This window comes from Oreochromis niloticus, linkage group LG22 (genome assembly GCF_001858045.2).
Source record: "Oreochromis niloticus isolate F11D_XX linkage group LG22, O_niloticus_UMD_NMBU, whole genome shotgun sequence".
NCBI lineage: Eukaryota > Metazoa > Chordata > Actinopteri > Cichliformes > Cichlidae > Oreochromis > Oreochromis niloticus.
In genome coordinates, this window is record NC_031985.2 from 11,945,432 (window position 1) to 12,015,690 (window position 70,259).

At 38.9% G+C, this 70,259-nt stretch overlaps 4 protein-coding genes across 9 annotated transcripts; 3 read left to right on the plus strand and 1 right to left on the minus strand.

The window, feature by feature from the left end:
- The first annotated feature begins 1,493 nt into the window (after positions 1-1,493).
- LOC100691367 (dpy-19 like 4) lies at positions 1,494-14,983 on the plus strand. Its single transcript, XM_013272560.3, has 19 exons — positions 1,494-1,873; positions 2,001-2,150; positions 4,055-4,179; positions 4,268-4,358; positions 4,551-4,672; positions 6,312-6,457; positions 6,621-6,744; positions 6,867-7,001; positions 7,245-7,376; positions 7,503-7,604; positions 7,698-7,771; positions 7,873-8,031; positions 9,316-9,435; positions 9,530-9,650; positions 11,924-11,980; positions 12,072-12,154; positions 12,242-12,374; positions 12,657-12,815; positions 13,217-14,983. Exons 1-19 carry the CDS (start codon positions 1,783-1,785, stop codon positions 13,379-13,381), a joined length of 2,289 nt encoding a protein of 762 aa, XP_013128014.1. The 5' UTR covers positions 1,494-1,782; the 3' UTR covers positions 13,382-14,983.
- Positions 14,984-17,047: 2,064 nt separating this feature from the next.
- On the plus strand, positions 17,048-29,317 carry ints8 (integrator complex subunit 8). Of its 2 annotated transcripts, XM_005452829.4 has the most exons (28): positions 17,048-17,205; positions 18,225-18,363; positions 18,455-18,629; positions 18,764-18,907; positions 19,096-19,167; positions 19,667-19,718; positions 19,867-20,046; positions 20,142-20,249; positions 20,383-20,535; positions 20,668-20,768; positions 22,161-22,302; positions 22,494-22,564; positions 22,722-22,897; positions 22,988-23,118; positions 23,667-23,777; positions 23,896-24,100; positions 24,491-24,612; positions 25,233-25,417; positions 25,522-25,555; positions 25,650-25,709; positions 25,829-25,890; positions 26,666-26,784; positions 27,030-27,133; positions 27,244-27,294; positions 27,676-27,749; positions 27,832-27,896; positions 27,995-28,038; positions 29,083-29,317. In XM_005452829.4, exons 2-28 carry the CDS (start codon positions 18,231-18,233, stop codon positions 29,197-29,199), a joined length of 2,991 nt encoding a protein of 996 aa, XP_005452886.1. In that variant the 5' UTR covers positions 17,048-17,205; positions 18,225-18,230; the 3' UTR covers positions 29,200-29,317. The 2 variants fall into 2 exon arrangements, with proteins under 2 accessions (XP_005452886.1, XP_025758165.1); XM_025902380.1 differs by lacking the exon at positions 17,048-17,205 and having other exon boundaries at positions 18,231-18,363; positions 18,767-18,907; positions 29,083-29,199.
- LOC102075526 (G1/S-specific cyclin-E3) lies at positions 29,223-37,806 on the minus strand. Of its 4 annotated transcripts, none has more exons than XM_019351010.2 (12): positions 37,613-37,806; positions 36,053-36,081; positions 35,913-35,961; positions 35,774-35,806; positions 35,558-35,670; positions 34,662-34,803; positions 32,756-32,902; positions 32,202-32,297; positions 31,983-32,117; positions 31,716-31,827; positions 31,398-31,555; positions 29,223-30,091 (listed from the first exon to the last, which is right to left on the minus strand). In XM_019351010.2, exons 2-12 carry the CDS (start codon positions 36,079-36,081, stop codon positions 29,963-29,965), a joined length of 1,143 nt encoding a protein of 380 aa, XP_019206555.1. In that variant the 5' UTR covers positions 37,613-37,806; the 3' UTR covers positions 29,223-29,962. The 4 variants fall into 4 exon arrangements, with proteins under 4 accessions (XP_019206555.1, XP_005452889.1, XP_019206552.1 ...); XM_005452832.4 differs by lacking the exon at positions 37,613-37,806 and adding an exon at positions 37,466-37,602 and having other exon boundaries at positions 34,665-34,803; XM_019351007.2 differs by lacking the exon at positions 37,613-37,806 and adding an exon at positions 37,466-37,602.
- Positions 37,807-39,535: 1,729 nt separating this feature from the next.
- LOC100694688 (T-cell differentiation antigen CD6) lies at positions 39,536-52,877 on the plus strand. Of its 2 annotated transcripts, XM_005452828.4 has the most exons (13): positions 39,536-39,693; positions 40,455-40,532; positions 42,407-42,688; positions 45,865-46,182; positions 47,177-47,491; positions 48,204-48,266; positions 48,420-48,563; positions 49,670-49,783; positions 49,961-50,083; positions 50,332-50,403; positions 51,348-51,521; positions 51,965-52,063; positions 52,147-52,877. In XM_005452828.4, exons 1-13 carry the CDS (start codon positions 39,642-39,644, stop codon positions 52,182-52,184), a joined length of 1,872 nt encoding a protein of 623 aa, XP_005452885.1. In that variant the 5' UTR covers positions 39,536-39,641; the 3' UTR covers positions 52,185-52,877. The 2 variants fall into 2 exon arrangements, with proteins under 2 accessions (XP_005452885.1, XP_003447254.2); XM_003447206.5 differs by lacking the exon at positions 49,961-50,083.
- The last annotated feature ends 17,382 nt before the right edge of the window (positions 52,878-70,259 follow it).

The window sequence follows — 70,259 nt, forward strand, 5'->3', positions numbered from 1 at the left end:
ATTTTAAAAGGTGCAATTGGATCATTTCTTGCCATTTGTCAAAAAAAAGCCCCAAACAAAACCCAAAATAAAACACAATGAAAAACTACTAATAACTACTATTTAAAATGGCTAAATCTTTATTAATAAACACCCAAACACAAATAAATAAGGCATGTTATTGATCTAGCAGTTAAAAAAACATTTTGAAGAAAAGTGGAGCATTTAAGTAATACACGGAAATAAACAGAAAATAATAAATGAAATAACTTCTGTACAACAAAGAGTTACTAACTAGTTATGTTGTGCGCAAAAGAAAATTTTTATTTTAGATCTTTTTTAAATGGTAGTCAGTAAACTTGAAAATTACACAAAAATGAATGTTACACTGGTGTCGTATATGAAAATCTGTAGAAAAAAATCACTAGTTTTTACTTAAACAATATGTATTTACATACTTTGATCGATTGTACAAATGGCAACTTGAAAGTTGTTCAAGAACGTAACATTTCAAAAGAAAAGCATCTCAAATTTATATATGTCCTTGCAATGAATTCTTAAGACAACAGATAAAAAAATAACTATGATTCAGATATTAAAAACATGTGCTCACCTTTTTTATTTTATTAGTGTGTTCATGTGTTCAGTTTCGTCAAGGTTATCAGAAAGGTAAAATTTGGTCTGATAATGAAGGAAATGAAAATTTTATATTCATACAACTGCTTGGCTTTATTTATCAAAAATATTATTCATAATTCTGGAATAATAAATTACTCTTTCCATTTTTTTATGAATGATCTGTAAAACCTGAAAGAAACATTGGGAATATGTAAAACCATACAAGCAATGAACATTTACCAGATTTTACAATTATGGTTATCAGAAAAGACCTATTGCTCTATTTCTATATTTTTTTTAAATATTGTAACTGATTTGTTAAAATGTTTTTGGCTGTATGTGCAAATGATTATATTTTCTTTTTGTACTATTGTTCCTGTGTTTAGTCCGTTTTGTGCTTAAATATTATTTTCAATAAAAATATTGAATTTCCCAGTTTTCATTAAGTAAAGGTTTACTCAAAACAAAAGAAAAACAACAACATCCAAGGTACAGAGTATTTGCCAAAGGGAAACACTATTAAATATAAACATGTCCTTGTATAAGATAATAATAACTGACAAATTACATAAGAAGCACTTCTAATATATTTTCTAAGAAAGTAAAAGTAAAAAATGCAAAGAAATACCAATACAGTAATTTAAAAATACATAAATTGATTTTTTTTTTTTTTTAAGTGTCAGGTATCAATTTAATGGAAATTTTCTTTACGAAATAATGCAAAAAAGAACACGTCAATGGCAGTGTTAAAACGTGGTCTGAATAATTCTTTAGAAAGGTAAATGTTATTTATAAGTCAAAGTTCTTTTATTTTTATTTATTTATTTTGCGTTTCACTGGCGTTTATTTGTCTTAAATTAGACAAATTTTCCATTGAGTCTGGTCTGGATTCTTCTTCGCTGCTTTCTGTTGTCATCTGCAACTTCCGCCCAGCAGTAGCGCTAACTTCAGTCCTCCACACAGGCACCATCAAACTAAACTCTGCAGCTGTGCCGCTGTCGTTCTACAAGTTCGTGCAGGATAAAATCTCTCGAGTAAAGTAACGTTTAGAGCCTGTCATCTGCTGAGTTTACCTTAAAGAGCTTATCTTATCGATTTGATCTTAGATTAGCTAACTGCTTTTTAGTTAGCATGCTGCTGCCTCAACACACCAGACAGATCCTCTTGGCTTAATTTGATTTAGTCATGACTGAATTAAGATGCCGGAAATCAGAAACTTTGGAAGGAGATAATGAAGAGGAAGAGAAACAAAAGGAGCCGGAGCTGGAGACCAAACGTAAGTTGAGCTAACTTAGCAGTTTGCTAACTGAACATGAGCTGTTTAGCTTCCAGTGGAAAAACAGTTTAATGTCAGAGCACATTTCTGTATGGATGCTGTGACAGCCAGGCTCTCTCTGCTCTAGCACCAGATGTTGAAGAGGTGAGTGGGTCCAGCGCTGCAGCGGCTGATGGCTCGCAGCAGAAAGATGAAGGTGAAGTTAAAGGCGGTCAGCATGAACAGGAAGAATCAAGCAGAGCCCAGTCATGTGTCAAAGCCAAGGGCTTATCTGCATGTAAGTCCATTTGTTACATACCAGCCCACTTCATACGCTGCTCAGTGGCCTTTAAAAAAACAAACAATTTGATGGTCAGGTCCATGCTGTACATTAATGGGGATCTATTAGGCTTCCATGAAGTGATCCCTGTGACCAAAAAGCTTTAGTCTGCTGTAGATGCTCTGTTTCAGACAGTTTTCCTGCATTTGTCAGTAAGATCATCTCAGGCATGGAAGCTCCATCCACCTGCAGTTCAAACCCCCTGTTTGCAAGGTTCAGCCAGTCAGGTGGAGGAGAAAATGTGAAACATGCAAAGCTTCTGTAGTTTAGTACAAAAGTAAAGATATCAAGCTAAAAATGAGCATAGTTTATAATCAGAATTCTTTATTAATCCCAGGGGGGAATTTTATTACTGGTACTCACTTAAAATGTAATTATGAATGATAAAAAAAAATTAAACTCTCTATAGAAAATTAAAACTAAGGCACTTGGTGTTAAATTCAAATTAAGTAAAAAAAAAGCTACGTACTGTATAAATGAGACAACCGAAAATGAAACTGAATTCTGTGTTATCCTACATAAACGCATGTTTATGTATGTCATATTTTGGTGACTCCATAGTGTAGTGGTTTGCAATTTCACAAGCAGTAGGTTGCTGGTTTAGTTTCATTATGAATGGCATTGAGTATATAAACTCGATGCCTTAGCTTATTTATGTGTTATTATGTTGGGATGTATGATAAAAGACATGAAATGACGGATTGTCATTTTTCTACTTCCTATATTATTATTATTACTATTGTGCTTTTATTGCATATCAGAAACACTGAGGAAAGCCATCAGATGAAAAACATCTCTTAATTTTTCTGCCATGCAAAATTTAAAATATTCTTTACATACCTGTGAGTGCTGACCTTCTTATTAATAGAGCTGTGTGATGTGAAGGGCCAGTTAAAGAAGTAGCCAGGAGAAGGTTGATCAAGTTCTTTTTGGGCACAGTACACTAATCCAGCTATGAAAGTTAGTTAGGATAGGTAAATAACAAATCAGTGAGGACAGCGCCACATAATTAAGCCACAAAACACAAAATCATTAACCTCTTTTTGCTCTGCAAGAAAGCTTTTCAAGAATGCTTGTGCCGTTCAAGAATAGTGAGAGAATGAAAGAGAGAACAGTTGAGAGGCTGAGACAAATTGAAGCGCTGGGGCCCGAAACATTAAGGGAAGTGTGAACAGCCTGAGGAGGAAGGGGCCTCTGTGCTCAAACATGGTATAAGGCAACTGTGGCTACTGTGAGCACACCCTTAGAAAGCTTAGTAAATGTTAGACGCTGTGGGAGAGTAGTTGAAAATGCTTCAAATACAGACAAGAGAGGTATCAAAAGTACAACCAGTTGCTGAAACACTTGCCATGGTGACTCAGTGAAGTAACAGAAGTCGACTGTCCTGCAGTGGTGTTGGATCAAATGTACTAAAATATATATCTCGACTTCATGAGTCATGAAATATTGCGTCTATGGCTTCCAGTAAACACTGAAATTGCAGTTAGTGTATTTTTCCATGTTGCAGAGTTTTTGTACATACTGCACCAAATTTGTACGTACTGTAAGATTTTTAAACATCTCTGAAGAAGCTTCATTTTTTTTTGCACGTGTTGCAATGTGTAGGGGACTAAATGTAAAATGTCTCTGGTTGTACTTTGGTGGCAGGTGTAATGTTATTTTTTGTGTGTTATTTTTGTCATAGTAGTATATATGATATTGATCTCTCTGTTCAGCTCAGTTTGCAGCTACAAAGATAAATAGTGTGTGGTAGAAAATGGTTATTTAAAGTGTGTGAGACAAAAATCTTTCCTCTCACATTTAAGACCTCCAGAAGCTTTTTGTTGATGATCTTGTTTACTGTTAATGCTTCTTCTCCTCAGCTGTTTTCTTACAGCGGCTAGTCCGGGTGTTCTTTGGATGTCTGGCATCTGTTGCCTGTGGCATGCTATATGCAGTGTATCTGTCCACATATCATGACAGGAAGTTCTGGTTTTCAACTCGACAGGTGGGTGACTTTTTTTCCTTTTCCTTTCTTATCTTCACTTTGCTGCCCAATCATACGAGCTCTAAAATTTACTTTGTATATTTCTAAGGAGCTGGAGCGTGAAATCACTTTTCAGGGAGGCAGTGGAGTCTATTATTACTACTACAAGCGTTTGATCGCAGCACCATCCTTTGAGCGAGGTACAAGCACACTGCCTGCTTCATGAAAGGCTTAGCGAATTTTCCATATTTTTTCCATATTTTTATTCTTGGACTCTGTTATAGAGTAGATTTGTATGATTCACAGTTTAAAATAGTCCACAGATAGCACAGATAATGACTTTAATGTTCCGCTTTCCTTATGACTCAGCTCTGTTGTTTTGTGCTTTACAGGGTTTTATGAGCTGGTGGTAGATAACAGGACCGTTTCAGGTCAGACCATTAACGCAGTCGAGCGTTTGTCTCTTTATCCGGAGCTCATCACAAGCTTCATATACAGAGTCACAGGCAGCCAGGTGAGGATTTATTTAATCAGATTTTACATTTCCTGGGTTGTCTTCTCTGTGTGTGTATCTCAAAGCAAAATAAAGTATAAAAACCACTGTGACGTCCAGTCTCATTCTTGGAGGCTGAGTCCCTTCTCTTTCAATAAGCAAGGTTTGTCCCTGGATCCATAAATAGTAAAATGTTGATTTGGGTCCTTAAAAGGACTATTGAGTCTTTATATTCATAAAAGAACCTTCTGTCTGGACAGAGAAGGTTCTTTCATTTTCAGGGGAAACATTAGCTCTCTTTGCTTTCTCCATTCACTTTGCCTTTTGTCTGGAAATAGCCAGAACAGTTCAGTAGTCTCGAAATGCAGAGCTGAAGACGTAATGCGACCTCCAGTGTTTGTTTTTGTAGTCATTTTCATGAGGCATTGGAAATACTGGGGGGGTTGGGTTAATGGCAGCAGAAAAGGGAGAAGAGTGGGATAAATGTTCCTTTGCAAAACTGAGCAATGCTGCTTTTTCATTTCCATTTATTTGACTTTAATGGTGTAGGAGCACTTAGCTAACTATAATGTTTGGTATTGAGCTGCAAGGTCTGGATGTTGGCAATGTTTCTATGTGTTTCCAGTTCAGCTAAGTCTGTTTCTGTCAGGTTGTGCTCCTCGTATTCAGATATTTGGGCTTTTTTGGCTTTAATCTGTCAAACAAAAATACTTAAGGTGAGATATTTAAGATATAGTTCTGATGTTGGTGCTGTTTTAGTGGTTTGCGTTTTTTAATATTAAAGGAGTGTATAAGACAATGCTTTAACTCAGCATTTTTGTTCATTTGAAACTGATAGATATAGATATTTTTCCCTTTTTATAAGTATAAATTACATAAAAATAGTTTAAAATAAAAGGCTTTAAAGTCCTAAATGTAACAGCTGTATAAATGCAAGTATGCTGAGTATGTAAGAGCAGGGATATGAGAGAGAGCAGAAAATTTCCATATTTAGTTTGCATTTGTGTGTCATGTGCAGCAGCAAAGAGAATCAAGTATTATGTTTAAAGTGTGTGCAGTTTTTCACATGAAATACAATCACTTTGCAGTGGTTTAGTATTTTAATTATATTCCTTAATGGCTTATAGATGTGGAGAAAACATAAATGGTTTGACTGCATAACAGAAGTCTGGCTTACAGCAGAGAATGGAAATCCAAATAGAAGCTAGTGGTACAGAGGGCGTACCCACCCGTGTTAAATGTACCGTACATGGAAAAAGCAAAGAGATTGTGGGAATGTGTTAGTACAAGTCCTAAAACTCAAACTGGTCAAATGTCAAATTATTGCTTTGATAAGCCTTGGGGCAATAGGGCTGCCCAAACAAAGCAGACCCTGTTTTACTGTCACAGCTGATTAACCCGGCTTACCTACGTCAGCTGAGCTGTTTTCATCAGTGTTTTTGGCATTAAGCATTTGCCTCAAGGCTTCTGCAAGAGTAAATGTTGCTGCATTAGTGCTGCATTAGTACTGCTACCTATGGACATCATTACAATGTAGTGATTAGAAGTGAAACATCACAATTAAAAGTGACTTCATTCTGCCACTTTAAAGGTTTGACCACAAACACTTTTTAAGGAGCACCGTCTTTGTCTTTTTCCACTGCTTCCCTTGATAAAACAGGATTTTGTGGAACCGATCTACTTCTACATTGGAGCGGTTTTGGGCCTGCAGGCGGTCTACGTCACTGCCCTCTTTGTGTGCAGCTGGGTGATGAGTGGCACCTGGGTGGCTGGCATGTTGGCCGTGGCCTGGTATGTGATCAACAGGTAAGGTGAACAAACGTTTCCTTAAGCATGAAGTTTCTTTGCCTGTCTGTTCACGTTTTCTCATTCCAGTAAAACCTTTCTGGTGACTAATGCTACAAACATCCTCCTCTCTATTAAAATGATTAATAAAGTTGTATTTAATTCTGTTTCTTTTCTCCCACAGAGCAGATACAACCAAAGTAGATCATGGTCTTCCTCTGCGGGACAACTGGGCTCTGCCTTACTTCTCCTGGCAGGTCACAGCTTTGACTGGATTCCTGAGAAACAAAATCGGCTCTTCAACTGAGGTGAACCCCTCATGAGCCTCATTAACACACACACACACACACACACACGCACACGCACACACACAAAAAAAAGTAATGTGTGCTAGAACGTTGCACTAATGATTGAGTCTCATTCTTTGTAGATGTTCTGCTATCTTACTATGAGTGCCACCACCTTCACCTTCCTCCTGGTCTGGGAACACAGTCACTATGTGCTCTTCATCCAAGGCTTCTGTCTTTTTCTACTTGATTCTTTTGACCTGGTGCCACCGCGTAAGGTAACACAGTCCTTGTAGCTTGAACCTCTGAAATTTCATACAGTTTTCTTCAGAAATTGCAGCAGGTTCTTACTGTATATTACTTTAAACTAATAATTTTGCATTGATTATATTTTTTAATGCAACTTGTGGGTTTAAAACATCTAAAATCCTGCCGACTGTTTAAATAAAACTGTGTTTTATTTTCTCTTGTCTGATTGGCTGTCTTTTTCTTCGTCATCTCTCCATTTCTGGGATGAACAGATTGCTGACATCCACAAGGTGTACCTCAGCTCCTTGTTCCTGGCCTACATGTTCCAGTTTCAGAACACAGCCCTGCTCAGCTCGCCTCTGCTCAGTCTCCTCATTGGCTCGGTTCTTGCGAGGTACTTCCAGGTAGAGTTAGCTTCCCCCTCGCAGCTCAGTCATGACATTAGATAAACTCTTTAAAGCGAAAATTGTTTTCAGCTTGGAGCTTTTCAAATGGGAGTAGCTCCATTAACATTTGTACTTTTTTTCTAGCAAAGGATGAAGGTGGGTCCTCTTGTGGCAAGAGTGATGAAGCTCTTCCTACATTTCTACCTGGTCTTCACCTCTGGGATCACCTACAGTTATTTAGTCAAGGTAAATCATATGGGAGCAGGGCACCTGTGTAGCATTCAGTGGTTGATACTCAGTTATTGGGTTGAATGCAGTGTTTTGTTTTTTTATTTACAGAAACTAATTGCTGTAAATGAGAGTGACTTCATATTGAAGTTCCTTGAAGTAAAATTTGGACTCAACACAACAACGTGAGTCGTGTTTTTTGTAATTGACTTAGAGCAGTAACCTTATTAGTGAGAACTAATCTAATGTAATCTAACATAATAATCTTCTTTTTTCTTCTCTTCAGCGACTTTGTCCCCAACTTCCTCTTGTGCCAGGAGAGTTTCCAAACGCCCGGTCAGGACTTATTTCTACGTCTGATGCAGGCCTCGGTCCTCCCCTTCTACTTCCTCGTGCTCACCGTCTGCCTGCTGTCAGCCTTACAGGCAATCTACAGAAGGCTCAGGTGAAACACTCGTGGTGCAAAATCTTTCTGGTCTAACAACAGACAGCACCATGCTGTCATCAGTTGCTTTCTGAAGTCTTGTTTTGAAGCCTCAAGTTGCCAAGTTGCCAACAGCATAAACATGGTAAAGAAGTGGAGATAAGGTGAACCTGATCCAAGTTACTAGACCAATTGCAGCAGCTGAATTGGCGCACCTGTCACTAAGTTACCAAACCACTAACTTCACAAAACCTTTGTACAGGCTAACTACGTAAGTCGTGAAAAGCTCCTTTATAGTTGTTACTCATAATAATACATTTATTTGTGCAGCACTTTTTAAAAAGCACAGTTACAAAGTGCTTCACAGTTTGAATAAAAGTGACACATTTAATACAGACACTTAATCAACATACAGTCATTCATTTATTCCAGCATGCACACTTCTATACATTCATTAGATGGAGAGTATGGCCAAAACTAATCAGAGAAGGATTAATGAAAGGCTAACATTTATGTTTAAAGGAAACCACTGACTCTCCCGATGGCTGTTCCAAGATTTAGACCATATAATCTCAAAAGCATGGTTACTTCTGATTTTTTAATAAGAGAGGATGATCTAGGAAGCTGTTGAGACTGCTCTTATAAGGTTTCAGTAGCTCTGCTTTGTTAGCAGTAGCCTTGCCGTGTAGAACTTGATGAGTTATATCTGAATTTTGAAGTGAATTCTGAATTTCATTGGAAGCCAGTGAAGGGAAGCAAGGATGGAAATGATGTGCAAACACCTGCTAGTTCTCGTTAGCAGCCTGCATTCTGGACGAGTTGAAGTTGGATTAGTAAGATTGGAGAGATGTACATAAATGGAGTTACAATACTCAAGGCAGGAGAAAATTAAAGTGTGCACTAAAAGTTCAAAATGAATAAATGACAGTACAGGATTTTTGCAGTTTCTCTTTTATAAAGGAAACAAGTGGATGAACTTAGAGATGTGAAATTCGAAGTTCAGATGTTCATCAACGATGATAACCAGCTTTCCAACAGATGAGCTGATATTGTGGGAAATTGAATGAAATTAAATGTTTGTACCAAACTATTGAATTGAACTGAATATGCAAATTGATTGATAACGAATACAGTCTACATGTGTCTAGTAGATTAATAATTAACTGGTAATTGATACTTTGTCAGAAAAATGTGTTCGCCCAATAACACAGTGACATTTGCTGGTGACTCTTGTGTTTTGTTTTTTTTAAGCAGTCATTATATTTATACTTTTGGCTAAAATCTTAATGTAATTTTCCCTCACAGCGGTCAGCCATTGTGCAAAACCTATAGCCTCGAAAATGGAGGAATAGGCGAGCACCCAGAGGTCGTCTATCATGTTTTCCACACCATGTTGTTTGGGGGTCTCGCTCTGCTCTTCGATGGGTACGTTGGGAGGGTTTTTTTTAAATAATTGAGGTTTGTTCACTTTATGTTATTCAGCACAGCTTTTCATCACCTATGTTCTTCTGTCCTGCAGGATGAAGTATTTATGGACACCATACGTCTGCATGTTTACAGCATTTGGGGTTTGTTCTCCTGACCTCTGGATGACAGTGTTTAAGTGGCTCAAACTGAAGTCCATCCACCCTGTAGTATTGGTATGGATGTTTGTTTATAGTGCATGAGAAACAAACCCAAATGTCTTAAAGTAAACAGGTTTCCTTTTAATACACTCTACACAGAAGGGGAGGTTTAGGTATATACTGTCTCTTTATTTTCCTTTATGCTAAGTGTCCAAACAAATGGTATCTTATCTATAAATTACCAGTGATATCCAAAGGAATGAATGGATCCTGTCACAGTTTCAGTCATTCCTGAACTCAAATGAGATATTTGAACTGTTTTATTCGGGCTTCAGAGCTGTTCACAGCACTGAAACAGCTTTGTTGAAACTGACCGATGATCTGTTACTCCCTTTAGATTCAGGTGATGGTAATCCAGCCCTGATTTTGTTGGACCTCTTCACTGGTTCAGATGCTGTCTTGTGGACAGGACTTTCTGTATGCCTATTGTGTGTATCACTCCCTGCCCATTTGTCTTGTGGGGTCCCTCAGGGCTCTATCCTGGGCCCAGTCCTCTTCTGTTTATATCTGCTTCTATTGGTACTATTAGGAGCCATATTATTTTATTTAATTTCTATGCTGATGAAGACGGTAGAAAATCTCAGGATTTCCTACTATCTTGAATATATTGTAGGTAGGTTAGATGATTAAACAGTGACTAATCTTCGGTCCATTCAAATCTAGTTCTTTTGCCAGTATTTTAGATAATCTCATCCCGTATTTATGGTAAATGGACTGATACCTGTGGAGTACTTTTTCCCTCTAACTGAGCACTCAAAGCACGTTTTATTTCAAACATCACTCACCCCCAATTACACACATTCAGACAAGTGATTTTTTTTTCTATACCTAATTGTATTGTCTAATTTTTGCACCCAGACTCAAACTCCAATTGATTCATCTGGGTAACTCAGGGTTCTGGCCAACAGACTGTATCAAATTAGACCCGGTTGTTATTTTTGACTCAAAGCTTTGCTTTGACAAACAAATCTGTTCTGTTGCCAAAATTAGCGAGTTAAGAGTCAATGCCAAACTCAAATCTTTCCTTTCTTTGCGTGCTCTGGAAAAAGTCATCCATGCTTTTATTATTTCACATCTGGATTATTGTACCTCACTATACCTAGATGTCCCTCTGTTTCTTTGCAGATGGTTGCACAGTAAGAATGCTGACTGGCACTACCAAATATGATCCCATCACCCCAGTCATAGCCTCACTGCACTGGCTTCCTGTTTATTTTAGAATTCAGTTTAAGATTTTACTGATTGTTTTAAGGCCCTTAATGGGAAAGCCCTGGCTTATATTACCAGTCTTATTTGTTTACATGATCTCTTAATGTTGCATGTCCCAAGGTTGCGCCTCAAAAAACAAAGTGACAGAGCCTTTACAGTCACTGCTCCACAATTGTGGAATCGGTTACACCTTGACATAAAAATAGCACCCTCCATTTCTCTTTTTAAGTCTAGGCTCATACCCCATCCCCATCTAAACTCTGTCCTTTTTTAACCAGCTTATGGTGGTTGTTGTCCTTATTTTGTATTCCTGGCTATAGCGCAGGAAGTACAGGTAGAGCAAGTAGTCTAATGATTGGAAGGTTGGTGGTTCGATCCCTAGCTGCTCCAGTCTTCTTGCCACTTATCATTGGGCAAGATAGTAACCCCAAGTTGCTCTCTAATGCATCCATTGGAGTGTGAAAGTGTGTGATTGCTAGATAGAAAGCACTTAAGAAGGTGTTTGTGTGAATAGGTGAATGAGGCATGTTGTAAAAAGCGCTATATAAGTCCAGAAAATAGAAAATAAAACACATGAGTCAGTCCATTTACCATGCGTTTGCTTATTGTTGAAAGCCTCATAATTCTGTATTGTATTTTCACTTTTTACTTATCTTTATCATTATCTTTAAATCGTTTTTTAGCTAATAACATGAAGTAAAAACTTAAAGAAGAAGCTAAAAGAAGATACTGAAACATCAAAGTTAAAGATGAACTTTATTATAGTTGTTTTGGTATAAGCAGCTTAAATGAAGAGGAATAGCATATTATAATACAATATCATACAATAGATCTCTCAATAAAGTAAAGATTACACAGAAAGAAGTTCACTTAAATAAAGAAGATAACATAAAGACATTCAGTAAGTAAAAGTAGGGAGTAGAAGTAAAAATAAGTTTTAAAAAATCTGAATATATTACAAAACAGTTCAATAAATACATTAAAGCTAAATTTAAAAAAATGTTTTTCTCCTCATGAAGAGAAAGGAGTAATGATCCACACAGTTGCTCACCATGTTTTCGTTTCTTTTTACCCTCCAGTCCTTGATTCTGAGCACAGCTGTTCCCACAATCATTGGCTTCAGTTTGTGGAGAGAGGTGAGGCTTTCAGCCCCTTTTCCGTGGGAGCTCTTTATGTTAGACACACTTTATATCTCCTGCGTAACGCTCTTTCTCTCCCATTCTGCAGTTCTCCCCTCGTGTCTTAGCAGAGTTATCAGAACTGCAGGAGTTCTACGATGCAGACACAGTGGAGCTGATGAGCTGGATCAAGTGGGTCTTTAGAACTTCCTGTATTTATAAAGATATTTGTAAAGTATTTTATCATGGCATCAAACGTCATCTTTCCTCTTCATGTAGGTCACAGGCTCCGGTGGCAGCTGTGTTCGCAGGCAGTCCACAGCTGCTGGGAGCAGTGAAGTTGTGTTCGGGTTCAGCTGTAACTAGTTTACCTGTTTATTCAGACATCAAGCTGCTGAAGAGGACTGAAGATGTGAGTCATCACTGACAACATATCTGTTACCTTAACAGTGCTGCTGTCAAGAAGATACTCGTGTCTTATAATCAGCTATAAAAAATGTATTTTAGTCCAAACAGAGACTGGTGTTCCACATGTTCCAAAGTAAATTATTAGTTTTATTGTAGGGTCTTTAAAATGTAAAGCACTTTAAACTGACTGTTTTTGTGATTTGGCGCAACACAAATAAAATTGAAATGAAATGAATTGAAGTTTGACAGAAAATAAAAGGAGGTAATCTTTCCTCTTCTTTCCCAGACGTACCAGGTGTACGCAATGAGATCTGCAGAGGACATCTACAAGCTCCTGACCGCCCAAAAGACGAACTATGTGATCATCGAAGAGTCGATTTGTAATGAGCTCACTCTTAATAAGGGCTGTAGGATCAAAGACCTGCTCGACATCTCCAACGGACATGTGAGTTTAAACGCTTTCCTCCGTTATAGATTTCTTACAGATTGGACAATTTTGAGTGGATATCAATAATATGGTCATCTTGGGTACACCCACCTACTGATTAGACCTTCTGAGGATGGTTGACCTTAAAGGAAAAGGAGCTAAAATAGCATGTTTCAGACAGTGGCTACACTAAGAGCCCAGAATACGATCAATAAAGATTATTTTTAACTTTAAATCATGCATAGCTACTCCAGCGGAGTCCAAGAATAAATAATATTCTGCTACTACTTTGTTATTAATATTACTTATCCAATCATCTAGCTACAATCAAGACATTAGTTGCAGAATATTTTGCAAACACTACAGAATTTGAGTCTTTTATACTTTAACTCATGATCTGTATGTTTTGTCTCTTGCAGATTGTCTATGACAAAGGCGAGATATACTCCTTCTCCAAATATGGACGATTCTGTCACGAGATAAAGATGAACTACTCGCCCTACACAAACTACTTCACACGAGTCTTCTGGAACCGCTCGTACCACGTCTACAAAGTGAACTCTGTCATCTCCTTTCAGTACTGACGGCCGAGCGTGGCTCTGCCCCTCATCCGGCGTTCCTGATCGTATCCACAGATCGGCACACCGGAGCGAAAAAAACTCTGATTATCATGGTGTCGGTGAGGAAGCTGCACATTCAGACAGTGAGGCTCAGCTGAGCACACTGCACCGGCCAAACAACATGTATGGACGGCCATATTATTAATCACTGTACTGTAGTTTTATAAGCCACGTGTTACTGTTAATGTTGCTATCAATGGTTTTAATGAAGGTGTGAGTCGCAGAGATCAGTGTAGGCTGAGAAGGTGAGAGGGTTTGCCATGAAATGAAGCAGCCAGAGGTTTAATCCTGTTCACTGATTGGCTCTTTTGTGCTGACAGTGATTGGCAAGGACGCATAATTATGTTCCTTTCCTTTATTTTCAATCACTTTTATCAAGTTTATTTTTTTAAACACCTGTGAAACTGTAGACCTTTGAATCAACATCAGTTAGGCTGCTGATTAAAAAATTATGGCATTAGCATTTAGCTCAAACCAGAACTCCACAGAGACTCAGTGTGGCTCTTGACCCTTTTTGGGGTTTTTTTTTTTTAACTGCTTTTCTTGGGGATAAATCTTAATGCATTTAATGTGATTTTTGTCTTAAATGTTTTGCTTTTCTCTTCTGTTCATGTGTTATAATCACGGCCACTGTTGTCTACTTAAAGAGAAATGGGTGTCTTCTGTCTAAATTGTGAATTTCATGTATTATACTAGCATAGTTTGATCATTTTTGTCTTGATTTAAAGGGAAAAATTAGACTGTTGAATCACTGAGCTAATAATCATAATCAGCAATCAAGTATTTCAAAATAAAAGTGCTTTATAACAGGATAACACGTAAGATAAGTCAGAACAGTTTATCGCTTGATTATGTAATTTTAAGGTTACCAAAAAAATCAAATAGTGACAAGCATACATGCTCTTGCTTTCTGTCACGCTCTGCCTTTGTTTGCTCCTGAAATACTCATGCAGTGCATGTGTACGCACTGTTCTTTGAAGGGTTGGAGCTGCTTTGGTCGGCTTTCGTGGGAAAGGCGTCTCTCTGTACTGTTTGCTCCTTGTTGTGTGCTCTGATCTGTTAAAGGGAAGTGGAAGGAGACTGTCCAGAAAAGTGTTATCAGTTTTTATTTGTTATTGCTGCCTGAAATCTACTGAAAATAACTGATATCTGAAGTAGGCATTGATTACACACACATTTATATGTCTGAACTCACTGGTTGCTCTTATTGTGCTCTGCTTTATTTTATTTCTTTGACATGAGATGGTTGTATTCATGGTCTATATAAAAAGAGTTGACTGAACTATCCAGGACTTTCACAAACTTCTGCAATCTTCTAAACTGAGCTCTTTCAGCATTTTAAGGTGGTGGAGGCTTGTTCTGGATGCCTTATGTAAAGACGTGGCTGCTCCTATGTCTGTAATCACCACTTCCAGGCACGACTGATCATTTCCTGTCTCCGAGCTGTTACTTTAGGTTTTTGGTGGTGAATTCCTCTCGGTGCTGTCATACAGATAACAAGGTGGCCGTGTGGTGAATTACTGATGAAAATTAAGAGTGTGTGAGGTGAATAAATATAACACTGAGCTCTTCTTGTGTGGTTCTTTTAACATTATCTAGTGTTTCTTTTTTAATCCATCAGTAACAGCTTTCCTGTCCTCATTACATTCATACTCATGCAGGACCTGACTATTTTCAGAGGAAGGTTTTATTTGTTAAGCATTAAAAAGATATCTGCCTCAATGGATGAACCACTACTGTCTACAGACAGTGTAGCAAAAAGTTTTCTATTGTATATTTTGGCACGCACTTTACTGGCAGTCTGTCAGAAAAACACATAATTTGTATCATTTATTTTGCTTAATCTATGAGAAAAACCTACGATAACACAGTTTGACAGAAATAAATTATATTTTTACACCAACAAAATGATTCCTAAAGAGCTATTAGCCAAAAAGTTGGATATATTTTGTCTTGGCGTGCCGTGTTCTTAAAAAGGTATCTAAAAATCATCTCTTTAAGAAACAACAAAAAATCCAGCAAAGATCTTGTCATGTAAAGGACCCACGGCGCACAGCTTTGCAGGCACTTGGATGTTTATTTTTAATGTTTCCAGTGATTCCGGTTAGGCCGCATTACAACTGCCTGTCTCCGCTGAAGCGCACCGAACTGTCCTGCCAGGTCCTGGCATCCTACTCAAATAGGAAAGGCATAATTATACAATAGAAATTAGCTGTGTTGGTCAGCTTTCCCATGACACCACACCCTAAACACACTGCTCTACCCCTCCCCTGCAGTTGAACCACAAACCACACCTTCAGCTCATCCAGTTACTGTCCATTGAAGCCTCATCAGAAATGGTCTTAGTGGAAGAGTTTGTATCAAGAAGCTGTTCTTAAAGATGAGAAACAGTGAAAATGGCTGAGGCATGTCAAATTACACAAGAGCCTGCATAGAAAAACACTGTAGAACACTATCAGTCATGGATTGGCCTCCTCAGAGCCCAGAGCCTAGACCTCTTACTGACAGAGTGAGGGATCACCTTGAAGAACAGAAAAAAAGGCAGCCAACATCCAAAGATGAGCTTTGAATGTTCTTCAAGACAACTAAAGAACTATTCCTTAAAAATATTTTAAAAAATTACAAGAAAACTTTCCCAAAAGAGTTCAGAATGCATAGAAGAGTAAGGGTGGTATGTCTGTAAAGGTGGTCATACCAAATAATGACTTTTACAAACTCCGTTTTTGCTTTATACACTTTTTAATGTATGTTTGTGCATTATTCAATAAAACGGAATATAAAACCATGAAAGGCAGCTCAACAACTGTGTACTGTATGTTTAATGTACTACAGCTCCAAAAATGTGTGTTTTAACTTGAACAAACATTATTGCATATATAAAGTTCTGAATAACGTAAATTCAATAATTGAATTTAATAAAAACAACCGGAATGAAGAACATTAGAAGAGAGTGTTTCAGAGGAACAGCTCAGCTTGAGTGGTTTGGAAACAAAGTTAGAGGCAAGCCCGAGATGGTTTGGTGCAGATGAAGGATAGTGGATATATGAGATAAAGGATTTTGGTGATGGAGCTGTCAAGCAGGAGACCACAGAGAAGACTCATGGATGCAAGATAATAACTGCAGGCAGTTTTTACATTATAAAAAGAAGTTTGTAGTAATTTCAGTCTCTTATTTCCATTGTCATTAACTGGCAAAATTGCAGTAAGCATAATGCTGCATTCATGGTCTATCGGTAGAATGGAAAACGACGATTAAGCTCATTCTGCTTTATTTTGTGCTCTTGCTCGCTTTTTATTTCACATTTATCTAAGGTTACCATAAGGTTAGCTATGGTTAACGTCTTACGCAATCGCATAGTTGCACTCTAAACTGCCTAAATGAGCAAATTTTCGCGTTATGTGTTTATAGTTTGGTTTACAAGTGAAAGTAAATCCCGACAAACATTTTAAATGATCGAGTTAAGTTTATAGTATAGGTGTTATTTTTCTTTTCTATTTCTAAATTCACTGTCAGACGTTTTAACGTCCGTGGAAATAACTCGTCCGACCCTAAAGTTTCATACGAATTTAACCAATGGGACCTGAACGCGGCATAAGTATGCGCAATCATGGCGCATTTTTGTGTCTCCTTGGCGACGAAGCGGAACCGGAATTACGAAGGAGATATGGCGCAGGGCACAATGAATTATGAGAGAATCAGTTAGTGTAGCTGGTCCAGCTCCTAATTTTGACATTTTGGTGCACATTTTGCCCTCCTGTCTTCTGAACGATCACTGTGCCCCGTTAAGGTAAGACAGTTGGTCCCTGCATGCGCGGGACAACCGCCAAAATCTAGATGGCTAGCCGAAATATTAGCCAAAAGACTCCTGGCTCCAAACATAACACAGAATAGGAAGGTGGAGTGCGTTTGGTTTGTTTACAGTGGCAGCCCGAAACATCATCTGTAAGCGTACATTCTTGTAGTTTCAATAGGTAAATTTGATGTCCCCGCCTAGTTAGGACGCCCCGTGAAAATGATTAAAGCTCTCTAAACAACTACTGAAAATTTTAGTGTTAGCTGCTCTGACAGGTGAAGCTATCTAACCCTATTACAGAAGTAAATATCTAATAATAGCTACAATTATTTTGAAACTATAAATATTTATGTTCACAAAATATGAAATTTTATATATATTTACCATCTCCAAGATTTTTAACGACTGAAAGTAACATTACATGATTGTAAATATGCTTAATTTCAAAGAGTGAACGTAATTACAGAGTTTTTATTTAAGTATCAAAGGTTTAATGTACATGAAAAGGCCCTAACTGTCCAATATTACAAATACAGTCATGTGGAAAAGAAAGAAAAACTAAGTACAACATATGATTCAGTAGTGTTTGGAAGCTTTAGCAGCAATAACTTGAAGCCATGTTTTTTTTTTTATTACTTTCTGGTGTGTTTGAGATCTTTGCCTGGTTCTGGTTGGTTTAAAGCTAAGAGAACAAATGATCATTTCATTTTTCCTGACAAAAATCCCCAAGAGAAGGTAGTACTGTTAACCTTACAGTCACCTGTTTATACACCAGTTCTCCTTAAGATGAGTGAACTAATCTAGTGTATAAATATAATAGAAATAAAAATAAATACATGATGTGGTTTTTACTGACAAAGAACTTACATTAAAAACCCCAAACACTTTATATTTAAACTTAAGATCCATTCTAAATAAAGCTGATGTTCATATCTGCACTTTGTGCTACATTTTTTGTATGAAAAGTGCTTTATAAATAAAGATTGATTGATTGATTGATATCTGCCCATTAGACGAGGATGAGTGCAGAAGCAGCAGACCGTGTGGCCGCTGTGACCAGCAGTCGGCCTGGCACGCCTCTTCAGACTTCCTGGTTTGAGTTTCTCCTCGACGACAGCCTGCTGGAGAAACACCTGCAGAAATCAAACCCAGGTTTGTTCAGCCTTACTCGTGAGTCCATTGTTTATTTTTAATGACATCTCATGGACTTGTAAAGGCTTGTTAATAACTGTTCTTTCTGCAGACCCAGCACCAGTGCAGCTCATCATCCAGTTCCTGGAGCAGGCGTCGAAGCCGTCGGTGAATGAGCAGAATCAGGTCCAGCCTCCAGCCGACAACCGTCGGAACCGCACATTGAAGCTGCTTGCACTGAAAGTAGCTGCTCACATGAAGTGGGATCTTGAGGTGCTTGAGAAAGGGTGAGTCAGAGTGTTTTAGATGGACATCTTCCATTATCAGAGTTTCTTTACGAAAAAGCCAAGTGGAATATGTCTCAGCTTGTAATTTAACAAATATTCCTAGTATGCAATTATCTAATATGCTTCCTGCTCAGCAGATTGACCATTCCTGTGTTAAACATGCTGCTGAATGAACTCCTGTGTGTGAGCAAAGTGCCGCCAGGGGTGAAACATGTGGACCTGGACCTCTCTACTCTTCCTCCCACCACCGCCATGGCTGTCATCATCTACAACCGCTGGTGAGTGCGACGGCTCTGTCTGAAAGCAGCTGTCATGACCTCAGTGGTAAACTCGTAAAATGGACTGTTTATTTATGTTTGTATCCAAGTCTTAAACTGTAAATGTAGATTAAAAGTGGATGGATGAATAGAGATTGTGACAGAGAATTAACCTTTCATTTGTCTCATTTATATTTTGTTTGTTAAAGGGCCATCAGGACAATTGTGCTGAGCAGCTTTCCAGAGAAACAAACCAAACCTGGACCCCACCAAATAAACATGCAAGTCCTTCTCCTTCCTCTTCCTCCCTTTTATCACTTATTGCATCCACGCTTACATGTTTTTCTTTTCAAATTTGTGTTATGCTATGTTCCCACCTGCCTACCACTCTGCTCCTGTGCTGGAGTTTTAGCCCCTCAAAGACTTTTAGAAGCACACCTGATACTGTTTCAGTTTTAAATCTCTGGGATTGTGTTTTTGTGTGGCCAGCCAGACATTCAGATTTCTGAAAACAATGTAACATTGTTCTACCCACATTCATTTGCTGATTGGCTTTAATTAGTCACAAAATATTAATCTAAAATTCTCATTGAGACAGATCCCTCTCATCTTATTTTAAAATGAAAACATTTTTTGTGTAAATATACACAATAAATAAAAAATGTACTTGTGCTCATCTAATTCTTTGTAAAAAATACCAACATCCAGGCTTAATTTTGCAAATTTAGTGAAAAATAAATCATGTATTCCACTGAATGCTTCTGTTGTGCCCTGATTTAGGTTGAATATTGTACAGCAGGAGAAAGAAATGACTGAAAACATCCTCACTGTGGTGAGTAAGCACCTTTTTATGATCCAAACATACTCTGTAAGTGCATAAAACTATACCTTATTAATGATATTATTAGACATGTCATTTAAATTTCAGATAAACTAACAGCAGAAGTAGATACTATTTTTAAAATGTTTTATTCCTTCAGCTAAAGGAGCAGGCGGCCGATTCCATCAGCGTGCTGGAAGGAGCTGTGAGACTGAAGAAAGACTTCTATGTTCACACCATGAGGACTCTGGACCTGCTGGCCGCAGACACTGCTGCCAACGGAGAGACAGAGTCTTCGACCGCAGGGCTTCGCATCAGCGCCGATGAGCTGCACTGCCAGGTTGGCCGAGTGCACAGCGCTGTCTTTGTAGAACTCTAATCCTTCTGGAAAAAAGTGAATTTTTCTTTATAGTAATAGAAGGATTTGTGTTTCAGGTGCATTATGATTTAGGAGGCATTTTCTTCCACCAAGGCTGCACAGACCTGCCAATCTATGAGAAGGCTCGGGATCACTTCAGACAGACAAAGGAACTTTTAAAGAAGGTAACCATATTTTATCAACACAGTATGATTTAACTTTCTCAGGAGAGCCACAAGATGTAACTTTTCTCACAAGAAGCTGCTGACATGGAGCTTTAGTAATGGTTCAGTTTACCCTTTTCTCTACGCCTTTTAGCTAGACTCAACTGTTCATGTTCACCTGGATGAAAAGCGCCTGGCTGGATACTGGAACGCCTGTAGAGCTTTGACTGGAGACTGTGACCCCTCTGACCCCCAGACGACACCCTACGACCAGATTAACAGCCTGATCCGGGCTCACAACTACCCGGTCAGAGCAAACACATTAGAGAGCTTTAAGTACTGCATTCTTATGAGTGTTGTGTTGCTTAGGCAGAAGTAGGTTGACATCACAAATAGAGGGCAAAAACTGGTTTGTAAGCTCCACTTTAATTCTCTGCAGGCCGTCATCGAAGCCTTCATCAAAGACAACATATCGCGCAGTTTGCCAAACCACTTCAGACGGTCTGTTCTCCGGGAGTTCTTGTATAAAGTCCAACAAGGGTGAGGAAACAGCAAAATCAAACCTCTCTGCACGCACTGCAGCTAACACAGACTTCAGACTTCTGTCACTGAACCACAGTGTTGTTATGGTCTGTTCTTTCACTCATTCTACTTGTGGAAATACAGTTTCTGCAGTCTTTGTGGACCACTTTGCAAACCACAACTTTTCACCTTTATGCCAACAGCTGGAATCTGTTATATGCCATTAAATAGTCAATAGTTTTATAAAAAAGTCTTGTAAAAGCATTTTGTGCATTCATATTTTTTTTTTTTTTTTTTGTCTGTCCCATTTGGTTCTTAAGCCGTCAGAATTGTTGTCTGAAGACCAACAAGGATACCAAATGGATTTATTTTGCCAAATGGATCATCATGGCATTGCCGTATTGGTCCATTTGATCAAACTTTGTTGTTATTATTTATTTTATTTTCAGTTGTTACAGATGGGACAGACATGACTGGGGGATAGGAAAGGGAGAAAGAAAGAGAGGAAGGAAAAGAAAAACAGAAGGGAAAAGGGACAGTGAGAAAGGGCACTTACAAAGACAAAGAGAAAGGAAAAAAAAAAAAAATCTCCTGGATCACCTGTTGAGAGAAAAAGAAGAGAAGACAAGCAAAAAAAACCAAACAAAAACAAAGCAACATACTAAACACAACACCATCACGTTAATCTAGCTGAGTGTGAACAGCAGTAAATACTAAATATTGAAAGTTGTTGTGCAGCACGCAGGACAGACAGCGCACAATGTGCTTTGAAGTAGCAGCTAAGAATGGTGTAGTTTATGTCTACGAACAGTGAACACCCGTGTGCACACCTGTGTGGATCAACGCGCTTGTATACAAAAGGTTTCCCCATGTAACGGTCTGCTAGAGGGTGTGGAGGCCCATAGCCCCGTCTCTCAGGGCATGAAGCAGGCATGAAGGAGATCCAGGCTCCAGACATCGTGAGGACCCAGAGTGCGAGAGCCCAAGGAGTACCACCGGAGGGGCATCCGTGCCACCTTCCTGGGAAGGGCTGAGGAGATCCCCAGACGAGGGGGTCACCCAGTAGCCACGGAGCAGAAGCCAGAGGGGGCTGCACCGGCGTGCCCGCCGGCTCTGCCGGCAGCCAGCTGTGCCAGAGTGAACCGAGTTGCAGGGCCCGAGGGCCCCCTTTGCCCCGGAAGAGGCCTGACCGAGCGACAGGCACCGGGCCCCGCCAAGTAGCCACCGGGAGTGAGCTGGTGCATACCTGAGCGCCCAGCCCCGGACACCAAGAACCACCAATGCACCAACCCCTGAGGGCATCAGCTGGAATCTGTTATATGCCATTAAATAGTCAATAGTTTTATAAAAAAGTCTTGTAAAAGCATTTTGTGCATTCATATTTTTGTATAACACCCCATCTCCCTGCAGGGAATCGGGCCTAGATGAGGTGTGTCACAAACTCTGTGTCTGCAACGGCGTCCGCGACGCTCTGGAAGGAGAGATCCTCAGCGTGCGTTTTCAGCAGCTGCTCCTTAAGCCTAGCAAAGAAGTGGTGGACTTCATTTTAGAGGTAACTCAGTAAATTGTCTTAAATAATTAATTATAGGGTCAAGGGGATCCTGTGTACCCACGAGGGACATTAAAAGATGTGACCTGTGGTTTTTACTTCAGTATTATATTAAGAACAGTTTTTTTTTTTTCATGTAGTAAAAGTTGTTTAAAGCCACTGCAGATTAGAGTCAGACTTTGTTTGTCCTGCAGGTGTGCACACGCTCGCTGGAAAAAGACCGTCCATCTGAGGCGTCCAGAAGAAACATGGCTAATTTCCTGAAGTGAGTCCGAGTCACTGTTTACCATGCATTGGACAATTGTATAGGTTATCAAGGGTCTGCTACAGAGATGATGTCGGGCAACAATACATTATTCAAATTCTTTACTTGATGATGATGATGAAGACTTTGTCTTCCTTCTAAACCTCTTATGGTGCAGGACTCTGTGTGAAAGCTTGGAGGACCTGTCTCTGGTGTTTGTGGTGTCATCACATAAGCTCTTCATGGAGCTGCTGAAGGAGGAAGAGAGGAAGGTCCTGGTGGAGCAGATGAGGAAGAGGTCGGCCACAATCAACCTCAGTGCCAAACCTCTGCCTTCCTTCTACGACATTCCAGGTACGTGGCCGAGACTTCTGCTACATAACACTGCCGCTTCTCCACATGAAAACCATGAGACATATTGAGGTTTGGTTCACTTCTTCACAGCTTCAGCTAGTGTGAACATTGGCCAGCTGGAGCAGCAGCTCATCCTTTCACTGGAGCCGCGCAGGATCAGACAGATCCTCATTGAACTCCACGGCCTGGCTGAACGACCTTTCTGGAGGGTCAACAGCAAGGTCAGAGACATGAGCTCAACATGAATGCATTTAAGATATCTTGGATTGTGCTTGACTACAGTTTCTCACATATATATATATATATATATATATATACACACACACACACACACACACACACACACACACACACACACACACACAACCCCGTTCAGCTATCTTAGTGAGGACCCTCATTGACATAATGGTTTCCCTAGCCCCTTACCCTAACCCTAACCATTAAAAATGAATGCCTAACCCTAACCCTTACCCTAAACCTAACCATAACCTAATTGTAACCCTGACACTAAAACCCCATTTTGAGCCTCAAAAATGCCTTTAAATGCCTTCAAAAATGTGAGGACCGGGTTGTGTGTCCTCACAAGTGACTGCTGGTTCTCACAAGTATAGTAGAATGCAGATTTCGGTCCTCACAAAGATAGCTAGACAGGAACACACACACACACACACACACACACATTTGGAATAATTTTCAATCCGTACTTCTAACACATGAAACCAACCAAGATGATCTGAATTAACCTACCACTTCCTGTTTGTGTGAACAGTGGGAGGTTCCTCCAGACTACATTAATGTGATCCTCGGCATTAAAGACAACCTGACGAAGGACCTGGTTTATATCCTCATGGCCAAAGGACTCCACTGCATTTCAATAAAGGTCTGAGCCATTATCAACGCTCAGTGGGGCATAAATGTTAATTTAATAATTAAACGTTGTTATCCAAGCATAGAGCATCACTTTTAACTGCTTAATACATGGAGCATGTTTTCCTCAGGACTTCGCCCACGCACGGCAGCTTTTCTCAGCCTGTCTGGAGCTCGTCACAGAGTTTTCCCCGAAGCTGAGGCAGGTGATGCTGAACGAGATCCTGCTGATGGAGGTCCGCGCACACGAGACGATGGCGGCCGAGGGGAGCAAGGAGCGGCCGCCCCCTGACTTGGTCAGCAGAGTCAGAGGTTACCTGGAGATGAGGATTCATGGTGAGTGAACAGCAGCGAGTGGAGTCACTCCAGTGTCAGCGTCTTCGGGTTAAGTCTGTGATGGGAGAAAATCATTGTGGATCAGGCTTCATACACTACTATAAAATCAATTTCTAGGGCCCCAGTAAACAAATGTACTAAACTAATGTCACTTACAAGAATTTATAAGTTACAGATCTGGTCTTGCAGCTAGAAACATTTGTAAAGAAAAAAAGACACTATTAGGATACTTCTGCAAGAGTAGCATGTGTCTCACTGTAAAAATAGACGCACGTCTGCTATCCATAAAAACTTCAGTTACTGATAAAGCAGGATAAACAGCTTCTAGGCCTTGTTATATAGCACCAATTCTGGAGGTGCAGTGAATGATTTCCTGGTCTTTGTCTCCAGATCTGCCTCTACGTCAGGTGGTGGGAGAGGAGTGTGTCGCCTTCATGCTGAACTGGAGGGAGAACGACTACCTGACTCTGCAGGTGTCACCGTCTCTGGTCATGAACAACCCGTACATCAAGGTAACACGTCTGTGTGTTTCTTTTCTTTTACACTTTCATTAAATTTTATAACTTTCTAGCAATTTCCAATGATGCTATTTTTGAGATTCACCGATATGAAATTATAGCAAAGTTATCGACACAGTATCTGACAGTCTGTAAGGTTTTGGCTTCCTCCAGCTATCACAGATTTACCTCACCTCTAATTAAATCCCGGCTGAGGCAGCTGAGACACTCTCCTGCAACTCATGAGTCACAGCTCTATAAGAAAACTAAAAATCTTGATTATGATGAACTTGATAATGATTGATAATGAAGTAATTAATAAATACCATGCAGTTGGTGTAAATACATTTAAGAATAAATTGTGGTACAAGATCCACTTAAATTTTTTCCACCTAGACACGCATGAAAATTGTGTCTAATTGTATCTAATTGTATTCTCTGAGGATTCATTTGGTTATAATTAGATACTGTGGGATTTCCAATAAATTACAATGCGATATCTCGAGAACAAGGCAATGTAGGATTTTGAAACCGATACCATAGGTGTGTCTACGAGGAGGCTAAGGGGTAGCCCTAGCGGTCGCCAGCATTTTTGCGTTTTTCTTTATTAAATTTGTCCTGTTTTGTCCCGATAGCTTGGCCAACTCCTCGCATCCACGTGTAAGGAGCTTCCAGGTCCTAAAGAAAGTCGGCGCACCGCCAAGGAGCTCTGGGATGTGGTGGTTCAGATCTGCAGCATCTCCATCCAGCACAAGAGGAACAGCGACGGTCGAATTGGCCTCATTAAACAGAGAGAGTCCTCCATGGGCATCCTGCACCGGTATGACGTCATTTTAGGATTTCACAGGATTTAGAAACATTACAACGTGTCTGAGATTCATGTAGCGTCACACTCATTCTGTTTTCCTAATGTGACTCCTCCAGGAGCAAATTCATCACTTTCATCAAGAAGATTAGAGTAAGTATCACCACATACCAACTTAAACACACTGTGGGAGTATAAAATGTTTAAATTAGCTCTTTACCTCCTGATTTTTGTCTTATTCTTACAGGAGCCGCTGGTGCTGACGACTCTGATCTCACTGTTTGTGAGACTCCACAGTATAGTGAGGGTATGACTCTGAATTCATAAATAGAACACAGTAAAATGGAAAAATTGGGGGATTTCAGTGCTGCTGTAGTTTCTGTCTGCATCTTCAGCCCCTTGTTTTTTCTCCTTCTTCTTCTTTAGGATGACATTGTAAATGAAGTTACTGCAGAGCATCTCTCCATCTGGCCATCTTCTCTTCCAAAGTAGGAACAACTTTTCTATTTTACCTCATCTGTTTGTTTTAGCTGCACCAACTGTTTCTGCTACACTACACTGGTCGGGTTTAGTTACAGGACCGACACACAAGGATCTCTTTTCCTGTCCTCAACTCCTACAAGCTGAGAGAAATCTTTTGAAGCTTGTTTCAACTACTGAAAAAATAAGAAATAAGAATTTGACAACCATAACTCAAAATTCTGAGTCAGCACTTTGAAATTTTGAGTTGAGTGAATATCTGTGGTTTGGACTAGTTTCACTCCTGCACCCCTGCTTGTACATTGTCATTTTACTCTTTATTCATCGTGTTGATGCCTCTTCACACTAACAGCTTATAAGCAGAAGTTACTTTTCTTGTGAAAAAGTTACAGGAAGTACACTGCATGAAAAGCTGTCAGGTTACCTGCAGTTACAGATCTATTTATTACGTTCTTAGTTTAGAGTCTACTAGAGCAGCTTTGCATCACTCACAGTTCAGAATAATCCTTATTTGACTTGTACTGATGCTCCTCAGTTCATCCTCTGTGTGAACCAAGCTTCTTTAGTTCCTTTGTCGTTAAGCCAACTTTCTTCTGATTGGCTAGCCTTCACAAACAGTTTGATATTAGGGGATATCGGCTCTGTCTGACATCATAAACAATCAAAAGCAGCTGCACTATGACTGTAACTGTTAATATGAGAGGACATGAGGAAAATCATCCCCTTTAACAGCATGTACACAGCACGAACAACTCAAAATGTTCCGATCTGTGTGTTGAGCAGCATACAGGCGGTGGATGTGGAAGCTGTGGCTGTGACAGTCAAGGAGTTGGTTTCCTATGCTCTCACTCTAAACCCCAATAACCAATCATGGCTCATCACACAAGCCGACATCTACTTTGGTAAGAACAATCACCACATCTCATCAAATCGGAGAACTTTCTTCACTGAATCAGTGAAAAGTTGTTATTCCTTCCACAAAGGCTGACGTTTTTCTACCAATGTACTTAAGTTTGGACAGAAAGGAAAAATAAGATTGAAGTGACTTTAAAAATTTCACAGCAATTACGAAACATTCCTTTAAGGAAGTATTTTCAGACACAGCCACCCACAGCTTGAATAACAGCTTTCGTTTCTCCCTTTGTAGTGACCAATCAGTACTCTGCAGCTCTGAACCTTTACCTGCAGGCTGGAGCTGTGTGCTCGGACTTCTTCACCAAAGCCGTCCCCCCCGACATCTACACTGACCAGGTAAAACACAGAGACTATACCAGAGTGCACTCCATAGTGAGCCTCTGCAGTTTCAGAGATATGAGAGCCGACTGACTCGCCTGACAGTGACACACCTGTTTTTATTTTAGGTTCTGAAGAGGATGATTAAATGCTGTTCAATGCTGAACTGCCACACACAGGTCAGAGGTCAAACTGCCTATTTGAGAAAGTGAACTAACGTTAGCTGCTGAGGAATTAATGAACATATTTTGTTTTGCTGTTTTCCCCAGTATAATTTCATGAATAAAAGCTAGAAAGCTCCTCGTTCCTTCTTTGAACATTTAGCAGAACAAAATCGATGTAACAGTACATTATTGACAGACTGATGAGGAAAAAAACAAACAAACATCAGCTTTATTTGCTGATGAGTCAATAAGGCAAATATCAGCCAATACCAATGTTTACCTCATTATTCCATGCGCCTCTGCTAAAGTATAAAGCTGACTGTAAGTGTCTCAGTGCTGACTGGTCTTACAGATGTAGTGAGTTGGAAGTAATGTGACATCTCTGATTCTCGTCAGGTTGCTGTTCTGTGCCAGTTCCTGAGAGAAGTCGACTACATGACGGCATTCAAAGCGCTTCAGGAGCAGAACAGGTACGGCCCTGCAGGACATGTTACTCATTACATTACCCACAGAGCCATTCTTAATGACAGCCAGTATCTTCTCACATTACAGTCACGACGCCATGGACTCATTCTACGACTACATCTGGGACGTCACCATCCTGGAGTATCTCACACGTATCCTTCATGTAACAATGGTCACTGTTGGCTAAAACTTCTCTTTAAGGAATACATTCTCTCCGGTGTCTGTTTGGCTTCCTTATTTTTTTGCTCAGATATTCACCACAAACGAGGCGAGACTGAGAAGAGACAAATAGCGGTAAGTCTTTGTAACCCTACAGCTTATACCACAGGAAGCTGTGACCTGAAAAGCATCTCATACGTATAGATTTATGACTAATCTGTGATACAATAAGATCATAGAAGAATAATGCAGGAAGAGACCGGCAACAAAGTGACAGCCAGATAACGCGCGACTTGTAGCAAAGACAGGCCGACAAACTAAAAGGCAAAACCTGTTTACCATCTGCTGAGGGAATTGTTGAACTACAGCCTGATCAGAGCATCATAGTGGAAAAAAAAAAGTAGACATTGAGTTTCGTTATCAAATGCACTCCAGCAAGATGTCAGCATCTCTTACAGGCATTTCTAAAAACTCATGTTTAGAATATTCGTTGCTATAAAATAAATAAAGCAGCTTGTCAATGACCACCCATATAAGCAGACTGGTTAATACCTAATAAAAATGCTTGTGAGGCATAAAAGGGTCATATTTAATCTGATGTGCGTTGTGAAACAAGAGTTACTGAGGAATGTTGAGCTTAAAGTCAGAGTTCAACTCTTTACCTGCTCAGATCTCCATGGTAACTGAATGTGCCACCTAGTCTGTAGCAGATTATATTCAGAGTTATGGTTTTAAAATCAGTTGGAAGCATCAACGTCACAGTATACAAGTGAAATATAATTATCTGCAGTTAAAGCAGTGCAACTCAGTCACATCCTCGGTCGCTTGCATTCAGCTGGTGAAGGGTGTACACATGTTTTTAGAGTCCTAATCTGCTGCCAAGTCTGTTTCACACTGCTGGAATTGCAGCCAAATGAAACACGGATTAGAAAGTTGATCTGCAACTTTTCAAGGAGGTTCATCAATTAATATTCAAATTTAATTTTACTTTAATAAACTAAAGTGATTTCCATGTGCTTTTATTAGGCTGTGGGAGAGACACTTGAACATTTAGGTGTATGGACTGCAATAATGAATTTATATAAAATGTGTTTGGAAGTGTAGAACCTGTATGATTTTGTATATTTCAATAAGAATTCTCATAACAAATGTAACAGATGTCGTCTCCCAACCCTTTAGATAAAAGCGATTGGACAGACGGAGCTGAACACCAGTAATCCAGAGGAAGTGCTGCAGCTGGCTGCGCAGAAGAGGAAGAAGAGATTCCTGCAGGCGATGGCCAAACTGTACTTTTAGTAAACACACGAACCACTGTCACATTTCACAGGGTGGGGATGAAGATTTTATTTTGTGGTACATGTACATGGTAATTTGTATTCTTTTCATCTTTTGCAATAAACTTATAAAAGCAAAATGCCCAGAGTTAATCACATCAGGATAAAAGCAAAGCAAAAAATGAACCGGGTGCGATGGACCTGGTTCAGTTAATGCTTCGTTTGGTGTTTTTAAAAGTTCACACTGGTACAGCATTCATTTTACTATACTTTTTGGCTGCTGGACAGCAGCACACAACATTTCATTAAAAAAAACAAAAAAAAAAACAAAAAACAACAACACACCACACACCCCCCACAGTTTTCAAGAAATTCACCTTCAGGTTACAAACTTTTGAACTTTGCATTTTTCTGAAATAAAACCTTAAAAGCCAAAAATGAGGGAAAACAAAAAACAAACAAAACCAAAACAAAAGTGGCTAGAAGAAGAGTGGCCTTCAAATATCAGTTAACAGTTTAGATCTCCTACATTGTCTTCTAATGGATAGAATACATCAAGAACTACTATTTGTGGTGAGGGGAAGATGCGGGGGTGGGGGTGACAACTATTCAACTCTAAACTAACAATAACTATTCTCACACTATGGCATACTAAGACTAAGGACGTAATTTATTTTGATTCAACATTCAACTCTGTCAGATCAGTCTGAGTTGGACATTTGCAGCCATCTCTGCAGGATATCTGAGGAAAGTTTCAGAACCGCAATCAGCACCTTCAGACTCCGTTAAACTTCGTCTTCTGAAGATGTAAGTCCTTGCCCAGGCACGTAGATCCTCTCTCTGTACGAGGTGGCATCGACCGGTTCCATATCTTTTTTAGGAGACTTGCCTTTTATTGCCTTGTGAGCAACATCCTAAAAATTAACGGAAGCAATTTATCGACACCGTAAGGGTAACAACTTTGAATTCAAGTCTCATTCATTTTTGGTCCTTTTTTTATTTTTATTTTTTTTATTTTTTTTTAAATTAAAAGGTAACATTTCATTTTAAACAGAAAAAATACGCCAAGGAAGGGGGGGGGGGACCTTTAGAGTTTTATTCCCTCCTGAAAAATAGGACTTCAACAAATGAGCAGTTTCACATGTATCAGCTGAGAAAAATAAATTGTTTAAATGTTCACTTTATACCAAAAGGAAATATATTTTCTTAAAATCAAACAAATGTTTTTACGTGACATTGTGCATTCACGGTTTCATTCTGCAATACAGAAACAGTCCAGGGTTCGGTTTTTTTTTTTTTTTTGTGGCTAACGTCAAAAGCTCTGCCATCTCCCCCAATGAAGTTTAAGAATGAAACGGCAAAGGAGTGAAGACATCATTCAATAACTAAAAGGCTGCAGAATTATGGGTTCATACTAGCACAGTACTGCAAACGAGTCTGATCCATTTGAATTCACGTCCACAGAAGTGGGCAACCAAATAGAATGATAGGCATAACTACTCACAGATTCAAGTCAACCTCATCATTTCAAATTCCTCAGCATTGGCAGAGGTATGGCGTCTCATACCACTGCGCTTAGCTTTGAATTTGCATTCTTGTTCCTGGGACAGTTGTGAAAAACTGACAGCGTGTCAAACAAGAAGGCAAAGCAGTATGAATGTCATACTGCAGATCAAAGTTTCCGAAATACTCAGACAAGCCCACCTGGCATCAAACACGTCATGATCAAAGTAACTTAAAATAAAGCTTCTTCCTGATTCTGATGCTCAATTTCAACTTCAGTAGGTCCTCTTGACCATGTCTTTCTGCCATGTAATTGACCAATTGTACAATGTTGACAAGCAGTCGAGCAGATGTACCTACTGAAGTGGTCAGCTAATATAGATCATGTGTCAGAAGAGGAGTTATCCAGTGCTAGTCATTTAAAAAATAAATAAATAAATAAATAAATAAATAGTGAATATAGGGTAATTATCTTCTGGAAGGCAATTTCCATCTCTCAGTATGCCAGATGCAACACAGGTTGCCGCCATCACAAACTGCATTAAACCAGCTTCTTACAGATGGAAGCTCATTTTCCTGACTGCTACTAGAAAATGCAGTTATTTTCCTGACTGCATTTTCTAGTCTGACTTTAACCTTAAATTATAAGGAAGATTATCTCAAATTTATACCACAGTATTAGAGAAGAGAAAAAAAAAAAAAAAAAATTACACTAACCAAAATGGACATGTAGTCCAAGTTTGCCTGGATGTTGTGTTGGTCTTCTTTTCTTACTGTGGGAAACACTTTCCGTGTGACTGTGCCAAAGTCTTCTAGTGCATCCATAAAGGGGGCCAACCAGTCAACACATGACTGGAGGAGTTCTCTGGGCATACCTAAACAGAGAAACCCAACATACAGACTGAATAACCTGACATGTTCAAGATTTGAGCCTTCTCATTTTAAACATCAACTTCGTTCTTCCTGTGTGTCAGGTGTAACACGTTTTTCCCACTTTTTTTTTTTTTTTTTTTTTTTAAAGTCTCCAACTCTTACGTGCAACTTTTTCAACCAGTTCCTGGTCCACGAAATAACACAGGACTGAGGCAGCCAATCCGTGATAAGGCATGTCCATCGAGTTCACGTCAAGGATGCACAGATCTAAAAGCTTAAACAAAAACACCTTGAGCAACTACAGACTCCCCACTACATACAACCACATACAAGGTTAGCAAGGATATTTCACTTCTCTCTCAATACAGTCTTATTTGTAGATGTATTATAGAACAGTTGACTTAAATATAAGTGAACTCAAACACCTACATTTGTACTTCTCATGAAAGTATCTTTTGGAAACGGCTGCTCAAGCAGGTTTGAGTTTTCTTTCCTGAAGATCACCTGCAGGAAGAACTTCAGCCAGGACAAAGCCGTTTCAGGACGAGTGTACCAGCGCAATGTCTGCAGAGCGTACAAAAGCATATTGATTTATAAAATGTACAATGGAACAGGTGCATATGATGAATAGTGAGTTAAAAGTATTACCCTCAAAATGACCAACTCCATATGACGGAATTCTTCTACATGGTAGATCCCATGAGCCACACGTGACAGATGCAAGATCTTTAAAGGTTTAGATTCCTATAAAATAAATAAAACACCTTTAATCAACCAGGGGTTAAAGTGGGCAGGAATACCTTTCTAGTAACTTTAAATCAATCCAGTTAGTAGTTTCATACAAAGTCAAGCAAGTCAAATTTCGATCCTACATTTGAAATTTTTAATCTGATGTTACCCTTTCCTTTCACTCTGCTGTATTTGACAGCAGGCTATGGCTAATGGGTGGAAAGAAGCCACAGAAGTATGAAGAATGCAGTCAAGGCGCAGTAAAGCCGAATTACAACAGCAGTTCAGGTCTGCCACGCACAAAGCAAGAGAGTCACCACTGGTTCCCACTTAAATGCAAGTGACACTTTAACCCCTGTTCGCAACATCAAGAAACCCACAGTGCAAATAAAAACATTGGAATAAGTAATAAGAATTTGTATTTTATATTTGACACAAAGCCAAAAAAGGAAAGTACTAAACAGTAATTTTACCTCCATCTTTGATGCTATAAGAAGACATGTGAGCACAGTGAGCTGCAGCACACCCAACTTAAGGTTTTTCTCAATCAACAGAAAACGGTCAAAGTAGTCCTGTGCCAGGTAGAACGTCTCTCTGTGAACAGCGTAGGCCTCACACACCTGCAGGAACAGTCATGAAAGTCCTGTTAATGTGTCATTTAGATGAGACCGCTAATCTACAGGGAGTGCAGAATTATTAGGCAAATGAGTATTTCGTCCACATCATCCTCTTCATGCATGTTGTCTTACTCCAAGCTGTATAGGCTCGAAAGCCTACTACCAATTAAGCATATTAGGTGATGTGCATCTCTGTAATGAGAAGGGGTGTGGTCTAATGACATCAACACCCTATATCAGGTGTGCATAATTATTAGGCAACTTCCTTTCCTTTGGCAAAATGGGTCAAAAGAAGGACTTGACAAGCTCAGAAAAGTCAAAAATAGTGAGATATCTTGCAGAGGGATGCAGCAGTCTTAAAATTGCAAAGCTTCTGAAGCGTGATCATCGAACAATCAAGCGGTTCATTCAAAATAGTCAACAGGGTCGCAAGAAGCGTGTGGAAAAACCAAGGCGCAAAATAACTGCCCATGAACTGAGAAAAGTCAAGCGTGCAGCTGCCAAGATGCCACTTGCCACCAGTTTGGCCATATTTCAGAGCTGCAACATCACTGGAGTGCCCAAAAGCACAAGGTGTGCAATACTCAGAGACATGGCCAAGGTAAGAAAGGCTGAAAGACGACCACCACTGAACAAGACACACAAGCTGAAACGTCAAGACTGGGCCAAGAAATATCTCAAGACTGATTTTTCTAAGGTTTTATGGACTGATGAAATGAGAGTGAGTCTTGATGGGCCAGATGGATGGGCCCGTGGCTGGACTGGTAAAGGGCAGAGAGCTCCAGTCCGACTCAGATGCCAGCAAGATGGAGGTGGAGTACTGGTTTGGGCTGGTATCATCAAAGATGAGCTTGTGGGGCCTTTTCGGGTTGAGGATGGAGTCAAGCTCAACTCCCAGTCCTACTGCCAGTTTCTGGAAGACACCTTCTTCAAGCAGTGGTACAGGAAGAAGTCTGTATCCTTCAAGAAAAACATGATTTTCATGCAGGACAATGCTCCATCACTCGCGTCCAAGTACTCCACAGCGTGGCTGGCAAGAAAGGGTATAAAAGAAGAAAAACTAATGACATGGCCTCCTTGTTCACCTGATCTGAACCCCATTGAGAACCTGTGGTCCATCATCAAATGTGAGATTTACAAGGAGGGAAAACAGTACACCTCTCTGAACAGTGTCTGGGAGGCTGTGGTTGCTGCTGCACGCAATGTTGATGGTGAACCGATCAAAACACTGACAGAATCCATGGATGGCAGGCTTTTGAGTGTCCTTGCAAAGAAAGGTGGCTATATTGGTCGCTGATTTGTTTTTGTTTTGTTTTTGAATGTCAGAAATGTATATTTGTGAATGTGGAGATGTTATATTGGTTTCACTGGTAAAAATAAATAATTGAAATGGGTATATATTTGTGTTTTGTTAAGTTGCCTAATAATTATGCACAGTAATAGTCACCTGCACACACAGATATCCCCCTAAAATAGCTAAAACTAAAAACAAACTAAAAACTACTTCCAAAAACATTCAGCTTTGATATTAATGAGTTTTTTGGGTTCATTGAGAACATGGTTGTTGTTCAATAATAAAATTATTCCTCAAAAATACAACTTGCCTAATAATTCTGCACTCCCTGTACAAATTCTAATTTGGACTGAGTTGCACTACTCACGACTGTATTCCAAGTAAATCATTTTTAGCTACAAACACTAAAAATAACATTCAATGCCGTTTTGATTTTACTGAAAATGCAAATTTCAAAACAACAACGACAACCTCCATTAACCAGTAGAGGACGATCGATCTCATTCTGGGTGTTAACACGGGTTGCTTCTCCACGAAGCTCACGCTGCTGCGGCTGATGTTCCTCGGCGTGCCGATCATCCTTACCCACTCCTCATCGGAAGACTCACATCTGTAATATACAGTCAATTAAAGCTACAGCAGTAAGTGAAGAGAAAATGTGTAAATACTTTAAAGGTTAAAGGGGGGGAAAAAAAGGGAAAAAAAAAAAAAAAAAAAAAAAAGCATAAACTTGATGCGAGACTTTGCCGCTTTTGAAGCTCTTTAATGTTACCAAGCACTATCGCATGTAGTAGTCAAGCAGCAACCTCTGGAGGCTGCCAATGCTACCCATCAGCCCACTAGCAGATACACCTAAGGTATCTATTTGAAAATCCTATGCCAACACCTTGTTCTAGTTATCGCATTCACAAACTGCCCGCCTGGCAGGGTGATGACTAGCAATGGGAATAGAGTATCCATCAAGTTCCCAGTAGTCCAAGTCCATGGAATTTTCCAATTACCATCCCTAGTGACCAAAGCACACCATATAGCTGAGGGGTAATAAAACTGAAATTTTGTTAAAATGTTATTTTTACAGAATTTAAAAAAACCCAAAAACAAACAAACAAAAACACCAAAATCATCTTTACAGCATAGTTTTATCAACTTGATAATGGAGCTAGCTTTGATTGGTGTGCTTAGACAGGCACTTTAAGCTGCCCGTCCTCTGCCAACAACTCATCACAGTACACTGGTTTTAATGGAATTATCTGAATAATAAAGTTTCCATGGATTATTTTGTCATGTTTGAAAATAACTAATCAGTCTAACAGAAAAGCATCAACAGCAGAAGATGTCAGCATAGGAAAAAAAAAGGAAATTACCCAAGGTAAGGGTGCAGGGAGAACAGCCGGCCCGAGGCAAGTAAGGAAACAGCTGCTGGCTGGGCTGCATCCTGGAGAGGTGACTTCGGAGTGATCGTAATGAGCTTTGTGAGCTGAAATTAAAAAAGAAAATCCACTCACATTTATCTGTCCAGACAAAACATGCACATCAACGATCTGCCGTTTGTTGACTCGTACTTCAAGAAGGTGACATACCCTATGATATAGTGTGTTCTCCCTTTTTCTGTACTGCAGGATTAAAAAACAAAGTCATAAACTGTACAGAAGTGGCTGTAGAGAACCGTTTTATGCTACTTAAAGTCACAACCATGCTCTCAAATGATTTGTCTCTTACTTTTCGTCCCAGCCACGAAGTCTCCCTCTCTCTTCTCTTTAGGCGACGACTGCAAAGACAGCAAACTGAACTCAGTACAGTCCAATCACACCATGACCTCACAATACAATAATAACGCAAATCCTCAAAAGTAGTCATACCGTCGTGTCATGGATTCTTCCAGTGACATCTGGAGAAGAGATGAAATAATGTCAGTGTCAATGGCAAACAAAGGACGTTGACCTTCAGAAATAAAATGGCAGATGTTATCCACAAGAGGCTGCACCTGCCTTACACTACAGAACAGTGCTTTTATTCTTTGATACAAGTTAAATACATATATCATGGACCATACTCCAGCAGGCTCCAGACTTGCAGCTAAAAGGTTGTTTCATTTTTGACCACAGAATGTTGCACAAAGAAAACATCCAGAAATGTACTGTCATGCAGCAATGGAAAGCCTCAGCAGTAACATTGTATCTATATTAGAGCACTGTTTAAAAGCCTCGAGCCACCCCTTTCTTTGCATTATGCTTCCAATGCAATAGTTCGAGGCTTTTACTTGGAAACTGGGAGTTTCTCATTTTCCTTCTAGTGCCTGACCATTTTCAGTGGAATGTCTGTTAAACCACAACTTCCCATGCAGCAAGTGGAGGACAAATAAAGTGGCAGGCCTAAATAAAACGAGCAGCAAAAACCTGACGGATGCAGCTTTACCTTTAGCTGATCCATAGCGTTAACATCAGTGGCAACAGTGCATCTACAGCGATCTGTAAAACATGGCTTGGGGCTGAATTTCAGACTTTGGTGTTTGGGATCTTGGCAAAATTGAAAGAATCAGATTTTTATCCACCGTGCAATATCATCTGCAAGGCGTCTGAGTCGATTGACTTTTCAGCATGACAGTGATTGGAAACATCTTGATAGAGAAGAGAACAAAAAGCAGCTGGCATCCAAAGAAGCGCTTTGAATGTTCTTCAAGAAGCCTGGAGAACTATCCCTGAAGACTACTTGAAGAAATTAAAGGAAAACTTGCCCAAGACAATTCAGGCTGTCTTGAAGAATGAAGACTTCCAAGTATTAACTTTCAAATTGGCCAGAAGTGTTTTCCTTTTGCATACACTGCATTTCCATGCATATTTGCAAAACGTTGTTAAAAAAATATAAAGCTTAAGAGTTTTACACAGGATAATTGACCAGGTGCTTTGAATTGAACCCTAAACCACGCTCTACCCCGTGTTCAGGTGTTAATTTATCGGTTGTGCTTCATGACATTAATTCAATCAGTGTGCACTTCATCGAAAACTGCCATTTAAAATTCAAGGATGCAAACTTTGCTCACTTGTTTTTAAATGTCACTCAACCAAAGTGAGCTTTGTGGGTCGAAAAGCAAGGATGAGAATAGCCTAATCGACTTGCTTCAAGTTAAATAAAAATAACAATAACGAGTTACTTTAAGTATGTTCTTTGGTTCCACCGCGTCGTGCGAAGGCTACAGAAACGAGTGAGCGGTGTAAATGAACCGCAGAGAGCGGAACTACTTTTATCCTTTGTAGTCACAGCTGCAAACTTACCGTCGTCTCCGCACTTGCCTCTGATGCCATTGAGCGTACATTTACGACACGTGCATATTGCGCATGCCTATAAATACTCCCAATCCGAGCCATCATGTTTTTTAATTAAAACATTTAAAACAAAGTTGACTACTTGCAACTATTTACCTTACATTTAAATTCACACTGCTTTAGCGTCAAACGCCTAACCACTGGAAGTAGAATAAACTACTGAATAAAATAATAAAATAAAATATATAAAGCATTACGATAGAAGTGAGAAATTTTCTCCATTATAGTTAAACACAGTTCAGACTTTACTATTTCAGATAAACGTGAAAGAAACCCAGCATCAAACTGTTCTCTTTTTTCTTTTCTGTCAGTTAAATGTATGTATGGCGGTGGGTGGAGCTACATATCAGAACAGCCAATAGGAGAAAGAGTTGAGTTGAGCGCGTGCTCCTGTAGCGGGACGTAAACATTTTTTTTCCCTTCAAAACTTTATTAACGCCACAGCATTAAGTATATGGTAAGTAAAAGTCAACTAAAATGGGCCAACTGAGTCAGAAAACACTACATAAATACATCTAACAATAGAAAAACAACACTGCTAGAAAGTATCACATGCACTTATGGGAGGCTTCATTTGGTAGAGTTTATTTGTTTGCCTTAAGTTTTCATGACTTCGATTTTACAAGGCGCTGGAAACATTTCACAGAGATTTGGGTAGGCTGTGTTAAACACATCAGTTGATACTAAAGGGTCCAAGTCTGCCGTGAAAAAAACCCACCACACCATTACACCACCCGCATCTATGCTTTTATGTTGTTTATGGCAAATTCTGTATCTGATTATTGCAGCAGAAATCAAGAAATTATTTTTTCAATCTTGTGCTACTCAGTGTTGAGTAGTCTGTGTGAAATGTAGCCTCAGTTTCCTGTTCGTAGCTGACAAAATGTCACTCAGTGCTGCTGTAGCCCATCTGCTTTGAGGTACTACACGATGTGGGTTCAGAGATTCTCATCGGCCTATCTTTGTTTTAGCAAGTAATTATTTTAGTTACTGTTGCCCTTCTATCAACTTGAAGCAGTCTGGCCATTCTTGTCTGACAAGATATTTTCACGCAGAGAACTGCTGCTCACTGTAAATGTTCTCTTCTTTGGACTATATAGCCCATCTGGCATCAACAACCAGTGATCAAAATCACTCAAATCAGACTTCTTCCTCATTCTGATGCTCAGTTCATGCTCAGTTTTTTACCTTGTCTACATGTCTAAATGCATTGAGTTGCCACCACGCAACTGACTGACTTGTGTTAGTGAGCAGTTGAAAGGGTGTAATAAGGTTTGTATCTTATGTCTTATTTCAGTGTGTGGAGTCTTAGAGTTGTCATCTGTCATTTAAGAGGAAACTAAAACTGCCCTTGAAGACGTTTAATTTTATTGGACGTGAGGCAATGTCACCTCCCACTGGTTAGAGACAGAATTAGGTCAGTGGTAGAGCTAGAAAACACTTCTGAGATTTTAGCTTTAATGTGATCGCAGTGTTAAGACGAAATAATGTTCTCATGAATTATGTTGTTTTCATCCAACATATAAAACTAAACTGAACTGCAGAAACATGCAAATATAAATATATTTATTTTCTGTGTAGAGAAAATGCATACATCATAGACTTATTACTAAGAAATCACTGACATGTTTATGTGTTTAACATAGAAAGGTTCAGCTCTCTTTCTGCTCTTAGGCCTCATAAAATGCACAGAACTGCGATCTCTGCATCAAACTGTTAAATCATTTACCGTTATTATAGGAAACGGTATTATAGGAAACAGACCTACGAATTTCCTCAATACCTACAATAAGAAAGAAAAAAATTAGAAACCATCCATCCATCCATTCAAATAATTAAAAATGTAATATAACAATAAAAAATATTTAAAAAATATATATTGGAAAAAAATATATGACAAAGGTTGTACAGCTGTTTGTACAAAAGCTGAAGTACCACAAAGGCTTCACTTCCCTCTGTGAAGCAGCAACTAGGAAGTTTTAGGGTACCACCACGGGATCAACAGAGGAAACCACATTGACAGACTCACTATATTTGAGCTAGACGTCTGAGTAGCTCCGGGTTTCTGCTTTGAGCTCGTACAGTGTAGAAGGTATTTCTCTCTCTCTCTCTCTCTTTCAACAGAATGAAGCTGCTGAAATTCATCTTAATCATCCACGTGAACTTTTTTTGTCAAGGTAATGTTTACAGTTTTTTTTTTAAATTTAATGCTTTGTTCTCACAAACAGAGTAGAACTTTTGTGAAATCAGCATAAAATGAAATGATACTATTATCTATCCTTTGTATTATTTAAAATATATATTAACTGGTCTCATGTACATACAGGCTGTTATCTCAAATGTTACGTTAAAGAAATGAAGTTAGTGCTGTTGGTAAAGTCCAACGATATAGACCCTTTTTTCTATTTTGCTGCTGTTGTTGTAAAACTATTGTTAACTTGACAGTTTATTGATAAATACTTTAGCTTATTTATGTCAGATCCTAATTTTGTCTTTGTGGAGAACTTTTCCTTGTAAAAATAGACTGAAAATAACATGATTGGTATCAAGATGAAAAGCAAATCTCGATATTTCATGTATATTTTAGTTTTTTGTACCCTATTATTTAGCCTTTATTTAAACTTTCCACTAGTACTTTAGTGCAATGAGCACGCCATTTTAAACCTTCAATTTAGGTGCTTGGGCAGGAAAGATTAAATGGAAATCAGAACTAAAGGCAGTCTCTTAGAAAAGTAAGTGAAAAATGTGGAGGAGAGATTAGTTGTAGTTTCTTATCACCCAATTCAGTATAATTGCTCAGAAAACGGTGACACATCGTTTAGCTGTTACTCTTTGCAGTACATGTGGTTTAAAAGCAGAGTTTGATGGAGGAGGTTTCCAACTAGATGCTCACTCTGTTTCTGATTCCTTAAGAGTTTTTTTCCTTTCTTGATTTCAGCTTTGAAAAATGGAACCACTGAAAACGACCCGTCTGATGTCCGTGTGAGTGCAGAGGGAAATAACACAAAAATCAGCAGTAAGTGGGATCTTTCCTTTCTGTTTTCCGCATAGCTTATAACCCTGCAGGATCATGTCTCGCTCTCTTTTTCACCTTTGTACAAAAACACAGTTATACCAGAATATTTTGTCCAGAATCAGGATAAGCACTCTACTCAGAGGCAGTATGAATGTTTCATCGGCACAGGAAGTGGGGGTGACCTGCTTGTAAAACCCATCTTGGTGAATTTTGCAGGTGCAAATCAAACAGTGAGCTAAGAACACGCACTCCCACGCTAACTCGGCTTTGCCTTGCAAGCACAGTTTCTTGCTGTTTTGTGTCTGTGTGTGGCTTTTAGTTCAGCTGCATCCTGAATAACACATTTTTGCCCCAAAAATACTTTAGTGCATACAGTTTACATTCACAAGCATTCAAAACAAAAGTAGAAGCTGTAATGGTGCTTAAAAAATACTGGAATGTCTGATGAAAAAATAGGGATTAAAAATTAATAAATATATAAACTGTGTTAAAAGTGAAGTGGTAAAATATATAAACAGGACTATTGTTAAGGGATTTTCGTATTGCTTGTACTGTTGACAGAACACATACACACAGGAAATGTGTGGCCGGGGACTTTCAAGATGCAGCAGGGTGCATCTTGAAAGAAGGGTCCCTGGTGGCCAGAAATACAGTGTGTTACTCTAGATAAAGGTTGTGAGGTTAATCTCAGCTCTGTGATAGTTAGTGTGCGGCTCCAACGTGTAAACATTGCAAAGACGTATGCACATAACCACAATCCTGCACAGAGATAAAAGGGGGAACAAGTTTGAGTTTTTTTCTCAAGGGAAATGTGGCACCTAAATCTAAAATTAAAAAAAATTAACAGCTAAAGAAAAATACCCCCAGCGGAAGCATTCTCTGTAAAGTTATAGTGTAAAACTAGCAAAGTGGATCAGATATTGTGAAGGTTGTTAAAAATGTATGTCAGAAGGGACACATTTTTAGATAAAGATCATAAGAGATGTCACATTTAAAAAAGACAAAAAGTAAAAGTGAGATGTTAGTTTTAAAGAGTAGCAAGATTCAGTTTGGTGGTTTTTAATGTTGTCGAAATGATCGCGTTTATGTGTCAACCACACCAACGTGTCCCAGAAAAAACCTCAGTTCTTGGTCAAGTAACCACTCGATTAGTGTGTGGTTAGATGTGTCTGTTGTGGTGTTATAAGTAACATGTTATATCATGGTCACTTTAGCTAGACCAGAGAGCACTAAAAACAGCAAAGCCAAAAAATGTGGAAAAATAACTAATATACTACGATACAGTTTTTGTTTTGATATTTTAGAAAGTCTTTTCCTTTGGTCTCATACTTTGCCATAAACTGAAGTAATGTTGTTTTATTTATTTATTTTTTTAAACACAGATTCTGTGGCAGGTTAAATGTACTGTACACTAAATTGGATCTGTTGAGCCTTTTGTTTTATTCTGTTATATGTATGCTGTTACAATGGTGGATAGTCATATTAAACAGGGTTTTGAATAATGAGGTCAGCAGGCCAGTTTTTCTATCTGATGTCAGAGAGAACACATATTCTTAATATGATCATTTAGATACATCAGCCTCTCTCACTCCCTGTTCCAACATTTTATTACTAATGGTAAAGCCAATAAGAAGAAACTTGGCTTAAAGCTAAAACAGCTAAAGCAGGATGATCCGTGTGGAGTAATCTATGTGATCTTTGTCCCTTTTCATCTGTGTTAACTCAAATTAAAAACAAATATTTGTTGATGTTTCCAGGCTGTCAGACACAGACAACCTGAAGAAAAAAATGGTATTTTTGCAGTGTGCTATCATGGTTGTTTTAATGAAATCACCAAATAAATTGGTCTAATTCCTATTTCTGTGTGTCCTCAGATGACCCTTACGTCTACTCTCTTGGTAAAAAATGCAAGTGGACACTCAGGGTGCCTAGGAACAGGAGCAGTGACATAATGGCGCTCACAGATGACTCTGTGAATGGGTTGTCTGAACAGATCTGTCAGGATCTTAAATGCGGCAGCGTCTATTCTATTAATAAAACCAGCTCACCTGACGACATCACCTGCTTTCAAAACTGTTCATACCAACACGGACGTTTGGAGAACTGTTCACTGAGTGTTGGAAGTTCCTGCAGTGTGATCCATGAAGTGGTTTGTGGTAAGACTTTTCTTTAATGTCAGCAATCAGAAAAATCTAATCAATTATATAATTGGTAATGTATATAGACGCTGTATTAGTTTACATCAAATTTCCGGTTCAGTCTTCTTTGATTGAACGTTCACAGTTGTAAAGCATCAGCTGATATTAAATTGTTCTGCGTTCAAGATGGATGTAGCCAATCAGGATGCTAACATAGTCACACAGATTTCACACAACATCTGGACTTTTGTTTCATCAGTCAGCGAACGCAGTGTTCAGACTAAAACTTATGCAATTAAATATTAAGAAAACTAGAAAGTTGAGGTCAGATGTTTGTTACCATGGACATGAATATCATGCACCTCAAATAGGTGCTTTTGTAGCCATTAGCAAGCCTCTGGTATAACTGTGGCTGGATATTTGACCACTCTTCTCGGCAGAAATGGCAGAGTTAATTTAAATTGGTTGGTTTTCTGGACATACTTTCAAACATAGTCCAAAATTTTTAACGGGGTTGAGGTCAGGGCTTATGAAAGGCTGCTGGAGAAGCTTCGTGTTAGCCTGCTTAATCCATTTAAAAACCAGTTGTGTGTTTGGGATCAGCTGCAAATTTCATCCTGCACCTGAACTAATTAGCCTCTGAGGGTAAGAGTTTGGTTCTTCTTCCAGATCGTGGCAAAACGGTGACATAAACAAATAACTTGGACTGACCTACAATTGTTTGAAATGATGATCTTGGAATCTGCAGTTTTGTGTGGATTAAAGAAAATCCAAAATAAACTCAAACTTGTTTTTTAAAGTCATAAAGAATAGTTCAAAATAATCACTAAAAGCATCCATATGCATCCATCATATCCATGATGGATGCATGTGAGAGTCTGACCACAACTGTGTATATTAGACTATCACAGTAACTATAAGAAGAAAAGTGGATTTTTTTTGGTTGCTTTCACGTGGAGGCACATGTTTCTTCGGGGCATGAAGAGACAAACGGAGCTCTCCAGTCATTTCTTCTACTTTTCTTCTACTTACTGAAATATTATCTTGTTATGCCACTGAATAAATACTAACTAATACAAACACTGAGACACAGTTATTATTATTATTAGCAACAAAGATTGCTATGTAGACAATGCGGTCTACATAGCAAGAAACTTGCTAACTGGAATTGCACAGAAGTATACTGTGTTACTGCAAGGCTGGATTTGCAGTAGGGGCGTTAAAAATATTGTGCTGTTAAATATTTCAGACAAACAGGACTTTTTGCATTTGTTGAGGAATTTGCTCTTGCTGCTGTGAGATGTCTGTTTGGTTGTTTTTGAGATAACATCAAGAATTCTGAGCATCATGTCAGATATAAATCTGAGCATTTAGAAGGAACTGAACTTCTTTGTCATAACTCTGACTTTGATGTTGAACACTACAGACGAAAAAAACTGTCATTCTCGGAAAAATATTTACATTCATGTTTTCTGGGGGCACCATGACCTGTCCCTGGGGCAGTAACCCGCCATTGCACCCTTACAGATCTGTGGGAGGACACTAGAGCACCCGGAGAAAAACAAAGATTAGGCGAGGTTGGAAACTAGATGTTTTTTTTCTCATACGACAAATTTCCAAAACCGACATAGAATGAAACTCCTTGGAACGTATGAGATGTCTTTCATTTAACCTATACACATAAACAGGAAAACCTCAAAATCTAAAAATGGAAGGAATATTTTATCAATTTTTTATCAATATTTTTTTTAAAAGAAAGGGAATTTTCATGTATTTTAATATAACCCCCCCCCCCCCCCTCCACACACACACACACACACACATTTTATGGACCATCAGTTCAAAAACAGGCGATGAACAGTCTGAGATATCTTAAAAATAACTGGGGACTATTTTTATGTTTATCTGAATTTCAGGAGTGTGACCACATGTCATACATGCCCTTTCCTGTCTATAAATGACTTCCTGCCCTGCACGCTGGGTTATTCTCACCTCCTCCTGTCTGCACCGGCGTCGGGAAGCCATCACTAATTCTCACTGAAACCTTCCCCCATATGCAGCAGCAGGCCTAATTTTTTATCCGTCATCCATCCGTCATCGTCTTTCAGTAAACGCTGGTTAATCATGTTTGAGGTGTGGAAGCTGGTAGGGAAACAGTATGTGTTAATATTACAGATCACAGTGGCTCTACCCAAGTACTAAACCTTTACATGTAGAGTTTTTGGAACTGAGCAACTACAATATTTTACTTTTATAATTTATAACATATAGCTGAGATCTAGAAATATATTTTAACTTTCAGTCTCCACCTCACTTGGAACAGCAGGGCGTTTTATTGAAAAATAAAAAATAAAAAATGGTTTTAGCAATCATGAAGTGACCTGTTGCTTAGTGAAATCCTGCTATGAAGCCTCGAGCATTGTGTTTTCAGACTGAATGTGACGAGCGACCTCACTGTGAAATCTCTACACCCCGGATATTCCTTCCTTCTGATCAAAATTTAAAAAATGACTCCAACCCAAAACAAGTTATTGAAACTGTAAAGCAATCTGAAAAGGGTTAACTGAGGTCACAGAGCAAGGCAACCCAGGAGATTTGCCTCCTGCTGGATGTTACAAAATAATGCAGGTTTAACACACTTCCAGGATGTCTTTCAGTCCCTTAGACTGTCTATAACTGAATCAAAAGGGACAGAAATTGATCCTTATAATACCCATTTCTGACCCACAGTCACTCCGTGGGTTTAACTCTGTGACGCGTATAGGCCTATGCTAATAAATAAGGGACACTGTCTAAGGGTTTAACCAATTAACCTCAAGAAAGGTACGATAGAGTGATTACCTGCTTGTTTTTACCCAAAATTAAAGGAGTAAAAATTCATAACCTTGTGTGTTTCCTTAACAGTGACTCTGAATTAGCCTCAGGCAGAAATAACTGAGCACTAACCTTTAGATGTAAGGATTTAAGAAACCAAAAATCATAAAGAGCTGTGATTTTTAAGCAATGAGAATTCATAGTGGAAGACATTTCTCAGGGTTTGATTGGTGACTGTCAAATCTGACTGTAATAATTTCAGTTAACACCATCAGTTCATAGGAATTCCATCTTGATCACCAGACTGCGCTGTTAGGTTGATTATTTTCATGAGTAACAATGATGAGAGCATAATAATAATGACAGCGTATCATCCTCAGCACACCAGCTTGTGCGGCTGGCAGGAGGGACAGACCGCTGTGCTGGACGAGTGGAAGTATGGAAAAATCGGCAGTGGGGCACCGTGTGTGACGACGACTGGGACCTGAATGATGCTCACGTGGTGTGCGCCCAGCTCGGCTGTGGTTACGCCCTCAATGTGACGGGCCAGGCCGGCTTATTTCCCCCGGGGAAAGGACCCATCTACCTGGACGATCTGAACTGTACGGGCAAAGAGGAGAACCTGTGGAGCTGCCCGGCTACACAGGAGGAGGATCAAGACTGTGGACATAAAGAGGACGCTGGTGTCGTGTGCTCAGGTCGAGTTCAAAAAAGTTTATTCATACACGCAGAAATCAGAAAATTTACTCTGAAAATTGAATGTTATTAACAAAATGACACTGAGTATGAAAGTTTATTCTTGGAGCTTAAAAAGACGCAAAAAAACATCTTAAAGTTTTTCATTGTTTCTCCTAAAAGGTAAGTTATATATAACTAAACTGCGTTCTAATTTATGTTTCAATGAAATGTGATCTTCACTACGAAAAAATGATCAGGAAAGATACCAAAAATGATTGATTTGAGTGATGAGTAGCAAAGAAACATAACTCAGGAGAAACATCTCTCTTGATGGTTCCTTGAGAATCTTGTTTTTGTATGGGCGCTTTAACCTTTAAGGAGACAGGACGCCATAGTCTGTACAAAAGTATCTGTGCCTGAAATTCCACACGCCTATTCTTCTCAGCATGCTTTTCTCAGTTTTGCTCACAGTATGAAGTTTACAAAGACGTCAAAATGCTTTACCATATCGGTCAACTTTCAGTCGAACCTTTGTGACACAATAAAAAGAAAAAAAAAAGAGTCAAAGCAGTCTAAAATTTTGTTGATTTATTATATATCACCAGCTCAGTAGCATACAATTATTCAGTCACTTTTCCAGTGTAAATACAATATATAATACAAAGTTTCCAGCATGGAACTGAAACATAAAGACTTCTTTATCCTCTGGGCCCCACAGATAGATGTGTAAAATTTCAGCCGTGGCCAGTGGGGGACTAAACGTGACTGTACTTTAAACGTGACTGTACTTACATATGAAAAAAGTCTTAATGGCATATAAAATTTTATAGAGTTTTGTTAACTGAACAAATTGCAGTTAATTATGTATGTCATATGTTTAAAAAAACAAAAACCTCAAAGTCATTATCCTTAGCAGTGGTTTACCAGCTGATTTACTTGCATTATTTTTTTCGGGATGTTTTATGCCATTTTGCTCCAGTAGTTTTACACCTTGTGACCTTTGTGTCTCTGCAGAGATGCGAGGCCTCAGACTGACTGGAGGTATGGACCGCTGCTCTGGTAAACTGGAGGTCCATCGTAACGGCAGCTGGTGGATGGTGTGTGATAACTGCTGGAATGAGATGATGGCTTCCATTGTGTGTTCCATGCTGGGCTGTGGTGATAAGGTGGAACAGTACAGCCGGTTTAATCCTCCTCTCACCCACAACAACGGCACACTGTTTTACTATAATTGCAAATCACCCAATCAGAGTCTGTGGGAGTGCAAGGAATACATAAATCATCGGTTCCTGTGTAAAGACTCAAAAGCTTCTGGTGTCATCTGTAATGGTAAGAGACACAGTTTGGTGTTTTTATTTGTTATATACTTGTTAAACAAACAACACCCAAACAAAAGGAGGAATCAATGAGTGTGAATTTTATTAATTTATTTATTCATCAGCAACTCTTTGAAAAGGACTTCTTTGCACATATTAAAGGCATCAGATATTCAGGATAGAAACAAACATCTGGATTTAATCTAGCCAATAATTATCATTTAATACATTTTAAGGTGGAATTTTGTTAAGACACTCAAATTTTTTAAAAATAAATTTCCCCAACTGGTCGCAGCAGATGGCTGCCCCCTTTTGAGCCTGGGTCTGTCGGAGGTTTCTCTCCCACTGTTGATAAATAAATGTCGTCAAGTGCTTGCTCACAGGGTTGATTGTTGAAATTTTCTCTGTTGGGTCTTTATCATACAATAAATATGTAAATAAATTTGAATTGAAATTTTATTGTAATTAACCAATGTCTTTCTGTCTGTGACTTAAATAATTACGTGTTTGAAGTGCTTTTATTCTTGCGCCTACATATTTATTTATTCATTTAACAGTTGTTGATTGCAGTGAGTTGTCCTCTGAGGAGTTTCTGTTCAACAGTTACGGAATCACATAAAATGTAGTCGTAGCGTAAATAAAATTCACATCCAGGTGAAACCAGGTGATCATATAGTCCTCAGATTTCTCCGTTTTGTTGAACAGATTATATTTTTGTTCTGCAGGTTCTCTGGGGTTTCCTAACGCTACCACGGTTAATCCAACTGTAACACCTCAATGGACAACTGGTAAATATTTACAGTTTTATTTTATGAAAAAGTACTTAAATTATTCTTTTAAGTATTATTCTCAGTACCAGTTTCTTAAACGTCACGGTTAGTCTTGATCCATAATCAGAAAGTGAAGTATTTGTTCTGTTTGTTTCTTTTCTGTGCATCCAGCCGATGGAACCACAGCCGCTGTTGCTGCTGCAGATTTGCCTTTTGCGTCTCTGCCGCTTCTCTCCACCATCTCCCTGTCCATCCTGCTCCTCGTGATTGTCATCACAAACACGGTGCTCTGCTGCCATTACAGGAGAAAACACGGTAGGTTCAGATTTTATTAGATAAATAGATGATATTTTATGGTCCTTTTTTATTTTAAGTAATTTTAATAATTATTTTAGGTTATATTGTCTGTAATGATGGAAATACTAACGTTCAGTTTATTTTTACAGTTTTCTTTTTTTTTTTTTTTTTTTTTTTTTTTTTTTTTACAGTTTTCATTAAAAATCTCTTCCATCAGTTTTTAAAAATATGCTTATTTTTCCAAGTAAGTTTTATAGGTAGATGTTATTTAACATTTTATATTTCACTTGATGAAATCAATGAGGGTGAAACATCCTGCACTTCTGAATGATCTCACCGATTCACAGCTCCTATTTATTCTAACAGTGTAATGTTTTTTTTTAGTTAGTATCTGTTTTAGTACAGACAGGAAGCAGGTGGATATAGACAGATAAAAGATGACGTATTTTACAACAAAAACATAACCTTAATTTAAAATGAAAACCCCATATTAAGACATGTTCATAAAAACAACAACATCTAGAATATTTTCATGACATCCAGCTTATCCACAACATTTAGGAAGTAGTGGGAGACGTCAAATTCCTAAAAGATTTACAAAATTAATTTAACGTACTAGATTGTGAAGAAGCTGCAGGCTTACCTTGACTTTGAAAGAAATTAATCTGAAGTTGGTAGGATGAAGAAGGCACACATTTAAAAATATGTTTTACCCAGCTTCTTCCTAACACGGGGAGATGCCATTAGTAGAACACACTTAGAAGGTAGCATATATTATTTTGGATTTCTAACCATTTTCTACTGCAAATCCAAGGCACTTTAAAGCCATACACTCACTGTAAATCCCTCAGAAAGTAAGGCCTTAAGATAAGAAACATTGAAGGGCTTCCTGGAATCTGAAGTTTTTATAATTTTAAGATGCTGCAATATAAAAGTGCAGAATACAGAAATTAGTACCCTGACATTATACAGCAAAATGTTAAAGAAAATCAAAATATTTAAGTACATTAAAGTTTGAACTATTTAATCTATTTTATTACATTAAGCATTCAGGTTGGCGCTGCGCTGCAGGGCCTCTAAATGTCATACGCTAATGTTCCACGTCTTGTTTTATATGTGCACAGCTTTCTTACTGCAGCAGACGCGCAGCAGCCCACGAACTCCATCTGGTCAAAGCAACAACTATCACGAGGCTGTTAATCTCATCAAAGTCACCGCCAACCCGGCGGAGACTGATGGTCAGTGGTCGAACAATTCAACATGTTGAACACTAACACAGCTTTTTTCTTTCTTTAACCCTGCAGGCATATCTATCTATCCATTTATCTATTTAATAGACGTGCACGGTAGTGAGGAAGTTGCAGATTTCATCTCATCAAATTGTTTAATCTTTTTTGTGTGTTTGTCTCAAAAAGTCCCCTCCAATCCCAGGCTTCTTTGGACCCAGCTTAGTAGTGCTGACAGCACGTCAGTAGATACAGACTATGAGCAGTATGACCCAAGCATTGACCCGTCTGTCAATTTATCCACCTTTCGGAGTGAGCCACGTTCTTTTATTTTTCCTCTGCATTTATGTGTCGTTTCTCAGCCGTTGCTTCTTTGTCTCACAGTGTTTCTGCATTTTGCGGTTGAAGCTGCTCTGTCTATCTGCATGTCTGTGTGTGTGTGTGTGTGTGTGTGTGTGTGTGTGTGAGCAGATCATGCTGTTTTGCACTGAATGTTTGCAGGATGCTCTGTGATTAAAATATTGCATTGTGTGCATCGTGTCACCTTTTTTAAAATCCAGATTCTCAGCGATACAGAACAGACGTTAATCCTTTGATGAGGCCTTCAGGTCTTGAGAGCCTTTGTGAAGAAGGTGAGTCACAGCTCGTTTGCAAAGTTGTAACACTTTGCAAAACTCAAGCAAAAGGCATCGTTCCCATTAGAAACTACCGCTGTGACAACAATCTGTAAATGGAAGAGGAACACTGAGTTTCACTTTTAACCAAAAACAAGACACAGAAAACATAAAGAACAAACAGTGGGTACAAAATAATCATCATCATGATAAATCTTTATTTCAGTCGATAAAAAATAAAATCACATAAAACACAAGAAACAAAATAAAAAGATAAAATACACTTTCCCACAAATCAGATTCCCACATATAGACAGTTATACAAGTGTCCTGAAAACTTAAAGGTCCACAACGATGTAACTATCCAAAGAAATCTATACACAAGATTTCTTTCTAAAAATTGACCTGTATTGACATTAGAGGCTACAAACATCGCATTTACCCTGAGACAACCTGGTTTCTTCAGTGATAACCTTGTAGGGTCATTAAAAGTTACGTGAAGTTTCTGCTTTTCTGTAGTTCATCCAGTGTGCCGTATACAGTGAATGAACAGTTTACTCTAAAGATGCAAAGTGTACAGTCACTAAATTTGCATAACAGGATGTTTGCTTGTGCATAGATAAGCATGCATTGCCTATAAACATCATCATCATCGTTTGTTCTGTCATAAGTTGCGCAAGATATTTGACCTAATTACAGAGGAGGTTATTATTTCACAGTTTAAAGTCTTGGTGAGCAAGTCATAAGAGAACGAGGTCATCCACATACAGAATATTGTACATTGTACAACTCTGTTAGGACTAAATTAAATATCTTGTTTCTAAATGGATCTAAATGTAGGACATCTTTTTTTATGTGTTCCTTAGAAACCCCCCAATAAGAAATCACACGTACAGACAGTTCTTGTTTGTGTCTTAGCTGTGCTACTTCTAATTTCTTAATTTTGTGTTTTATTTTTTTAGGTCCTCAGCCCTCAAATACAATGACAGAAGCCTTTCCAAGCTGTAATGGTGCCTCGACATATCCTCAGTATGCCAGAGTGTCAAAGATCTCAGTGGACTCATTTGAGTCGTCCAGCACCTCCTCCGGTGAATGCTATGAAAACTTGCCCAAAGACTACGTCAACGTGACGCCTGGTTAGTTCGCTTCACTCCCCTCAGTCCTTTTTTTTGCCAACTAAATATTGTGGAATATTCTTGTTTGTTTCCTTGTTGGGAGCTGGATGAAGATGAATGTGGTCATGCCTGTAGGTCAGCTTATTTTCTCAACTTTGCTCTTTCTCTCTTCCAGATAGACTCCATGTTTTTTTTTAATTCAATTTTTGATATAATTAGGGAAAGAGTTGTAGTTTAAGTGTTATAAAAATAAAAAAAAAAGTCCTGGGATTATTCTAGCTTTTTAAAAAAAATTATTATTGTTGTGTGATATAAAATTCAAGAAAGAAGAAGAAAGGCTGATAGTCATGTTTCAGTTCTTCGAGGGTAAATAAATAAAAGCTGTAAGTCCATCTCAGACTGTCTGAAATACTTTTTATTCAATTAAAAAAAAGATAAAGACTGAAAAGCTTTTGCCGTTTCAGATCCTCTACCATTGGAGTCGTTTGTTGGTCCTTCTGATGCTTCAAAATTCCCATATGGTCCTTTTCACTCAGGACAAACCTCAAACCTGCAGAGTTCAGGTAAATCTCAATAAACAGACCTTCAGCTGTGGAGGAATAAAATGTAAAACATTTACTAATCTCTCTGAATGTTTGATGATTAGATGAAGATGAACTCTACTCGCCTGTGAGCCCCGACTGAAACTCTGCGTCTGAGGATGACTGCACAGCAAACCGAGGGTGTGGGAGAGTGTGAAGTCGTTTTCGTAAAGGAAAGACATCCTGTAAGATCAAGAAAATGTAAGACGCTTACTGCGATCAATGCTGGGATGTTCAATGTGATTGATTAGCTTTTTAAAGCAAGTTTAATTTTTGTACACAAATGCAAAGCAAAGGCTGGAAGTCTGGAAGGCACAAAATGAATATGTGTTCTGTGAATGTAGCAGAAGGAATTGTAATATAGAAACAGATGACAAATTAAAAAGGAAAACCCAAACTTCTCTAATGCTGTTGGGGGGATTTTGCTGCCAGTATTTAAATCCTCTTTTGCTCTTACACCAAAATGCCACTGCACGCTTATCCTATAGTTAACCATATCCACACCAGTGGTAATGGTCTCCCCCTGGGTGTCCATGCTCTAACTCCTATGACCTATGAGCATGATCTCATCCCTGTTGAACTCCTATGGCAGATTATGGTTTGACATGTTAGACATCGCCTTTAAAATAATTAAAAAGCCATATTAGGATTTTTTTTTTTAAAATAAAGCCCTCCAACAGCAGCACAACACCACACTGAGACACTTTACTCGGGTTTTCTTTGAAATTGTCACCTGTCTGTGTCTGTTTTGTGTTGTTTATTAAAAGATTTGTAATATTACAATGTATTAAGTTAATACATGTTTGTCGCATTTATTTCTTTGGAGATAGGCACGAAAATCTTCTGACCACCAGCATAATTTCAACAACTGTTATGAGCACAACATAGCCAAAAATATGTGGACATCCAAACATTGCCTAAATAATACACTTATAAAAAACCACAGACCTTAATGTGGACCTATCATGGGTTTCCTTATTTTATTGTGTTATATACACTGTTACAAGGCATAGAGTATTTAAATATAGTTAAATACTCTATGAACAAGTGAGCCTTCAGAACAAAATGCTTATTTTCAGTTTTTCCTCTTCTTGGATCTGCACAATGTCAGTGACAATGGATATTACTGATATGGTCAATTCAGGCGAACAGGTCCAGCAGTTTGACCCTTCTGTTTCCTGGAGGCAGCCAATCAGAAGAAGTATGGCAGCTTGTTTCAGACAGAGGATGAAATAGTGGACCAATGCCCAGTGGAAGATAAATAGGGATTGTTTCAAACTGTGAGTCAACCAAAGCAATCTCAGTAGGTTAGCCACTAAAGCTGGGCCATAAAGCAAGGAAATAATATTTATGTGGCACTAATTCTGTTTATCTCGGGTGTGTTAGGGTTAGGGGTTAGACAAGCTATTCCACGTCTAACTGAAAACATGAATCACTCTGAAACAGGAAAAAGCTTAACTGAACTCCCACAAAGCTGCAGTACAATTACTTACATTAAAGGATCACAAGTCTTTGTCTGTCCATATTTTGGCTACTCACGTGCTATTGTTTGCCACTCATCTTCCATGTAAACAGTGTAATCAATATTGAGATCAACCACAAGGTGGCACTACAGGCTTGTAAGTAACTTGTTTAATTAATGTCTTGTCCTGGAAATCATTAAAAAAAAACTTATTAAAGTATAAAATGTTTTCTAAAGCAAAATATCCAGGCTGCTGCTCTTTATGACAAAAACCTGACAAACATCTATCGGTGCTCTTTGAGGGAGATGGGGGGGAACTCTGGATCCCGATGGGGCCAATGTAAACTATCAGTGTGATTTGAAACCAGACCTGGAAGGCTTGTTTTTTTGGGGGGGGTTTGTGGTTGATTATAGCTGCTGCAGCTGCAGAGCATCAACACTTCCTGTGATGCCCTGAATCAAAGTTATGTCTTGTTTTGAAGAACGTTAATATGACAAACTGCCTCACAGCACAGGAAAGTTTTAATAGGGGGGTGATGGTGCTGAATACAGGGATAAACATGGATCAGCTAACGTGAGAAGTGGGAGGTGTGATGCATTCGACTGATAACAGCAGAACTGGGGTGTTTTTCAACTGGAAGGTATTTGGCAAATAAGAGGAGGGCGAGCTCGTGTGTGTGTATTAGGGTGTGGGGAGGAGGGATGATGAGGAGAAAAGGAGGAGGTGGACGGAGAAGTCGGCAAAGATAAAAAGTGTCTGGAAGAATCATATATTGCACTCAAATTTAGTCCAGAGCCTCGCGTGGAGATAAGCAGGCGAATTAACGACCAGATCTCCTTATGAAACTCAATCTGTTTCACATGCCAGAGAATTGAGCGCACACACCAACCCACACACCACTCAACACGGATTCCATGTAAAACTATGCAGCCTGATATATCACAGATCCTCCTTAAGCGCTTTGCTTTTGTTTTATTCAGCTCTGAAAGATTGATAAGCCAGAATCTGAAAATCTGAGGATTTACAGTCCTGATTAACATCAAGGGAAAGAAAAGTAGTTCACTAGTATTTCAAGTAGCTTGTAGCCTTTGCGGGGATTAGAAGATCAACCCTCTGTTTTTACTTTGTTCATTAAATCAGTTACACACAAAGGATTACGGCTCCATAAGTCTCTAAGTTGCTTAAAGTGTCCCGACTGCAGATCCTGCCCGAGTTTAAACTTTTGAACTCTGGCTGGTGCTGCAGGCCTGCAGACGACCTGAGACAGTACCTGGCTGCAAACGATATTGAGAGCATGCATGAAATTACCGCTGCAGCTTGTGTTTGAGGTAGTTTTGAATGTTTGTTGTCCTCCAGTAAAATTTTATATGAAGATTAGAAGAATAAAAAAAGCCTGGCTCAGGAGATTTTAGGGGCTTTTAAATGGGGAAATGACACTTAAAGCTATTAACAATCCTATTAATATTTAAAGTAGTTTTCAGATTAGCTGTGGCTTTCAGTCATAGAGTGCTAAAGGAGTGAATCCTAAGACCCAGAAATTAGCATTTTGTACTTCCAGTTTCAGTTAGTTTAATTTTTTTAAATGGGTTTTTGGTTAGATGCTTCAAATAAGTACTGTACTTAAAAATAGCTTTAGTCATTCATTCTGTAACATAAAATATGTAGGTAAATACCTCACACACAAATTATGCAGCTGTATATGTCACAGGTAAGTACTCTGGGAGAAAGTGGCTAAATGTAACTTTCACAGTGAACTCAGAAGCCTGTTAGTGAAGCTGCTAAAGTCTTTCAGTCATGTCCTTCGTTTACAGGACAGCCAGGGTTCTCAAAGTGGGGCCTGTGGGCCAGTGGTAGCCCCTGGTAATATTTTGTGCTCCCTTCAGTGTGTTGAGGTATGTTATGTTCTGGCACAGCAGTGGAGAACGAGGCTACGAGACTAAACTTTCCCAGTTTTAACAAAAACAGCTGTTTTTCTTCACTACCAGTTTAAAGACTATAAACCACAAAAATGATAACGGCAAACCACCAACATCAAGTAAAGAGACTATTTGCACCAGCCAGAAGTCTCTCTACATGTAGGATTTTTCTCCTTTGAGGCCCCTCAAAGTCATGTTGACCCCTTAAATTGGCACTCAAGTCATAAACACTTTGAACCCAGGGGAGCTCTGTCTCCATGTGTCAGCTCAGTCATGGGAGGTCATCTGAAAGGATGAAACATGATTTTCAGAAGCAGTATGAGTAAACTACATGTAGTTCACTACATATTATTATTAGTATTTTTTTTAATCGCTTATTTTGAATTTGATGGTACCGACACTTCTCAAAGCTGGAAAAGTTAGTGACACTAAAAACAAACAGCTGGAGAGACAATTTTCAACTGGGTTAATCAGCAGGAGGTCAGTAACATGAGTGGGTAACCATGTCAACAATTCTAGAATAATGTTCCTCAACAAACAAATTCTGAAGTCTTTGAAAAAAGATTCAGGGAGTCTGGAGAAATTTCCAGGTAGATGGTTAAAAAGAATTGTCCGTGTACGAGCTGTCAATGGCACTGCATTAAAAACCGATGACGATTCTGTCATGGAAATCACCACATTGGCTCAGGAGCACTTGAAGAAATCATTGTCTGATTGACAGTGTGGGGCGTGTAAGGAATAAACTAGCCGCCCAAACACTCAAGAAAGCAGTACGACCTTACCCCGCCTCTCACCCAAACCTTACATTTTGAATAATTTAATATCAAATGTGCAGTACCTCTAACTCGATAGAGCTGATCTTCTCTTAACTCCATATGGTATATTTAATGGTGGTCAGTCTTATGAGCTTTAATTTTACCAGACAGCTGTTTTCAGGAAACACTTCTGAAACTAATTTAATGAAAAGCTGATGAATAAAGTGGAGCATCCAGCTGAAGGGTTCTCAAGGTTGGCCCATGGTCCAGTGGTGGCCCCTGTTGGTTTTGCCTGCAAGCATTACAAATAAACAGCAAGGATCCATGTTCATGTCATAGCATGTATATATAACAGTAGAGTTTACCTCTTAAATCTCAGCTGTTCTGCTTTAGCCATCATAGCTTTCTCAGACTTCATAACACTAACCCAACACCCTAAAAAAGTCAAGAAATATCACCTCAACACTGGGTGAAAACAATAGATACCAGTACAAAAATGACAATTTCCAGCCACAGACACGATATAAACAGTGAGACGGAGCAGCTTGTATTTTTGTTTTCTCCCTGGACTCTAAAAGCAACGCATTAATGAATAACTGAAGGGTCACTACATTTTCAATCTCTGGAACATTCCTCGGCACCGTTTCATGTTCCACTGGAACAATAATAAAAATACGAACTCTAACATGTCAGTCAGTGTCTTACTTCACTGTGACCTTGTGGATTTTGTTCTTGACTTGGCCTTTGTGTTGGCACTGCTCTTTGTTTGCCAGGGATATGTTGCAGGATGGACTGCAGCCAGTGAAATGCAGTGAGGTCATTCGTTTAGATAGAGCCCCAGATGGTTAGAGACCTGGGCTAAAAATCCACTTCAGCTCATTAATCAAAGCCTTTTTTTCCTTTGGCCGAGCAATGGGAGAGATTTATACTTAAGCCATTAAATTCACCAATATTTCCCTCTCTTGATTAGTGCCCCTCACAGCGAATGAAGCCTTTAGTAAACGGCATTACAGCCTGCTGGGCTGAAGCTTGGGTGCGCTGGAGAGGCCAGGTAATAGTGTTGATTACTCGTCACTCATTAGGTTGCTTTCACTGCCGCCGCTAAGCCCTCATCAGGAGGTTTTTGGCTGAGAAGCTGAGCAGGAGCCCTGATCCAATTCACCTTTAAAGTTCAGTGGAGCTGTCTGGGTTGCCACGGGTCAGTGCATCGCTCTCCATGGTGTGCACTCCCAGAGAGAGGCCCTCATTACCTCATTTCCTGTTACCACTGTACCAGGCAAACATCTGAGTGTCCTGGTTCGGTTGTTTAAAGTTTGTTTGTGACTGAGGGTCTATTAAAAGTTTAAATAAAAAAACTTGTTGAATTTATGACTTTGTTGAAGGACAAATGTGAGAATCAGACTGCCTGTGGCTATGGTGGCCCTGTGGTGCTCAGCAGAAAGAGAGAAAAGTACATTTCAAACTAAAAAAAAACCTACATAACTTTAGTTTATTAAAAATATATATATATTTTTGTCAATGAGTGGCAAACAGTGGCACACCAGTAACCAGAAGTTTGTCATAATTATATTTCATATGCAAGAGAACTCAGGAGTCTAAGATCCTTCACACATACAAAGTCATGAAGTTTTCAGGGCTCATCATAACTTAAAGACCTCACAGTACCATATTACCTTTACAGAGGTCCTTGCGCTCACATTGCAGGCTTACTTGTGGTTCCTACATTTTCTAAAAGTAAAATGGGAAGAACTTTAGGCTATTGTGCGCCTCTCCTGTGGAACCAGCCCCCAGTTTGGGGTCAGGAGACAAACATCCTCTCTGGTTTTAAGATTAGACTTAAAACTCTCATTTTGGATGAAGCACATAGTTAGGACTGGATTAGGTGGTCCTGAACTGTCCCTTAGTTATGCTGGAATGGGCTCAGGTTGCTGGCGGACGTCCCATGATGCAATGAGCATTTCTTCTCCACTCACCTCTTTTCATAATAATAATAAATCCATCATCTCCTTCCACTTATCCAGTTTAGGGTCACATGGGGCTGGAGCCTATCCCAGCTGTCATAAAGCATGAGTAAAGCTACATCCTGGAGAGAGACAGAAAATCACTCAGATTCACACAGTCTATTCAAAAGAATCAATTAACCTCACCTCATGCATGTCATTGGACTAAGGGAGGAAGTGTCAAAGTAACCGGAGAGGATCCACACAGATAGGAGGAGAACATAGGGCAGGATTCAAACTCAGGACCTTCTTGCTGTGAGAGAACAGTGATAATAATACTACTAATAATACTAATACTGCTACTACAACTACTAATAATAATAATACAAAACCAGTATAGCAGAATAAAACTGCTGCTCCATGATTCTGGTCCTGTTGGAGGTTTCTTCCTGTTAAAAAGGAGCTCTTTCTCTCCACTGTCACCAAGTGTTGCGCATAGGGGATCGTCCGAACATTGGATTTTTTCTCTGATACCTTTACCTTAATATAATGTGTTTTAAGGTGACTGTTGTTAAAATTAAATTGAACTAAATTGTTAATATAAAACTAAACAAATCCTTTAAAGTACCCAACAGCATCATCAGCCATCAGCAATAAGCTAATGAAACTGGTCAGCTAATGGTTTTAAAACAGAACAGCCGAAGTCCTGAATTCCACTTTCTGAAACTGTCACTTCATCATAACAAACAATTTTATTTTGATTCTCAAAATGCAAACTACTCAGCAACCTGCTCAGGAACGTCTCAAAGAACAAATACAACATGTGGATACATTTTCATGGACAAAGGTCACTGTCACTGTGACCTCATGACTCATATTTTGTCCATAACTCTATAATCCATGAGGTAATTATGACAGGATTTTACAGAAACACCCAATAGCATAAAAAAGCGACAAAGTTTTATATCCAGAAGGTCAAAGGTCAAGTCACATATGGATGTAGATACGCTTGTGTGGAGCTACACAGTTACTATGTAGTAAATCGCGTCTTTACTTAAGATAGTTTAATTAAAATGGCCCTTATAGTGGATGTTTGGGAACATATGGGGCACCCTAAGGGAATTACTGCTGTGGCCCTTTGTAAGCACACTCACTTGGGGCCCTTGTGGGTTTGCCTTGCCCATACAGCCCCACAGTTCACCTGCACCTACCCACTGTGGACCCACACATGCGTGTTTGCTAGGAAAGCTGTGATGAAACTGATTTTACATGGAAGCAGACCGGTACAACATCTGCTGTGAAACTGATGCTGTTTAATAATCGAATCTTTAAAGCCTTGATTAGACTCTGCAGCGGACACGAACGCGGACATCTAGAGACATGGCAGCCGATTAGTCATTCCTCTTATATCTCTTTGAAGATCACCGCCTGGGGCACAAGTGTAGTGGACAAAGGCGCGCAATCACAAAAAACAGGCAGGCCTGCGGACTTTCACGTGGACCCTCATGCTCACTGTGTCATGATGAAATTTATGCCACTCAGACCCAAGAAGACCTTAACAGACTTGCAGATGTGGAAAATACTCTCAAAGACTTCATCTTCCAAAAATATCACAACATATTCATCTCTTTGAGATCTAACCCTCATGAGAGAAAGGAGAAAAATGATTATTTAGAAAAAAAACGTAGGTTTGATGTGTTACAGATAATTATGATGATTATTGCCCCCTGATTGATTATATATTTTGCACTTTAATGGCGTGTTCAAATGCAAACACCCAAATGCAAAGTCTATGAGAATGAGGAGAATCGATGTGCTGCACTGGGTGGCATGAATAGAGGAAAATTAGAGTAAATTAAAATATTTCATTTGAGTGAAAAAAATGACTTAATAATCCACTGAAATCCCACTGGGACAGCTGGGAGTCCAACAACAATAAACCATGGAAAATCCTGTTTTTGAGAAGCTAAATTGTTCAATTTTGTTCTTAATTAAAGACAGGGAAAAGAAGAGAACCTCAAGAAAAGTCAGTGAACTAATTATTATTTGGACTGGCTGCTTCGCTGCTTTCTGGCGATTTGTGGTTTTACACCGTAAAAGGCACCACATGACTTTTCTAAAAAGTTATGACAGGTTGTAATGCTTTTGGTTGATGATTCTTAATTGGAGAGCACCATAGATGTTTGCTTTGCTGTGTTTATTTTCTGCAAACTTTCTTACATCTTGGTCCATCCAGGTTTGGAAATCGCTATTTTGAAACCTGTAACTAAGACCTGAAATTGGACTTAATGTTAAAAAAAACCCAAGACACTTTTATTGTTCTTTGTTTTCTTTGTGTGCTTCAGATGATGGACTTTGCGCCTCACAGCCACCGTATCTTTCTGGTGAGACATATTTATGGGTCTGTATCCAGAAATGAATCCCAACTTGAAAGCCGGCCTGGCGGTGCAGCGTTTCACTCATTAACCCTTTTTTCTTCCCAGCACCTCGCAGCAGCCTCTTCCCCACAAAACACATTCATATAGCTGCCAGTCAGGTCAACGCTGCAATTAAGCTGCTTTAAACTTGTTCAGTGGAGCTTAGAGGCTGTAAAAATACTTCCGCTTGAATGTCAGTGGGAGCCTGTGACGGTTAACGTTGCATTCATTGGAGAATACATTGTGTCTAGTTAATGTAAGTAGTCTGGTCAGTGGGTCAAAAGGGCAACGTGACTAAAGAAAATGAGGAGGCGCAGTAGTTTACAGCTGGCTGGGAGGAACCCCGCCAGCTTCATCAGACTGATTCCTCTCCTCTTTATTTGTCAAACATCAAATTTCTCAAGCAACAGAGAATTTATGGACACATTTCCTTGTTTGCCTCCATCCAGATGGACCGAGTTTTATGAGCGTGCGGTGCATGTCAGACAGTGAAACTCGCTCTCTGATTACCAGTCAGTCAGGACAGGCTTCATCAATCTTTGGTCTTCAGTGAATGGCAGACTGGCTGCCATAAACAGGGCCTGATTGCAGTGTGCTGTTCCCAGCGGAAGAGTTTTCAGTCCAAGGGAGGAATGGAAACAAAACCCCGCAGATACAAACAAAGTGTGTGGGACCTGTGCACGGTGCCACGTCCTAAGATGGCATACTGTACGCGCTTTCGCCAGCAGTGATTCGTCTATTTATTATTCCTGTCAATCAAAACGTCCCCGTAATAATTTGGGATGCATTACGAAATAAAACGTTCTCAGAAAGTTCACAGATGGATAAAATTAGAGAATAATGAGAGAAAACAGAAACATTAAGCACACTTGAAGTACTCTCGGAGGACACTGAGGTCATGTCCTTTGTAGTTTTTAAGGGGATTTTAGAAGCTGAATTCAAAACAAACACCTGGTAAATACTTTATAGGCTGATTGTAGTGTTTTTGATGTGATTGGTAAACATAGAAACGCATTCATAAAGGACTCGCCGTTCACTGCGTTTCAGAGAGAAAGAAAAAATTGACATGGTTACAATTTTCGGAAACTTTGCAAACAGTTTGTCCTGGATGTTGACAAAGATTAATAGCCGTTCACGATTAAAAGGATTCCCCCGTGTGGCTCCCAGAAAGGTTAAAAACACACAAAAAAAGAATTACAACTCTGCTCTGAACTCCAAGAGTTTAGGCCGGGCTCTCACTGAGGCTTTGCAGGTTGTACTTCACATCACCACTCGCTAATTAACAAGGTGAGTAAAAAATGTTAAAAAAGCAGTTTGATCCATTGCTCAGAAACAATGAGCTGATGTCATTTGTTACAGGATGAAATCATGGCTAAAGTCAAAATCCCTCCAGCGTTAAGGCTGGATCAGGAAAATGTCAGATCAAGTGGACGTAAAGCAGCTGTTTAAACTTCAGATTGTTGCTCAGCTGAGAAGTAATACGTGTTTTTACTTTTGCAGCAGCCTTGTGCTGTAAATGTACCAACCTGCTGTGCTTCATAACATCAACACTGACTGGAGAGTCCTGGATAGACTAATCTGAATGTTTGTGTGTTGTGAGAGGATCAAGTGTCCTGGCAGGTGAGTTTTGGTAATCATGACACTTTGCTATTTTAAGACAGATCTCAGTTTTTGTTTTCTTTTATTACGCTACAAGGGGAAGTTTTTCTAGACTTTTCTTTGTGTTATCTTTTGATATCAGTCTTGCACATATACACCTCTACTTATTTTTCACTCCTTCATCCTGTTTTTTTAATCTTTATTCTTTGGAAGCAGGCTGAATTGAACCAGTCGTGGGTCCAGTGAGTTTTGGAAGACTGGGGTATTTTCTAGCCTGTACTGGCTGCCAGATTTGGCTACATTAATTTGGGTAATTTGAGCTGAAAACTGGCACATTTATCAACATTTGGAGCAGCTGCATTTGATAACACGAATAAAGTCGGGAGGCACACCTGGTTTGGTTTCAGTTTATTTTCTAAGACCTGCCAGATTTGAGCCAGGGGGGAGGTGGGGGCATCTCCCCTGTGATGCTCAGATGATTCAATTCAATTCAATTTTATTTATATAGCGCCAAATCACAACAAAAGTCGCCTCAAGGCGCTTCATAGGTACAGAGAAAAACCCAACAAACATATGACCCCCTACGAGCAAGCACTTTGGCGACAGTGGGAAGGAAAAACTCCCTTTTAACAGGAAGAAACCTCCGGCAGAACCAGGCTCAGGGAGGGGCGGGGCCATCTGCTGTGACCGGTTGGGGTGAGAGAAGGAAAACAGGATAAAGACATGCTGTGGAAGAGAGACAGAAGTTAATTACAGATATGATTCAATGCAGAGAGGTCTATTAGCACATAGTGAGTGAGAAAGGTGACTGGAAAGGAAAAACTCAGTGCATCATGGGAATCCCCAGCAGCCTACGTCTATTGCAGCATAACTAAGGGAGGATTCAGGGTCACCTGGTCCAGCCCTAACTATATGCTTTAGCAAAAAGGAAAGTTTTAAGCCTAATCTTGAAAGTAGAGATAGTGTCTGTCTCCCGAATCCAAACTGGAAGCTGGTTCCATAGAAGAGGGGCCTGAAAACTGAAGGCTCTGCCTCCCATTCTACTTTTAAATACTCTAGGAACAACAAGTAGGCCTGCAGAGCGAGAGCGAAGTGCTCTAATAGGGTGATATGGTACTACAAGGTCATTAAGATAAGATGGGGCCTGATTATTTAAGACCTATGTGAGGAGCAGGATTTTGAATTCAATTCTGGATTTAACAGGAAGCCAATGAAGGGAAGCCAAAACAGGAGAAATATGCTCTCTCGTTCTAGTCCCTGTCAGGACTCTTGCTGCAGCATTTTGGATCAGCTGACGGCTTTTCAGGGAGTTTTTAGGACATCCTGATAATAATGAATTACAGTAGTCCAGCCTGGAAGTAATAAATGCATGAACTAGTTTTTCAGCGTCACTCTGAGACAGGATATTTCTAATTTTAGAGATGTTGCGCAAATGGAAGAAAGCAGTCTTACATATTTGTTTAATATGTGCATTGAAGGACATGTCCTGGTCAAAAATGACTCCAAGGTTCCTCACAGTGTTACTGGAGGCCGAGGTAATGCCATCCAGAGTAAGAATCTGCTTAGATACCATATTTCTAAGATTTTCAGGGCCGAGTACAATAACCTCAGTTTTATCTGAATTAAGAAGCAGAAAGTTAGCGGCCATCCAGGTCTTTATGTCTTTAAGACATTCCTGCAGTTTAACTAATTGGTGTGTGTTACCTGGCTTAATGGATAGATAGAGCTGCGTGTCATCTGCATAGCAGTGAAAAAAGTGATGTGGTCTGTTGGATCAATACTAATACCTGTATTTTCAAATTTTGAATGTAAACTGAAAATATAATTTGTTATTAAATCTCGTACATACATGTGTTATTTTGAAGAAATAACCTCAATGATTGGAATAAGGATGGCTGAACTTTGAGGCTTAATTCCTTGTTTATTTCACGAGGAAATTGTTGGCTTGGATGTGAAGGTCTGTTGTCTCTTGCTTTGATGCACACTTTGAGAGATGCATGAAATATTAATAATATCAAAACACTCACAAAACATCACATTAAAACTTCACAGATTCTTTGTGCAGAACAGCAAAAACACTTTTGCATATTTCAGAGTTAAAAGTTGAGCCTCATCATACACAGTAGTTAGTCCTAACACCACTGTTTGTCCACTTCAGTGTAGCCTGAATAATTTTCTCAAGCTTTTCATCTACCTCCATCATGAAGTCCCATATTAATTAATACAACACATTAAGAAAACAAAAAGATAAGAGAGGGACTTTTTTTTATTATAATTGTTCATTTTGAGTATAAAATTGAAATTTTAAGATAATTATGACTTTAATCTTAATTTAAAGTGGAAACAGTATTTAGAGAAAAATGCTGAAATAAAAACTCAAGATTACAATTCAAAAATTTCCTTCAAATTCATAAAGGTGTATGCTCAATCATTCCTCCCTGGAAAACAACAGCTTAAATTTTTTTTAAAAGGCCATAATGACCACAACAGTGACTCCCACGATGAGTGTGTGACCACAACAGGAAATGACATTACAGTGCAGACTGTATAAAACCAAACACAAACAAATCTGTGTCTTCCTGGCACTGTTTCCTAAATGAATGCAGAGGAAAACCAGCACATCAGGCCAGGTGAGGGCTCGCTGTGGGTATGAGTCATCTCTGTTGTCACGGTTACACAGCATCGTCATTTGTTTGTCTGCCCCTGGCCAGGTCGTTAATTACCGAGCCATTTTGGGATGGCCTCAACAAATCATGTGGGTCAATGTGAATTGCAGACATTGGTGCCAACAAAGCTTTCATTCAGAGGACTTAATGCAGAGGACGAATGTTTCACCTCAGCTGCAACGAAGGGAAAAACAAGAGAAGAATGAAGAGAAGGAGGTGGATGGAAGCAAAGCGTGACTTGAATTTTATTTTTAACTGTACAGTGACTGAAATATTATAATATATAATATAAACTGTCTCCTCTATTTCAGTTTCTTTAAAAATGTCACTTTTAAGGTGTGAACTCAGAAAGTTCACTCTTTGTCTTGAATAACATTAGCTGCTATTATGATCATGTTTTATGATGTTAATTATGGTGGCTTTTACTGTTTCTCAGGGAGGAGGCCAAGTCATTCATTTACTGTCTATGGATTATATCTGCTTTTTAATGTAAATATTAAATCAGCCGATCATATGGCAGTGCCTAAAATATAATAGATGAAACTGAAATAACAGTAAAAATGAATTTTAGAGAGGTGAACTTGAACTTCTAACATTTGTCTGAGGAGGTAGATTAAGTGCAGGCATATGGAAGGAGGTTAATGATAAAATATACCTGTTTCTTTCTGACACTGTCACAAATTTGTCAATTTGCCAATTTGTTTGCCCTCACAAAGCATTTTTTTCACCATAAAATACTTCATTTGTAATTATATGTGATAAAACCATCAGAAGTCATTGTAAATTCTTTCTTCTGCTCATTCTTAATTTTTCTTCTTTTGTTCAATCTACGATTGATAGCATGGCATGGTAGGTGATGGTGAGTGAGCTGGACCAGCTTCAAGTAGAAGATGTATATGTGTGTGTGTGTGTGTGTGTGTGTGTGTGTGGGTGTGGGTGTGTGTGTGTGTGTGTGTGTGTGCCACAGGCTTAACCCCTGGATTCCCCACATTCCAACCCAAAGTCAGGCACAAGCCTCGCCACCGGTCCGTTTAAGGTGATTGACGTTATTTTCTACCATTAAGCACTACTTTGTAATTGACCTCTGACCCCTCACAAGCGACCTGTTGAAACAGCTTTAAACCAGATCGTCTAATCTCCATGGGAAAAGCCCTCGATCTAGACGGAGGGCTCTCAAAGCAATCAACACCTAAAGGTGAAAGAGGGGAGCCGGGGTCACTGCCACCGGAGCGCTCTGATCCCGTGTCGGTGAGGGCGATAACCATCATTTTGTTCAGACGCACCGAGCCGCACAAACACACTATCAGAAAAAAGTAACTCCTGGTTTCCCTTCCAGACTGTTACATGTGCATTTTATTGGTTGAAATACTGGAATCATCATCTGGAGTTTGTGGCTTATTCTCTATAAACTGCAGATTTGATGGATAGCAGTAAAAGTTAAAGAGCATCTGTGTAAAAGAATTTTTAGTTTTGAGCGTCGCTTCATCTTAAATGCAGAAGTGTATTATTTGCCCTTCATAAATTGGACAAATGTGAGAAAACTAATAAAATCCAACAAAATTCTTCATAAAACATAACTAATCATTTAAATTAAATCTTACATTTCACACATTTTGCAGTGAAAACTTACAACAATTAAATTGTATTATTATATATAAAGTCAGCTGATTTTCATAAGTAAAAAAAAATTAAGCTGTTCACAAAGTTTAGAGCAAATATGTTTCAGATTAGCATTTGAGCTTAGCATCTATTTTCAAAACTGAAAAATAAAGAAACAATTTCTTTTTACTAAACAAGTGTTATTGGCTGGTACATAATACAAAAAGAATTAAAGCTAGAAATAAGCTCTGTTTATGTATCAATAATTGCGTTTTACAAAATAATGTATCTATTTTTTTTTCTTCAAATTTTGTGAATTGTGAGTATTTTATTCCAGTTTGTCACAAATTACAAATTTATTTCATTAATATGAGTGTTATGGGAAGCATACATATATATATATAAAAAATAAAAACCTATTTCAATAAATATAACATTTTAATGGGTCCATGAACACTGAGTCAGGAACAACAGTGGAAAATTTAGGTGGAAAAAATTGTGCTGACAAAAACAAATACTGAAAGTTTTTATGTATTTATTATGAGTTTTGGGGAAATAAATTCAAACCATAGTTTTAATTATATACAGTCACGGTCACCCATTCATTTGAATATACTTTAATCATTTTTGGTGATAATAAAAAGTTGATTTAAATTCCAATTACTCTAATCTGCTCGTTACATTATCAGCACACATTTCCTTCTTTGTACATTTTTCAAATGTCAAACAGACTCTATTCATTTTGTTCGCGCCAGTATAATTGTTATCCAACACTGAATTTAATCACAAAATCCAATTATTTAATTAAGTTTTTTCCCTTTTTGTCTGTTTTTCTTCGATGCTCTAAGTTCCTGCCGTCCAGCCCCTGTAAATCAGCCTCTCCCTGTGTGCACGCTGTGATGAAAGCCTGGTTTCATCTGTAAGCCACTGTTCATATCTGGATTTGGGAGGCACATGGCATGAGAGAGGTCAGCCTTTATGAGCATTAACACCAAGTCAGACAGACCTCCCACCACGCGTGCATTCGTCTAATAAAGCAGGTTTACTTGAGGTCGCTCACTCATCGAGCCTTGATAAACTCGTCAGTCAGCTGCAGATTTCTGGAGGTCGGCCCGCAGGCAGCGGCACAATTTCTGGGGCTACTTCATAAAATAAACCGCTAACAGAGACTTACAAGCTCGACTTCAAGTCATGGATTTGCTCAGTTTTAATAGCTTTAATTAACAGGATTAAAGAGAACTTTGATCAATTGATTTGATTTGAAATATTGCCTCACTTTCATCTCTCATCTTTCATCTACAGAAGTAAACTTTATGCGGTCTGGCATCACATGCGGAGCCTCTGCAGCCTAAATTGCAATGTGCCGAGGTGTTTCTAAATATGAAGAATAGCACATCATTCTTTTACTAAAACTAAATTAAACACCCGGTCTGCCAATGCTCTCCCTCACTGTTTTGGTTATTTATATTATTCTTATTATTTCATAATCATGGGCTTTGTGCATGCGGTGTTTTCTTTCCTCTCTTCTCACGCTGCTTTTCCCTTTCTGTCCTTCACTCATACTTACTTTAAAACCTAATAAAACCTGTACACATATCTGCACTCTCTCTCATAGACGTAAGGACAAAAGAAGTACACTTAGGTTAATGTTTTTGTCCCTTACTGTCTTACTGTGCATGACTACATACATATAAGATTTCCTGTGTAAGTTACCCACTTTTAGTTTTTCTCTGTAGAAGAATACAAGGAAGGTTTTTTGCCTCAATGTCTGTGTCATAAGTACAATTAAACTACCACAAAAATCTAAATACAAGACTTCTGAGTTATTTACAAAGACAACCACCACTAATTCATATATAACATATATAACCATATATTCATATTCCTAATGCTGCTATACTGCATATTCTTATTGTTCATATCTGGACATTGTTATTTTATTATATTGTAACAGGTTAGATCTGTGTAATCTTTAAACTTGCTTTGAACCAGTTACTATGGTTTAGTTGCTGATTGCAGGCCAGTGTGTGTCTAACCACTCTGTGATCTTCTGAACCTGCACTCAGACGTTCCTCAGGTGGTCCAATTTACCAAGTTGGGAAACTTTGCTGTGTTTTTACGACCAATGAGTTTTCTCCAGTGTTTAAGCATCACTCGTAGCTGTTTGCAGTATTTAATTAACATGGCTGCAACACAAGAATTTGCAGTACTAATCAAAAATATTTTACAGTTAACAATATATTTATTTTCATCTGCTCTTTTCTCAAAAAGTCAACTCAAAACTTTTTGAGTTTTTACAACCTGAGTGGGCGTTCATGTGAACGTTTCCAGCCAGAAGAAAAAGTATGATATTTCATTATCATTCATTTGTATTTCCAAGTTTAATGCAAGATAAAACAGTTACATTTTACAGCTTCAAGATGGCAGAGCATGCATATTATGTTAGAAAAGATGATGGGAGGTATTTGTGAACGTGATAACAAAAAAGCAGCAGCCTTTCACAGTTAACCCCAAACATGAAGAAAGAAAAGAAAAGAAAAAGATCAGTTTCATCTTCCTCTAATGTGAGCAGTAACTGAATTAGGAAACCACCCTTAATTCCACCCAGATTACTTACTTACTATTATATAAAACCTCATCATCTTCAGAAAGGCTTTAAAAATGTTACTCAGTAATTTTGTAATCTTTCCCATGATCATGTGGCATTAACCTGTGAAAACTAAACAGTATTGGAGTGTTTTTCCAAACAACACAGCTCCTAAACTTGTGAAATCAGATGTGTGACAGACTCTGGAGGAAGGCTGGTTCAAGGCTGGATTTTTAGCTGTGTTATTATGAATGTCAACAGGATTTTGAACAAGCTTTTCTTACTTTTGGAACATAACACAGAAGTTCTGGTTTCACTTTGTGCGCTCTGTACCAAAGACTAAAACTCAGGATACTGTTTCATTTTAACAGCTTGATGAGTAAAAACACACTTTTTATTCTGCTGCAGCTCCCTCCTTCAAACCTACAAAGTGCTTTTTTCCCTTTGCCGACACACGAAATGTCGGGGAAAAGAAAACATAAAAGAAATGGTACAGTTTTAACAATCGATCACATTTCTAACCCTCTGGAAACCAGTTTTCACATCCTTTTCACAGCCCTCTATCAATGTGGCTCTAATCATCATTACAACCTACAATGCACACTGTATCCATCAATTCTACATTAATCTTTCAGTTTTTATAGTGACATCAGATATTTCTGTATATAAATATTGGTTAAATTTGCCACGTTCTCAAGCCGGCGGTCTCAGAACCCATAAAAACACCATGACATGACTGACTGAAGCTGTTTGCTCTTGCTGGAAATCTGAATGGACAGGGGTGAAGAGGTGAAGTGATCAAACCTGTACTTGTGCCGCTTCTGCATCAGCACCTTACTTTGCAGCTGATTCAGCAGGATAATGCTCACCTCCACAATCCCAAAGCAGCCTTTCTGGTTCAGGAGCTTATCCAGGACATTCTTGACCAGCATTTAGACCCAATGTGTGTCCTAATGAAGATGGCCGTGAAATGCTGTGTCAATTTGAAGCAGCCACAACGACTGATGACTGCATAGCTGCAGGCTGCACTTATATATTATGATGTTGATCTATAAAATATCTATAAAACATAAACTTGCTCTTCTTCTTTTTTTTAAAAACTAGTATTACCAGTATGACCTTGAAGTTGCTAAACAGATTAAAACTTTTATTTGTACCAGGCTGTAAACACACTTATTTCTGCTTTAAATTTGGGGGGTTTAACATTTCGGCCTATGGGGACTGGCCATTTTGTTT

Bases quoted from the DNA above. Each gene is read 5' to 3' on its own strand.
- LOC100691367 (XM_013272560.3), top strand. From the start codon at position 1,783: ATGACTGAATTAAGATGCCGGAAATCAGAAACTTTGGAAGGAGATAAT. The intron at 4,673-6,311 runs GTGAGGATTTAT...TTGATAAAACAG, and splicing joins ACAGAGTCACAGGCAGCCAG to GATTTTGTGGAACCGATCTA. The intron at 6,458-6,620 runs GTAAGGTGAACA...TTTCTCCCACAG, and splicing joins GCCTGGTATGTGATCAACAG to AGCAGATACAACCAAAGTAG.
- ints8 (XM_005452829.4), top strand. From the start codon at position 18,231: ATGAGTGCAGAAGCAGCAGACCGTGTGGCCGCTGTGACCAGCAGTCGG. The intron at 19,719-19,866 runs GTGAGTAAGCAC...TTATTCCTTCAG, and splicing joins CTGAAAACATCCTCACTGTG to CTAAAGGAGCAGGCGGCCGA. The intron at 20,250-20,382 runs GTAACCATATTT...TACGCCTTTTAG, and splicing joins CAAAGGAACTTTTAAAGAAG to CTAGACTCAACTGTTCATGT.
- LOC102075526 (XM_019351007.2), bottom strand. From the start codon at position 37,561: ATGATGGCTCGGATTGGGAGTATTTATAGGCATGCGCAATATGCACGT. The intron at 35,962-36,052 runs GTATGACTACTT...CTGTCTTTGCAG, and splicing joins GAAGAATCCATGACACGACG to TCGTCGCCTAAAGAGAAGAG. The intron at 32,903-34,661 runs GTCGTTGTTGTT...CTGTTCCTGCAG, and splicing joins TCTACTGGTTAATGGAGGTT to GTGTGTGAGGCCTACGCTGT.
- LOC100694688 (XM_005452828.4), top strand. From the start codon at position 39,642: ATGAAGCTGCTGAAATTCATCTTAATCATCCACGTGAACTTTTTTTGT. The intron at 40,533-42,406 runs GTAAGTGGGATC...GTGTGTCCTCAG, and splicing joins AAATAACACAAAAATCAGCA to ATGACCCTTACGTCTACTCT. The intron at 51,522-51,964 runs GTTAGTTCGCTT...TTGCCGTTTCAG, and splicing joins CTACGTCAACGTGACGCCTG to ATCCTCTACCATTGGAGTCG.